At 51.1% G+C, this 69,130-nt stretch overlaps 6 protein-coding genes and 1 long non-coding RNA gene across 12 annotated transcripts; 4 read left to right on the forward strand and 3 right to left on the reverse strand.

Annotated features, from left to right (window-relative positions):
* Positions 1 to 5,264: 5,264 nt before the first annotated feature.
* Positions 5,265 to 17,424, forward strand: LOC119101851 (uncharacterized). The gene is made up of 7 exons (XM_037225273.1): positions 5,265 to 5,450; positions 6,202 to 6,238; positions 6,866 to 7,576; positions 8,019 to 8,092; positions 8,293 to 8,511; positions 8,720 to 9,860; positions 17,384 to 17,424. Exons 2-7 carry the CDS (start codon positions 6,208 to 6,210, stop codon positions 17,422 to 17,424), a joined length of 2,217 nt encoding a protein of 738 aa, XP_037081168.1. The 5' UTR covers positions 5,265 to 5,450; positions 6,202 to 6,207.
* Positions 17,425 to 18,430: 1,006 nt separating this feature from the next.
* Positions 18,431 to 19,562, reverse strand: LOC119101780 (uncharacterized). The gene has a single exon (XM_037225206.1). It carries the CDS (start codon positions 19,478 to 19,480, stop codon positions 18,599 to 18,601), a length of 882 nt encoding a protein of 293 aa, XP_037081101.1. The 5' UTR covers positions 19,481 to 19,562; the 3' UTR covers positions 18,431 to 18,598.
* A 1,950-nt stretch (positions 19,563 to 21,512) lies between these two features.
* LOC119101060 (peptidyl-prolyl cis-trans isomerase-like 3) lies at positions 21,513 to 29,333 on the forward strand. Of its 2 annotated transcripts, XM_037224309.1 has the most exons (6): positions 21,513 to 21,565; positions 22,992 to 23,066; positions 24,079 to 24,185; positions 27,480 to 27,641; positions 28,697 to 28,815; positions 29,132 to 29,333. In XM_037224309.1, exons 3-6 carry the CDS (start codon positions 24,096 to 24,098, stop codon positions 29,256 to 29,258), a joined length of 498 nt encoding a protein of 165 aa, XP_037080204.1. In that variant the 5' UTR covers positions 21,513 to 21,565; positions 22,992 to 23,066; positions 24,079 to 24,095; the 3' UTR covers positions 29,259 to 29,333. The 2 variants fall into 2 exon arrangements, with proteins under 2 accessions (XP_037080204.1, XP_037080203.1); XM_037224308.1 differs by lacking the exon at positions 24,079 to 24,185 and having other exon boundaries at positions 21,519 to 21,565.
* A 179-nt stretch (positions 29,334 to 29,512) lies between these two features.
* On the reverse strand, positions 29,513 to 32,796 carry Syx18 (syntaxin 18). 3 transcript variants are annotated; one of them, XM_037224514.1, is made up of 2 exons: positions 32,641 to 32,796; positions 29,513 to 30,677 (listed from the first exon to the last, which is right to left on the reverse strand). In XM_037224514.1, the coding sequence occupies exon 2, from the start codon at positions 30,668 to 30,670 to the stop codon at positions 29,738 to 29,740; it is 933 nt and encodes a 310-aa protein (XP_037080409.1). In that variant the 5' UTR covers positions 30,671 to 30,677; positions 32,641 to 32,796; the 3' UTR covers positions 29,513 to 29,737. The 3 variants fall into 3 exon arrangements, with proteins under 3 accessions (XP_037080409.1, XP_037080408.1, XP_037080407.1); XM_037224513.1 differs by having other exon boundaries at positions 32,637 to 32,796; XM_037224512.1 differs by lacking the exon at positions 32,641 to 32,796 and adding an exon at positions 31,155 to 31,235.
* Positions 32,797 to 33,090: 294 nt separating this feature from the next.
* Positions 33,091 to 40,513, forward strand: LOC119101166 (U3 small nucleolar ribonucleoprotein MPP10). The gene is made up of 9 exons (XM_037224443.1): positions 33,091 to 33,377; positions 34,469 to 34,610; positions 35,021 to 35,700; positions 36,697 to 36,810; positions 37,601 to 37,919; positions 38,284 to 38,454; positions 38,659 to 38,767; positions 39,246 to 39,457; positions 40,274 to 40,513. The coding sequence occupies exons 1-9, from the start codon at positions 33,319 to 33,321 to the stop codon at positions 40,427 to 40,429; spliced, it is 1,962 nt and encodes a 653-aa protein (XP_037080338.1). The 5' UTR covers positions 33,091 to 33,318; the 3' UTR covers positions 40,430 to 40,513.
* Positions 40,514 to 40,765: 252 nt separating this feature from the next.
* On the reverse strand, positions 40,766 to 52,814 carry LOC119101167 (39S ribosomal protein L9, mitochondrial). Of its 3 annotated transcripts, none has more exons than XM_037224446.1 (6): positions 52,790 to 52,814; positions 45,257 to 45,395; positions 43,996 to 44,170; positions 43,365 to 43,540; positions 42,781 to 42,984; positions 40,766 to 41,390 (listed from the first exon to the last, which is right to left on the reverse strand). In XM_037224446.1, exons 2-6 carry the CDS (start codon positions 45,338 to 45,340, stop codon positions 41,205 to 41,207), a joined length of 825 nt encoding a protein of 274 aa, XP_037080341.1. In that variant the 5' UTR covers positions 45,341 to 45,395; positions 52,790 to 52,814; the 3' UTR covers positions 40,766 to 41,204. The 3 variants fall into 3 exon arrangements, with proteins under 3 accessions (XP_037080341.1, XP_037080339.1, XP_037080340.1); XM_037224444.1 differs by lacking the exon at positions 52,790 to 52,814 and adding an exon at positions 46,541 to 46,560; XM_037224445.1 differs by lacking the exon at positions 52,790 to 52,814 and adding an exon at positions 46,299 to 46,501.
* On the forward strand, positions 46,907 to 56,218 carry LOC119101168 (uncharacterized). Its single transcript, XR_005094511.1, has 4 exons — positions 46,907 to 46,989; positions 54,696 to 54,834; positions 55,034 to 55,149; positions 56,174 to 56,218. It is a non-coding gene; the product is annotated as an uncharacterized LOC119101168 (long non-coding RNA).
* The last annotated feature ends 12,912 nt before the right edge of the window (positions 56,219 to 69,130 follow it).

Consider the following 69,130-nt stretch of genomic DNA (forward strand, 5'->3'; position numbering starts at 1 on the left):
AAAATCACCAGCCGAGTTCAAACTTGCATTTTACAGGGCATTCATCATAGAAAGAATTAGCATCCAATTAAAGTCGTAACCTCTTGAAGATACACTTTAAGGTCAAACTCAGGCGCAAAGAGCGGGAAATTCCATTACGCCAAAAATTACCAGTCATTCTCAACTATTGAAGCGTCAAAATATTAACAAGTTCAAGAATTACAGTTGGCCCAAAAGCCCTGACCTGCCAAGGCCACCCTCGAAGGAAGAAAGGCCCCATGATAGTGCAAAATAAACATTATTTTTGGTGTTCTCGTGCGATGATTGATCACATGCCGTCCTTTAGAAAAATCAGAGCTCACAGCGCTGAATAAATCGTTATATAAGCCGCCAACACTTCATGTGCTTGTGAGAATTGTGATGCTTAAAAAGTAGAAATCGGTTGGCAATTTTTTGGTGATATGAAGCTCTTCGTCAACTGAGACTACGTTTAGCCTTGAAGGGTGACTTTGAACGGTCAGGACTTTTCGACGGACGGTAATTTATGCGCTGATGGATATTCTGATACCTGAAAACTTGAAATCTGCCGTTTTTGTTTTGTTTTTGGGTGCTGTAGAGTGCCTTGTCCCTTAAGCCTGACTTTGACACTGAAAGGTGACCTCAGGAGTTAAGAAATTCATTGCCCACGCTAGGTTGTGCACTGACGAATATTCTGATGCTTGGAAAGCTGACAATTGCCGGTAATTTTTTGGTGATATAGAGTCACCCGTCTTTGAGAGTGAGTTTGACCTTGAAGGGTGACCTTGAGAGGTCAGAACTTATTGTCAGACGTTAGTTCATGCGCTGGTAAATATACCGGTGCATGTAAGTCTGAAATCAGCCGGTAATGTTTTTGGTGATATGGAGCTCACCGTCCTTAGCCTTAGTTAGGCCTTGAAGGGTGTCATTGATAGGTCAGGACCGCTCTACGGACAATAGTTCTTGCACTTTTGAATATTCTGATGCTTGCAAGTTTAAAATCGGTCAGTAGTTTTATTGGTGTTATGGAGTTCCCCGTCTTTTGACGTTGCTTTTGACCTTGAAGGTCAAATACTTTTTCAATGTAAATATGATTTGTGATGTTCAGGTGGCATCATTGACCGCCAAAAACGTTTTCAGAGAAATCGGAACTCGTATAGCTGAATAAATTCTTGAATAAATCGCCAACTTTACGGATAGTGTCAGGTGGCTCTCACACAATGTTGTGCAAGGTACAATGACGTAACCATACAATGACGTATTGATGAGCATATTTGCTGAACAAAAGCGTGTTGTCTAAAACAGTTATTTCCACTTCAAAGTATACCAATAGTTACAAGTGCGCTTATTTCAGCACATCTGATGCTTGCTTTAATATCTGCCAATGTGAAACATTTAGTTTGTCAAACGTCATGAACAGGCACAACAGCAGAGGTCCACCCGAGCGTCATGAACAGGTACAACTGCAGAGGTCCACCCGAACGTCATAACAGCTATTATATATTCTCGCCATGGCGAGCACCAGCCAGAACACCGGTATAGTTCCTGATGCTTGGAAAATGTATTTAGTTAAACTTGTTTACAAGTCGATGGAATCTCTATCTAAGCATTGCAACACATGTCCGACCTCGATTGCTCGTAGCAGTGGTAAAACAGTTGAACGAGTTGCCACGAGCAACTGCACAGCTTTTTTCGACACCAGTCACCTCTTTTCCCAGTTACGAAACGAATTTCGTACACACCACTCAACCGAAACAGCATGGACGACCGTAAGTGATATTATACTACGGGTTGTCGATAGGGGCGAAAACGCACTGCTCGTGCTGTTTCATTTGTCTAAATATTTTGATGTGGTGAATCGCGATAGGCTTCTTGAAAAGCTATTTCTTCATGACGTTCACCCTCACTGGTTCAAATACTGTGTTCGTAACCACAGACAGAAAGTAACGTTTACCTGTAAACACCTCGGACCTTTAAAATCACGGCAAAATTGAAAATCAGATACGGTTGCACAAGGGCAGCTCCCTCGGCACGTTGTTACACAATATTCTGTTTCAAAGGGCATCAGGCTCCATGTGGAAGGCAGCGTCTATGGTGTCCGATACGCGGATGATAGGACAACAATCGTAACTGGCACAAAGCTAGAATTCACTGAGATTACAGCGAAACGGAGCGAGCAGTCCCCCACATTGCACCAATGACTTGCGCAACATGCCATGAAATTCAATGCTAGCAAAACCCAACTTATCGTCATGGGCAGTCAGCAAATGGTACGGCACGTGTCGCCCGGCTCAATCCACGTCGGGGACAAGCATGATTGAGGAGAGCGGCACGGCACTTAACCTTGGGTTGACCCTTCGGCCGATCACCCACCTTCTCGACCCACATTGGCAGTATGAAAATGCTGCTGTAATGAGCTGCTTGTGGTCCCATATCATATCAGACGTAGTCTTCCCAGTGAACGTATGGGCGCAACAGTGCAGAATTTTGGTCATCTCCGTGATATGCTACTGCATATCTGTGCACGGCAGCGCAGAACAGTCAACCTTGAAGAATCTCCGGTCAATGCTCAATTTTTACGTGAGAGTGACATCAGGCCGCCAGAAGTCCGACCACAGTTCTGATCTGATAAATCAAATTCCAGCCCTGAATGTGAGGCAGCTGGCATCCCACCACAACGAAACCTTTCTTCATAAGATCATCACAACGGGGCAACCATCGGCATTGGCAAATATGCTACGCACAAACATTGACATGAGAGGCAAACGCACTCACCAGTCACACGACATCAGGCTGCCTACGGCGCGTCGGAACAGTGGCAAACAGCAGTTTATTTGCCGGGCTCCGGTTGACTACACCCTCCTGCCAAACTACATGAAGACCCTTAACCACTCATGCTTTGCTGCCGCAGGTAGCGAGAGTTCCCGCATGGCATCGGGACGTAAGCACGTGTTTTAGTGGAAGTAAGATGCGTGTGCTTTTTGTTGAATGAATGAGCATTCCGGTAGTCTGGAATGTTTTAAGGCATTACATAGCACAGTAACAGTTAAGGGTGGATTTTATCTGTTTATAGAATGCGTGATACATTGGAATCTGCTACGACGTGAATACATACATGCATGCATTTCCTCAGTTTATTGACTTCGAAATGCAAGCAGCGTTGATCTCCCGGTAGTTTCTGGCTTCTGTTCCAGTTAAACACAAAGCGGTTGGCTTTTAGGTGTAAGGATTTTATCGGGTTGTACAATTGCTTACCATGAACGTCACACGTCAAGAACACCGCACGAACATCGCGATTATTCCAGTCATTCAGGGACTCACGTCTTGTCACCAGGGGTGACACTTTTCCAGTCGATTGGGGGGAGGCTCAGCCGGCAAGGCTGACCTACCTAACCTCAAAAACTGATTTCTCACCGGATTTCGGCCGCTCATATTTGTGTTTCGATGCCAGTGTTAAACAAGATGAAAAATCGGCCTACGACATATTTCATTTGGTTTTCATTTGTGCGTTTTATTATACCTCATCTCCCGATTATAAAATCCTGCGTACAGCCCTATTCAACAGTCAGGTTTGCGAGGATGTGGGAGAAGGGTGACACATACAAATCGTCTATGAGTGAAACTCGCGTTTATCATATCCCCGTATGCGCGGCAAACCGTCCAAACGGGAGGATGGGATCAGCTACCTGTTACTTAAAGCTGCCACGTTTGTGAAGTTAGTCAGGGCTAGCACAACAAGCACTGCTTGGCTTGAGCGCTGATCCCAGAAATCCATCCATTCAAGGGGTTCGGATCAAATAAAAACAACAACAAAACAAATGAAGCTAGAACTGCGTGAAAAATATATAGGAGTTTTTGCCTTGGCACTAACGCCGTGACACCTGGATCAGGTAGTTCGGCAAGCAAGGCGCTATCATAAATGACCTGAACTGAACCTGACCTGATTTTATCCCGACCTATTTTGGGCCATGACTTTTGTTAGCATTTTGGTAGGATTTCAGCATGAGAGAAAAGGTTCTTTGGTGTCTGCTCATTGACATGGTTCCTAGTGCCAGCGAGCCCCGTGGTCGTCCCTATATTTGTGAGATTTTACCGGGATTTCACGCTGTAGCGCCCTTAATCCCGTAACCGAGATCGAGTGGGTTTTGTTTGATAGAATTCACCACACCATCGATTTCCCATTTTCGCTCGTTCAGTATATGAGGCATCTTGTCAAATAGAATCAGCGTCTATTGAAACGTTGAGACGTTGGGAACTGCCCAATACAGTTTAGGACGAAACAGAACGGACTGTAGCATGAAATTGCGTGGTGCGTTAACACTATCCGGCAAAAACTACCGGTTGAACGGAATTGGTTTCGTCTCCATTGATAAGCTATGATTGGAATACTCATAACAAGCTGTGCTCGCGACTCAGCACAGCGGAGTCGTCTGTCATTCTCGACGGTTATTCTACAACTCCTATACACGGCGGACATCCACGACGCCAACGCTTTGCTTTGACTGCGGAGGAAACAGTCATAAAGCTTAGTGCTTGATTATGAGCTCTAGCCATGAAAAACTGACATGCTTGGCAAGGGCTCAGTAAATGAAGCCGCTTAAAATTCACATCGGTTGCACCAAAATGACTGCAATGACTGGAGAGTAAGTAATCGCATTATGAAAGGATAGCCAGAATTCCACCAGTGTGCCCCTCAAACAGACGAGGGTTTCAGATAAGAAGTAATGTGCATTTGTACACTACTTCTGGCATTTGTGTTTCAAAAGGAGTAACAGCTCTTTCGGAAATCGATTTCTGGTAACAAGTATGGGCAAAAAACAAAGCAGAATGCTTCTAAGACTACGCCTGCATTGGAAAAGAAATGGTCATGCGTTGCCCATGGTCTTGTTCGAAAAAATAGGATGGTTATCCAGACAGCTATTTAGGCGACACCATGCAGTGAAAGCGCCCAAAGAAGTGTGCACGTGTGATCATCATAAAAGAGAAGCTAGTCCTTTAAAACTTCAGCAGACATGTGAATCCGATCGGGTCGTCCACTTCCGTAAACTCTGAACAGATAAACATCAATCGTGTTTAGTTCAATAGAAGATTTCATCCACTTTTCCAACGTTAAAGTACACGATCCAGCAAGCAACAGTGTATATTATCCTTCTGAGCCAGCCCATTTGTCGTTTTAACAATTTCTATCACGGTAGCAAGCGTGATAATTTCAAATGAGTGTCTATCGAACATTAACGAATGAACTTAACGAAACCCTCCATTTTTTCATCAAGAAGCATCATACGCATAGTGTGCTACAAACTACACGCCAACAAATAACTACCACGATTTCCCCAAATCATTTACTCCAGTTGCCACAAATCATTGATATTTATTCGAGTTCCGGTGTGAATGTCATTGTTAGTGTCCAAGGCTGACTCGTCCCAAGATGTGGATTACTAGAAGACATCACGGTACGTTAACTAACGCCCTATGTCCATCCTCCGGCACACGAGTACCGTGGTTAAATGCAGTGTCAATGGGAAAGTTAACTGTGTATGCAAGAATGCATATAGGGATATTTATGTACATTGCAAAGTTTTTTTCTTCATTTGTTCATATGTCCACGCCTAACATGTTTGCCCTATTTGAAGGCTTGTTACATCATGCCTATATCACACCAATTGATGAATATATATATATATATATATATATATATATACAATATATATATATGTGTATATGACACACACATTTATATATATATATATATATATATATATATATACATATCTATATATATACATATACCTATGATTGTATATGTATACATATGCATATATATACATATACATATGTATGTTTATGTATACATATGCATATATATACTATAGTATGTATATTATACATATGCATATATATATATATATATACACAAATATCCGTATTTCGGAAGGAGATCGTTCACTTAACATTGGCCGTTGAAAATAATAGCCGCTTCGCGGTTTGATACAAACATATATCCACTGTCTTCCATTACAAGCCAATTTTTCCTCAGCTTTTTGGCACGAATGTTTTGCTAAAAGCTGTGACGGTCTGACTGCTCCACCAGAAGGCTGATTACTTATTCCTAGAGTTTGCCTCACAATATCTCTATTTTGGAACATCAAATGTGTTCAACGATTTTCTAACGCTTCGACGCTTTCTTACGTTCTTCCTTTCCAGATCGGCATGTCAGAGTGTCTTCTTATTTTGATAACAGGTAAGTGAACTTGGCAGACGCTCGGTTAAGCTATTACAGTGCAGAAAAGCATCCCGGTTATGGGAACACTTTGGCATCCTTGCCTCCTTAGCTGCATGCAATCCGGCAGTGACACTGTAAGCTGACATTTTTTAAGATCCTTTTTCAGATTCTCGAGACACAGCAACAATGATATACCTTGCACTTGAAACAATAATGGTCACGGACATATGAGCTACAGAAGCTGAGAATAACATGTGACGCAGTTTTTGTTACACTTATTATTCCCACCATTGTGAGACATGGATAAAACTAATTATAATGTGCATTAGACCCATTCACATTTGTTCCACATTTCATCGTCCATGGTGTTGCTTTCTATTCTTCTTGTGGGCGTACAGGATGGTGCATTTTTTCAAATCAGTTCTGATATAGATTACCTTTACGCAGTGCGTTTACCTTGAAGTTTGGGAAACAGGGCCAACTAAGGCTGTAGAGCGTCTGCTTGACATCTTTTCAAAATGCGTGGTGTAAAAAGTGTTAGCTGAAGCTCCATTCACCATTTCCCATAATGCATATACACGGAGCGAAGACATCATGGGCCCCAAATATCAAAAACAGCCTAACTCATTTCGTGTTTCGTCGCAGGCTTGTTCCTGTTTCGCGGGACCTACGGGACCGGTGATCACCAGGGGTGGCAGCGTGACATTGCGCGCGGCTCGAACGCCTATGGTGTCGAAGGGCGGCTCAGCGGCGACCGGCCTCTGCGGGGGGACGGGCGACAGAGGCTACTGCCGCTAGGCTTCGTGCCCGTGGGCCCCGAACGTCGGCTAGAGACCGGACCTCACGGAGGAGGCAGTGCCGGGGGCGTGGCCCCAGGCGGGGGCGGCCAGCCGCTGGGCCCCGTAGCTCCTGTCGTGGGGCGCTCTCCCAAGCCGCACGCGGCTCGCGGCCTGGCTCCTGACTCTGCCACGGAAGAGATCAGCCTAAGGCTGACCGTCGTCACACCCAGAAGCGGCAGCCCCGCGTCCGGAGACCGCCAGGATGGAAGAGGCTCCGTCTCGTCGGACGGCCTCACCCAAGGACTGCGAGGGGGCGACATTCTGGGAGCCCAGCAGTCCGGCGAAAAACCCGCTGCCGCCGTTGGCGGACAGGAGATCGTCTTGGGCTTTCAGAGGAACAGTGCCCAAGCAGGCGGCGAGGAGGGTGAAACAGACATCGCACCGAAGCAGTCCAAGACTTCGTCGGCCATGCCTCAGCTCGGACCCCCGCTGGGAAGTGACCAGGCCTCGGAGGCTTCCCGTAAAGGTAGCGCCGTCAGCGGGCCGGGCCACCCTGCCGGCGTGACTAGCGAGCAAAGCGAGGGGCTGGAAGCTCCCCGCGTCGCCGGCCGAGCTGCGGTGCCGGAACAGCGCGGCCCGCCGGCGACAGACGGGGCCAGCCAGCCGGGGCCGCCCCGACTCTCCATCGCCGAGGTTCTGGACTTTCGGCCGGCGCCGCCGCAGAGCTTGGCCGGTCAGCCGCCGCAGCCGGACCCGCCGGAGCGGGACTCCCAGCCGGCAGTGGCGGCGGCCGGTCACGGGTCTCGGCCGTCCGTCGGGCAGGGTCAGCCCATCGAGGCGCTCCGAGGGCCCGCTGGCGTCAACGATGGCCCAGGCGCGCCCAGCGGACCGGGGGATCCAGGGGTGACGCAGCAGCAGCGAGAGGGCGAGAGTCGCCATATGGGCGGCACTGAGTGGCTGTCGGAGTCGATTCCGGGCCAGCCACACGTCGACTATCCGGTTGCTGATCTATCTGCCAGACTCTGGGTTCGACTGCAGAAGGCAGCAGATGGACGGATTCTACGCTGACATCTCAGACGAGGCCAGGTGTCAGGTAAAATTTGCAAATCTGGTTTCCATTTTTCTGAGATCGTGCAAGGACCTTTCAAGGTGCATTTTTTACTCCACTTTTGCATATCTTTGAACCCTCAGTTACCCAACGGCTTGTTAGTATTGGCAGTATGTGATGTTTTTAGCTGACATAGTTTTCCGGCCAGATGTGTGAAAGGCCCAACCAGAGATTTAACCTTTCAGGCATTTTGGGTATGCCACAACAAACAGCAAGATGGCTTCCTTTGCCCAAATGGCACGGTCTTCAACCAGCGCTACCTCACCTGTGACTGGTGGTTCAACGTGCAGTGTGACGAATCGCCACAGCACTTCGACCTGAACCGGAACATCAGCGTGGTGGGCACCCACATCAGCGCCCAGCCGGCCGGGATGCCGGCCGGAGCCGCACCCAGGGTTCACCCAGTGAGTGCTCTGGTCGAGGGACTCGCCAGTACTGGTGTGACCTGAGCCCTCTACCGGGAGTAACTGGAGTTAAAGATGTTCAGCTACCAATGACTGTTACGTTTCTGTGTAGGGATGGGGCTTCTGTGAGCGCTGTATGCTTTATGCTGTTTTTAAGCTAAAACTGTCATTGAGCTATTAGTTTAACCTGTTTATTTTTTCGTGACAGGTGCTGACGATGCTGGGTGACATACTAAAATATCCAGGAGTTCCTCCCGTCCCTCCTTCTAATTCGACTGCACCTTCAAACAAGTCCGCACCTACAGCCCCTGCCTCTCAAGCAGCGACGCCCAGCTCCAGTCAGCAACCCTACGATTTTGAGCTAGATGTGGCCAACGTGTTCGTTGTGGGTGGGATTCCGGGAATCCCGCCATTGGATACGCAATGCGGCGACCACCTGCAGTCAAAAGCCACTGACCATACAGCCTGCAGCTTGAACAGACAACCAACCAAGGGTCCAAAGCTTACAAACAAAAGGCACGCAAAAAGGTCATCTGCTTACATCCACAAGAGACCTTACAAGCGTGATTTAGGCAATACGAAAACTACGAAGCACTTGCATAGACGCAAAGCCCGCGACAGCTTTATGGTGCAGGCGGCAAAGGGGCTAGAAAGCGCTACCTCTATGCTGTCTTCGAGAATACCTCAGGTGGAGCGGTCGGCCATCTCTCAGCTGCACAAGCGTGCCACTTCGCCGTCACCGGCGCCGGCTGCGCTGCCGTCCGCACTGGCCGAGCCGCCTGATCAGGGAGCCGCGGCTAACCAGGCCGGCCCGCAGCCTATTGTTCAAACCGTCGATAAGATCGCATTTCCTCTAGCCCCCAACGGTGGAAACTTACCAAAGGTGGAAGAAGACTTCAAAATTCAGGGCATGGGTGGCGATGGAAGGGCGACATCGATCAAGGACGTTATGCCGTCACATTTTCCGGTTCCAGGCGCTCTCAAAGTCATGGCTGCAAGCGGAAAGGAAGTTCCATATGGCTCCATGGCGTCTGCTCCACCAAGCCAGACAGGCAGTCAGCAGTCGCCAACTGGTCCAGCCCAGGAAAACGGGAGTGGCCGTGATTACGCCAGTATTTCGTTGGCGCAGGACGTAGACTTCGGGCAAGGCAGCAAAGGCGGCTCCGGAGAAGGTGCGGCCGAGGACGGAGCCCGCAGCGGACGCAGCGGGTCTCCCAATGGACAGACGGCTGTCTCAGGTTTTCTGGCGAGTCCAGTTGCTACCGCTGCTCAACCCCCTGCGCCCGGAAATGCTGCGGGCTTGAATGACGGGTCAAACGCACAAGACGCCAGTGCGCCGTCCCCTCCAAGTCAGCTCCAGGCAGGGAGCTTGGAGCAGTCGAAACAAGGGGGACCAGGTGAATCAGCTTCAGCCCCTGCAGCAGAACAGTCCGCCAATGTGCCAACGAACCAAAACACCGCCCCAGATCCACCCCCGCCACTGCCTCCTCAAGGACCGCCGGGTGAGACTCATCCACCAGGCCCGTCTGGTGGACAGCTTCCCAGTAGACCTAGCCAGGATTTGAAAGGTTCTGAAGCTAAACCCAGCCGTACTTCTGGCAATTCGGATATGCCCGCGGGCGAGGATGACAAAAGCAGTATGAAGTCTGGACCCATGTCTGAGGAAGTCATTGAGGAGACGTCCAATGTAAAAATTTTGCTCCCATATTCCAGTAAAACTGGAAATAGTGACGGCAGCAATGGAAACCTAGCTGGGCGCTTAGGAATGCCAAGCGATGCGTCATATATGCATGGACAACCTTTGGCAGAGGTGCAACCCACTTCTGGCCAGATGCTTTCTGGCCATGAACACGAAGCAGTTTCTGCTTCTATAAATCAGCCCACTAAAAACACAGTTACAAATCCGACGCAGTTTCCTAGCAGCGAAACACAAACCAGCATCAATAAAACAGGAAGCGCACCTGGGAATCCATATGCCTCTTCCGCTCCCGCTGATGACAGTTCCACGGGAGACATCAGCAAGCTGCCAGATTCCGACCCTACGAGCCAGCAGACTGGTTCCGTGCCTGCTGGAGGGGGCCAATTCGACTCCGCTACTGGCGTGGTTACCCATGAGGGCTCTTCAGAAATCACGAAGGAATTGGACAGCTCATCGCAGTTTGTTCAAGGTGAAGGCCAAGACACTGGATCGCTCGCGTCCAACATAAAGGTGCAAGAAAAAAAGCTGGGTAATAAACCAGCATTTTCTTCGCTTTTAGATGATCCTTCAGCACTGAAGAAGGAAATGCCGTCTGAAAACTTCAAGGTTCTTCAGCAGCCACGACGGAAGCCGGAGCAGGACGGTGCGCTCATTCCAGGCCACAAAAGTGTTCAAATAAAATCAGAATCAGTGAGCAGAATCATAAAAAATCCATCGCGTCACAGAAGTGCGATCAGCGATCCAGCTGGGATGGATCTGCCGGAGCTTTTGAGACCCCCGAGCTTTGCGTCATATTTGAGTAGGGGAGGCTTTTCTCTCGACGATTCGATGCTGTCCTACAGCCCGACCCCGCCGCCGCATCCCGCCATATCTAGAATCAAGGGATCTATCGACATGAAGTCGGGATCCAACATGGCTCGCGCCGCTGGCCCCCCGCCGCCTGGTGCCGTGGCTGACCTGCCTCCCTCCCTCGACAGTCGTGCATCGGGCGCAGCTGGCTCACGGGTCGGGTCAGCGGCACCTCAGGACGGAGACTTGTCGGCCAGGGTCTCAGAGACGCTCAGCATGGTCGACACCATCCTGGGGCCTCCGCCTTTTAAGTCGAGACGAAGTTACAAACCCGGGAAACCGCGTCAGCCGTACCGCAACGCCGAGGACATGTCTTTGAAATCCAATTCCTTCGGAAGTCAAAGCCGGAAGAGGTCTTCGGAGTCGGAGCCATTGTACAGCGACCTGGGGATAAATCTTTCGGTACTGATCAGTGGATCGCCAAACAGCACACCGCCGAGCAGCGCCGGAGCGTCAGCCAACGCCATGACCAGCCTTGGACAGCCGCCCCCACGCCAGCACGTTAGCGAAAATAAGGAGCATATTTATGTTGTAAAGCCATCCGCGGCCCGGGCTCCTAATGAAGACGAAAAAAGCACGTTTCGGGTTAACTTGAAACCAAAGGAGAAACCATCCTCCCAGGAACCTAAGGTCGAAGAGCGCATTGATATCAAAATGTCAGAGGAGAACGATACCTCAGATGCGAGTTACGATTATGATGTTTCAAAGCTACCAGGATGGATGCGAAAGACTTCCAAACACCACCCGAGCAACAATTACTCTCAGTCTCGCGGAGAAGGGGAACGCTTGGAAACGACAGTGGATATATATGAAAGTCCGTCTCGACCCGCTCGTGGAACAAATCTTGTCGCCCGAACTACCCTTCGAAAAACGAAGTCAGCCGTGTCATCACAAAATTTTCCGAGAAAGCATCGATCTTCCAAAACACGATTGCTGGACGCACCTAAAGAACTTGAAGAAGTGCCCGGCAGGGATCTGGATCGAATAGCTGCTAGATCTTCTTCGCCCCGTGAAAGAAAGCAAGCCACCTTAAACAGGCGATTACGTTTTCGCAATGTGGCCTCAAACTCCGAGTCTCAGCCAGGCAAGTTATGACGAAGCAATCCTGATTTGCACACACTGTTTCCAACACACGCATCATTCTGGACGCGCCTACGTTGGGAACAGTGCGCACGTGATGCTCACCTACCGCCTCCCTCATTCAGCGGCGTATACCACAACAGCTTATGAGATACTTCGCACGTTTGCACCTCTTCTTGCTTCGCTTTCATGGCTGACTGTGCTGAAGCATGTGCTAACTCGTATTTTTGCTAAATTTGTGTTGACGGAGGCTATAAGTAGATGTCGAGAGTATTATGAACGTGTTCAACTTATGCTTGGAGAATGTGTACCATGTCGTGCATGTAATAAACAGTGTTCACGAGCCGATTATCCGTCATTATCAATGTACGTGTTCAGCATCACTGACACAGATGCAGGGATCACCCAGCTGGAAAGCAGGAGTAAAGCTTATCTCCCGCAATTAGAAGTCGTCTTTAATCTGGATGCGGATAAATTGTGTACCTGTTGATTGCTTCTCGACACATGTGGACATATGGTAGCGTTTTTAGTTTTGACATCTGACAGCCTAGGTCATAGCAAAGCGACAGTGGTTTAATAAGATATCGTCAATTTGAACAATCTGGGCAGGAAATCTTTCAAGAAACTTTCACTACGAAGGTATTCCGGCGACCGGGTTTGCGGGAGTCTGCAGGACCACCTCCGTCTTGGAGAGAAGTCCGAACCTTTTGGAGAAGAAGTAAATAGCTGGGTCTCGATGTGTTCCCGCGATTTTTCCCCAGGTACACAACTTTATACCCTGATTCGTACCATTTGGCAAACCGCTTACCCAATATCCTAAGCAATTCATGCGGCTCGGCATCATTTCTACTTGGGAGAGAAATTCCACGAATGAGAAAGGCACTTTTGACGACTGGGAAGCATTCGTCTTCCTAATTGCATGTCCAAAGATATAACCTGACTTTGAGCGATTCTACAGCACTTATGTAGCAACACACAGCGTTTGATAGTGATACCCTTAAAGCAACAGTTGTTTGACATTTATAAGGAGAAAGCAGTGCCGAAACGGCAGCCATTGACCCTCGTGACGCTCCAGGGCAGCGCGGGTCCATGATACCAGCCACGTGCTTTGTGCTCTTGGAGCATTCTGGTCACCCGGCCATGAACTGAACAGGCGATGGCTTGTGTGACCCGTTCTGCGTTAGTAGAACGCTTACCTGCGATACCTACCTGTGAGATGTGACGGGCGAGTAGGGTAAGGTGGGGCAAGACGCTCCTGAAAATGCATTTTGGTGAATATCCTTTGTTCTATCTTATTACCATTGCAAGTGCATTTATTGAAGCACACTTTGAACATTTTTACTAATTTATGCAAAACTCACTTCCTCATTCCTCATTTCATGCACTTCTGGGAAGCGATTTTAGAGAAGCCTGCAAGTGGGGCGTCCTGCCCCATCCCCAGGGCAAGACGCCCCGAGCCATGAGGCAAGAAGCCCTGGGCCACGGGGCAAGAAGCCCCGGGTATAAGGGCAGAGGACTTCACCAGGAATAGTGCCCCATCTGACACCAAAAATTCAAGTCGGGGTTTAAACAATTTTCGTATCTGCCTGCAGTTATTTAACTAAGCATTTCCACCGTGTAGATATCACCTCCCTCAACATCGAAACAGATGAGTAGCAAAGCAATCAACGTTTATTCAGGCATACCTGCGCTGAACGGTAGGCGAACGGTAACGGTAGCTGGTGCGGTAGCGTGTCTGGATAACTACCACGTAAGAACTACTCACGGCAGTGGTCGCAGACGTACACCGTCTGAGTGTCATTTGCATCAGTGCAGGGAACACAAGCCCATCCCTTGCAGCTCCCACACTGAATCCACTCCTCACAGAAGGAGAAACGCATTGAGCATATCATGCATGCCACGTCTTTCTCGGAGTCAGGCACTGACTTCTTTTTCGACGGCTTTGTTTCAGTGCCTTTTGTTTTCTTGAGGTAGCTTACAGGGAGCTTTTCTTTGGACGGAGATGAAATTCAGGCCGCAGACTTCTCCACTTCACGGCCGCGTTTTCTTTTGTCTACCTTGGGTAAGGGTGACAACTCTCCTAGCAGCGTCCTTGCAGACAGAATCCTTCCACTCGCTCGAACTCCCCCGCTGGGATCAGCGCCGTTTATCTTGCCAGCTCTCCCGCTGCGACCTGCGTCACCCTCCGCTCCAGCTCTCCCGCTGCGACCTGCGTCACCCTCCGCGCCAGCTCCTCCGTTGGGGCCAGCGCCGTCCATCTCACCAGCCCTTCCGCTGTGACCAGCATCACCCTCCGCGCCAGCTCCTCCGCTGGGGCCACCGTCAGCCTCCGCACCAACTCTCCCGCTGAGGCCTGCGTTACCCTCCGCGCCAGCTCTCCCGCTGCGACCTGCGTCACCCTCCGCGTCAGCTCCCCCGCTGGGACCTGCGTCACCCTCCGCGCCAGATCTCCCACTGCGACTTGCGTTACCCTCCGCGCCAGCCCTCCCACTGTGACCTGCGTCACCCTTCGCGCCAGCTCCCCCGCTGGGACCATCGCTGCCAGCCGCGCCAGCTCCTCCGCAGGAGCCAACGCCGTCAGTTACACATCCACTGGGCTCTGCTTCATCCGTCAGCAGCGATGGCACGTAGCTCTCCTCTGTGAGGGCGTTTTGGTCGAATGGCCTAAGACCGGTCACTTCGAAGCCCTTAATGGCTCTTTCGGGTGTTGCCATCCGGTTGAACGCTTTGCCGATCAGCTGCCCAATCCCGTAGATAGTGGCGCCTCTGCTGCGACTCGTCCGCAGGTAGTTCTCTGCCGCGACGTTGGTGCCGGCTATGAGTAAGTTGAAGACGGTTCGGTTGAGAGGTTGCATCTTGTGCGAAGAATGTGGTTTCAGGGTCAGCATATGTATGTAATGCTCCCTGGCGTAGAGGATGGCAGGAAGATACTTGTTGGACTGGTGACCATCCAGTATGACCAGCTGTGGGTTGTTGATGCTGCTTTGCGTCCACTGCTGAAAGTGCACCAGCCACTTCACGAGCAGTTCGCCGTCCGTCTATCCTGAATCGCTGGTGCCATCGATGGACCCTGGAGGTGTCCCATTCATGAGCTTGTCCAGCAGACGTTTTCTCGGCCAGGCAATGATCAGAGGTATAAAACGTCCCGCGGCGCTGCAAGCAGCAACAACTGTCACAAGTTCGCCTCTTTCCGCGCTAGCCAGCGCCCCGACGCAACGTTTCCCGCACTTGGCCAAAACCTTTGAAGGTGTCTGGACAGTGGAAACACCAGTTTCGTCCAAATTTCAAACCTGCAAGCTCTCGAACCTGAACTTTTCAAGACGATCTTTATGGACTTTGAAAAACTGACCCACCATGTCTTTGTTGAAGCCAGTCGCCCGATGGATGCCGGTCCCTTGCGGCTTTCTGAGGCTGATGTCTGGGTTGCGGTTCAGAAAGCTGCATAGCCATTCTTTTCCGGCGGATCCATCTCGAAACGGATGCGGGAATTTCGCACGTTCAGCCAACTTAAATGCCAGCTTCCGTACGTCCGCGGTAGCCAAGCCAAAAAGGCGACTTTCCATCTTAAAAATGTGTTCTTTGAGAGACATTTCCACATCGGAAGGGAACACTGTGCCGTACCTTCCAAGATGCTGCTCTCACGGACGTTTCACGTTACCGTCGCAATGACGTCAGAGTGTTCTAAGCGGCACACCATAATTGCGTGACACCTCCCGCACACCCAGTCCTTTTTTGAGATCGTCCAGAGATTTTCTAATGGCCATTTCGCCATTTTTCATGCGCTATAATTTTGGCCTGTATGTCCGCACCATACCTGAAACAAAAAGTCATTTTAATTGCACGCTGCCAAATTACAACATGAAAAACAATATGACTGTTAACTTTAACCAAATTTCTACGTTTAGAATGTGAATCAACTGCCGATATCATTATCTTCCTGCCATTGCTTATCCTCAAAATTCTGTCCCTTAAAAGTGTTAAAGTAGTTAACCAGATTAAACTACGGTCAACTAGTCATTTAAAGCCGATATAACAGGAAACTGGCAATTAAAGGCTCACATGGGTCAAGACGCCCCATGGGGCTTTTTACCTCACGACCTATTGTGGGTACTGCTCCGACCAGTCATTCGGACAGACATCGGCGCCTAGAACGGAGAACCAACACGAATTCAGCACCAAACAGTAACGCAATTTTGGGTCCAAATTATGATTTCTCCATATGCATTAACGATTCTGAACTGCAGTGTGGTATAAACGATTGCCTTCACTTAGCACTGGAACCCAAAAATAGAAAGAAGACACTTACAAGCACATTTTTACCTATATCTGTCCAACGCGATCAACCAGCCCCGTCACTATCTGCCAGCATACTGACCACGTTGTTTGTTTAACAGGGCAGAAAGTGTTTCCCCGGAAATTTTAAAATTCTAAGATATCTTGATGGGGCGTTTCACCCTGGCGGGGCGTCTTGCCCCACCTTACCCTACGTTACTCAACATTAGCGCATGTGTCAGTCAGGCTGGCTGTGACGCAAGGCTGCCAAACGCAGCTGCACACCTGTCGCAAACATCGTGGGGTGCGCTCTTTGCATTTGCACTCCACTGCCAGCTGCCGTTTGGAATGCTGAAGCGTGGTCGGGGAAAGAAATAATTATATGTGTTATGTACGATAGCATCGAACGCGTGCTCATGTTGGGTCCTCTTGATCGTGGCCAGCTTTATTCCAATCGGCATATGCTCTTGTAGCCTGCTACAACGGACAGTCATCCCCACACCTATACCCTCTGAAGGCTTTTAGAAATGTACGCTAGAAAGGCTAGCAGGTGAGCTATGCTGCAACACGGGTCCCCACCCGTGTCATAACTCCAAACACGGCTGTCAGTACGGGAAGTCAAGTCGAGCACTAGAGGTTTTAACAGGCAGCGTTTCTTCTGAGCCCAATCCGCTCGGTAGTCGTGGTTCCATGTGACACCTGAGCATGGAGCCATGACCACCACCTAAGAAATATGCTATTCTCCTGCCCACTCTTTACTCACTCCTGGTCGAGACGCTCAAATGTTTTAGTTTTTGATTGCTGCATTGGGCGTCAGCAGCACACCCGTTGCGTCCGCGCGCTCGGCGGCCAGGCAAAACGCTCAGCTGGCCCGGCCGACCGCCTGGGGCAAGGTCGCCAGCGTAAGGTCAAGGACAAGGTCAACGGAACAGCGCCGTTCGGCCGCGCTCGTGAGTGTGCCCGTGATCACAGGGGCCTCACTGTACTGCCGCGAACTGAAGTCGCACGGATAAGGCAGTATTAATAGCCTTACTCCCCGGAGAAAAACCAGGAGAATGCAGATATAGATGGGTTGATATTTCGGCAGCATGCCTGTTATCGAAACAATAACAGAAGTCCATAAAGGCGTGTTGCCGAATTCCCAACCCATCTATATCTCCATTCTTCTGGTTTTTCTCTAAGGCCATTACTTCTGTCTTTTCTATGTGAATAGCATCCCTCGCGAATTCGCTGAACATCTGAAGTAACACAGAGTAAATGTCAAACATTACAATCGTGACGAGTACAAAATTGCATTGAAGAACATTTGCGCCTGGGTTGTCGATTGACTGTGCTTGCTGTGACGATTCATGTGATTCATCTATCCGGTTCACAGGAGCTAGATATTTAATATACCGAGGTAAGTTCCTAAGACATTGCAGATCAAACTGTGTGCAGGCACCTAATATTGAATTCATCGAAATTGTGTGCGGGCTCCCGGTCCTAGCTGGCGCACGTATCACTGCTTCAGCTGCCCCTTTGGGTTTTCCCCGGCGGTGCCAGGTCATTGCCCGCGGCCCTGACCGTGGCTGCTCTGCAAGATTCGAAAGGTCACGCTAGCAGCCGGTGGCTTTCGGCGCTGGGAGTGTCTGGGGGTTGGGAGCCACTGCCCGCTGACCTCCCGCTCTAATAGACATTTCTTATGAGATTACTAGGTCCCTCCGGAGAAGCGAGTGACATCTGAACGCTGATTGACGGCGATGCAAACACAAAATGAAGTAATTTTTTTCGGCTCGAATGCACTACGTAGTGAAAAACCAGCGAGTGCATAAGCGCTGGCAGGTATGTTCGAAAGCCTGTAGGCAGTACCAAGCGTGATATCATTACAAAGGTCACTTGTGAGCTTAGACCAGTGACATATGACATAGCAAAACGACGCTTCTCTCGGGTCACCATTTTCTGCACCCTGTTCCGCAGCCAGTCAGCCTTCCATCGCTTCATCGCCGTCCTCTGTCCCCAACAGCCCCGTTAAAAAACATGTCTGAAGCAAAATCATGTATTTGCGAGCATCATTTAAAGACATAACAATATCGTGGCAAATAAACGCGTATCCGCTCTAAATGCCGATCCACGCCAACGCTGCTTGGCTGAACAGCAAAAGCAACTGCTGAAAGATAAGACGAAGGCCGCGGCCCGCCGACGGCTGCCTTACTGGAGTGCGGCCGGCTGCGCCCCCTCCGTCTCTACGGCACCCTCCTTAGGCGGCTGGAGCGCGGCCGTCACCGGCGCCTCCACCATCAGCTGACCGGCCTGAGTCAGCCGCGAGGTCACATGGTCTGGGTTCACGTGCCGCGGCAGCGCGAACTTCCTCAGCAGACGGGAACTGGAGCAGCCCTCATCCGATGTCTCCTCGTGCACGGCGTCCACGATCACCACGCCGCCGTCCACCTTAACGGTCACCTCCTCCGGCTTGAAGTCGCTGACGTTCACAGAGACCTGGTACTTGGCTGTCTTCGCGGCGTCGGCCTTCGCCTCGCCGACTTCAGCGGCCTCCGGCTGCTTCTCCTCGGTGCTGCCCTCCCCTGATGCGGCGGCGGCTGTCACTGAAGGCTTCTTGTCACCTTCGGAGAGCTCCAGAGCCGGCGCGCCGGCCGGCGGCGCCTCCAGGACCAACTGACCGGACCGGGTCAGACGCGAGGTCAGCGCGCTGGCGTCCACGTGCTCCGGCAAGCGCACCCTCCTCACAAGGCTGCTGCTGATTAGGCCGCCGCCGGTCTTCTCGCGGTGGTGGGCGCGCACGGTGACAACGTTGTCAGACAGCTTAACGCTTACCTCCTCCGGCCGGTAGCCGGCGGCGTCCAGTGTCAGGTGAAAGCCTTCCGGCTTCTTGGACTCCTCCTTCTGCGGCTGTGCTCTGAGGCACTGCTGCGGCCGCACGCCCTGCCCGTGTGCACAGGGACGCCACACGGGTCCATCAATCTCACCGAACGCCGACCACGGGTCCCAGACCTGCACAGGCCCGAACGTGCCGATCTCACGGCGCGGCGTCCACCGACGACCCTGCGGCTCGAAGAACAAAAATGTATCCATGTCGACAGAGACGCTCTGGATGTGTCCTCCACAGCACACCCAGCCCGCCAGGCGTCTGAAACCGTTCTGAGTTCAGCACAAGAAAGTCGCCGAATTTAAAGGACGTGGCAGCACCTCCATGACCGTCACGAATTTTCTGCAGCCTTCTCGACCTATTCCGCGTTCTCTTGGGCGATCCGTGCAAACAGCCAATCAGCGTTAAGTATTTCCTGACGTCATACAAATGAACCAATGGTAGTTAGCGCTGGGATGCTGTTGGGATCAACGGAGTCAGCGTATGAAATAGATCAACCGGGAACGTTCCGGTGAACTCCGAAGCAAACTCACCTTGGGCGTAGTTTGGCCTGTCAGGGTCATTCCGGCGAGCTCTGGTCGATACTGGATTCGAATGGCGGAGTGATGTGCCGTCAGTGTGGTAACCAAGAGATGCTCGAGCTGACATGCAATAAAATACCACTTTAAATGCGTTGCATGAAAGATCTTCGCAACGGCGAGCGTGCAAGATTGCAGGCTCATTTGTCCTCGTCTATATATAGCACTTGTATATATCTCGTATCTATCTGTTAATGAGCAGTGGACAAGTTTTCAGCTTTAGTGCCACTCGTAAGACTATTCTGAAAACCTTTGCAAATGCACGATTGGATCAGCTATTGCTTGAACTACCATCCAGATACGCATGGACAGTTCAATGCAATATCATCACAAATATTTTCGACTCAAGTTGAATAAGCGCTGCAGTCACCATTAATGCCAGCAAGTGATATAGGTGTTTCTAAACAATTGGAATGAATTCCCACAAGTCGCCATTGCTAGTGACATGATCTTTCAAACAGCTCAAATGTGTTTGCCACGTGCTTGTCTCCTCTGCCAAGCTCCGCTCACAGCGGAGCAATAGAGCACTGCACAAGTGTGGGCGCCGCAGAGACTGCCGCTCCAAAAACTCCCGAATTCGCCGCTGACTTTTGCCATCGTGACTTCTTAAAAGCGTTACTTTGAAGCACATATTCATCAGCACGTTCTTCCATCGCATGCGTCATCAGTGATCGTAAACACTGAGTTTTGTCTTCCTTGTGTTACTACCTTGTTACCTTATTATATTACATTATATTGGCCGGCCACCACGGTTGCGGCTGTGCAATCACAACTCTGAACCGCGTACAATTTATATACGAGACGGAGGAGGCTGCATTGTCGTCCGATGACTGCACGCTCTCTCTCTCTCTCTCTCTCTCTCTCCTCTCCTCTCTCTCTCTCTCTCTCTCTCTCTCTCTCTCTCTCTCTCTCTCTCTCTCTCTCTCTCTCTCTCTCCTCCCTTACACACACACACACCACACACACACACACACACACACACACACACACACACACATATATATATATATATATATATATATATATATATATAATATATATATATATATATATATATATACATTATATATATATATATGTATGTATATATATATATATGTGTATATATATATATATATATATATATATATATATATATATATATATATATATACCGCCGCACATTAAATCATATACACAAAATGGGATGGTAAGAGTTTTAAAAGAATCAGTGGCCCATCTTCGCGGGACGGCGCTACGTTCAAGACGGCTGCCGACCGCCGCATGATGAAATGTGCTGACAATGCATTGTGAAGAGAATTTTGTTGCGTTATACCGCAACAGTAAGACTGCGTAGCGCGCTTTTTATCACGATAGACCTTATTGAGAACTCATAGTCTGTTGGAAACCGGAACATGTGAGGAGAGGGGAACAGCCTAATTCTTACATCGCTTCTTTTCGTGCGTCAACAGGTATAGAGTTAGTGTTTTGCCCAGATTTGGGGAAGCAGCTCCCCCCGAAATCCGCCGCCACTGACCGGCACGCGGAAAAACCACGTAAAGCAATGCATAGCATGTGCAACGGAGAAAGCGTTGTACGGTAGCAAATCAGTGAGACGTTTCCTGCGCGAGAAGGGCATTTTTTCACAGACTATTTCCAGAACGCTTTAACGCACTGCGCGTACCGAACCGTATGCGCCCGCAGGGACGGCGCGGGCGGCCCCTCGGCGATATGGTAAATATGATACCTACAGGGGATTTTTTTTAGTCGATTGTCTGCCACTTGCCTTGGTTGATGCTTGGTTTTCTATGCTGTTCTACTTTTAATCGTCGCATGTGTTGTGGGTCAGTAATTGAACGGGACATGCTGAATGATAGCAGCGAAACAGACAATTCTAGGTCATATAACATCCCGCTGTGCAGTTTCATATCTGGGCTATCAGTGACTGGGCACTGTTGATGTGCAAGCAGGCTGTTATAAGTTAGTGTTGCAGTTTGTGGTGGCATGGTATGCATATTGTTATCTGTTTTAACTTCAAATCATCTAGTGCAGCTTTGCCTCCATGATTAGGGGCTGGAGCATTTCAAGTCATGGAATTATTTTAGTTCTTCAGTACTTTCTGTGCACTATGATCAGGAAATATTTTGTCTGCCCTCCCTCCCCCACAAATTTGGAACATTTCTTTCAGGATTTTAAAGCTTATCAAGTGTGTATTTTTCACTGTTATGCAGCTGATAACTCCCAATCAGTTTACAGCAATGAACACTGGTTGGATGTTTGTCAAAATTATCAAAAAATCATGACCAAGTTAGACCCATTCATTTTCTGTGAGTAGCAATTTAAGCCATTTACCTTTCCAGTCTGAATAGTTCCTTCAAATGTTTTAGACTATACTTAAAGTATTTCAAAAACCTTATTGCTAAGGCATTTAATTTCTATTAGTTTTTGCCACCATGCAATTATTGACAATTCACACATCATGTCTTTGTGGTCCTGGGAAATGAGTGATATGTTGCAATGATTCCTAATTCCTAGGTTATGCTTTTGTCATGCTGTATGTTTTATGAACAATAATATTCTGTTGAACCTTTGTTATGGAAGAAAACTGACATTGTCTGCTCAAACAGATTTAAGCCACTTTGATTATAATCACCATCATTTGTTGAGCCCTGGTTATTCAATGATTTCAAGTTCTCATATTGTGCTATCATCCTATGTCTTGTTTCATGATTTGGGTTGTAGTTTCCTAATTGGGGGCTTGAAGCCTGCCCCCACCAATGTTGGCTCCATCCTGCATCCAACTCTGAGAAAGTGCACCAAATCCAAGGAGAAACATGCTGCTTGGCATATTTTGGGGCTGGTTAAGCCATTTTCCACGCCTCAGCCCTTTAACTCATTTTGTGAACCTATACCCCTGTTTAATGATATGTTGTAGTCCTTTGGTTACTTTCTGTTTTGCAATCAGTTTTAATTCTACTTTTTGATATTCTCAGATCATGATATCTGGTGTCTCATGTGCTCGGATAGATATAATGATGAGCATTACACACTTTATTTTAACATGATTTGATTTTATCTTTGATGAGTTGTACATAAATGCAGTTATGCAAGTTAGAAATGAATGGTTTTCTTTTTATAAAAGCTATGTGAATTTCTGCAGGCTGTCACACTTCATACAGACTTGGGAGATATCAAGATGGAGCTCTTCTGTGAACAGTGTCCAAAGACATGTGAGGTAAGTTTCTAAAATGTTAATGCCCAGGGAATTGTTCAACTTGGAAAAACATAAGGAAGATAGCAACCATTGCTCAATCAGATGCACAATTGTTTTTTGAGTTGCAGGTTATAGCAGGTTAGTTTTACACATCTTAAGTGAACAACAATATTTGTTCAGTGTGTGTACTGTGGGACCTGCCAGAACGGCAGCCCAGAGTGAGGGGTAAAAGCCAGCAAACAAGCAAAAGGAACAAGGGGATTGCTCTTGCCAGTTTTACTCCCAAAACAGAATGTTTACAGAAAATGCCTGGAAGACAGTGCCCCGAATGTTGGTTTGCCATAGCCATTGCCAAGTAGTTTTAGGTTGAACTGAGCCAGTAGTAGGAAATTCATGTCAATCTTAAACATGAAATAACCACATCAAGACTATTCAATGCAGTTCACAACCCTGCCCTTCTGAAGACCTAAACTTATCTAGTGTCTTAGGTACACATTCGCAAAAATGGGAAACTTTTCGGGCGGTGTTTCAAAGTCACCTTGGCATTCATGATGTCATAAAAGGGCCATTCAAATAAACTGTAGTGTATCTCGAATCCACACGGAGTCGGACAGACGTCGGTTCAGATGTCGTCTGCAGCCGCATTTTCTTCAAACAACATCTCGGCCAGGCCTGGTGCGATTCTTACATGCCGGAGCAGTGCGTATATTTGTTCTGCCACGTCGAGTGTGCTTCGTTTGCATGAGTGTTTGAATGCCTGTTTTTCCTGCGAAGCTCTTTATGATGTCGACTCGAAGTCGAGTCTAGCAATGAACTTGGATGGGCCAATACATTACATCAGTATGGGTAAACGGTCGACATTCGTCTGGACAACCCATGAAACATATATAATGTGTTGTGTGTGAATAATCTGGGCCAGACGCGGTTAAACTGAATCCTGCCCTGTTCGGCAGCAAACTTAACGGAAGGTGAATTGGGGGAAATTAGTGGCACTGATCTTCTTACACAGCTCATTCCGGTAATAAATGTTAAGTTTCCAGATGCCCGTTCATGCGCCGGAAGTCACTGACATGGAATGTTCCGGATGCTGGCCTGGTTTCCGTCTCCTCATGTTTCCACGAACGGCAGCGCCAGCGTCGGGTGCGTGAATGGCAGTGTCTGCCATTCGATCCACCTTCTCATTCACGGCGTAATCGTGCAATGAAGCTAAGTGGATCCTGCTGAAATATCTCGCGAACTCAGGGGCGGATCCAGAGAGGGGCAGAGGTCATGCCCCTTCGGGCCCCGAAGGGGCCCTTAGGCTCCGAGGGGGCCCATATCTGGGCGAACAGACGAAGTCTTTTATTTAAATGTTTTTTATTGTTTGTATTTAAATGTAGGGCCCTATGCTTCTGTCGGGGCCATCTGATAGCTCGCTTGGGTTCACTCAGTCTTTCGGGGGTCCTCCACACTGGGCTTTAGGTACTTCATATTTGAATGAAGGGCCTCGCGCTCTTGTTGGGACTCCCATCCGATAACTTGCTCGGGCACACCGGATCATTCGGGGCCCTCTTCATTTGGTCTTGGGTGCTTCCTATTTGAACAGAGGGCCCTGCACTCTTGTCGGGGGCCCTATCTGTGAATCTTCTCTGGCTCACTCGATCGTTCGAGAGCCCTCTACATTGTGCCGCGGATATTTCTGATTTGAATGGAGGGCCCTTGCTGTTTTCGGAGGCCCATCTGTTAGGCACACTCAATCGTTCTGGGGCCTTCCACATTGCGTCTTGGGTACTACCTGGTTGAATGGAGAGCCCTACGGACTCTTCGGGGTTCCCATCTGTGCACCTCCTCGGGCACACTGGATTGTTCGGGGGCCGTACACATTTGATATTGGAAATTGAATATCGAGCTCTACGCCATCTGATAGCCTGCATAAGTACACTGGATCATTCGGCGGCCCTCCACACTGGGTCCTGGGTACTCCTTATTCGAATGGAGGGCCCCACGCTCTTGTTTGGGCCTCGTCTGATAACCTGGTGTGGCACGCTTAATCGTGCGGGTTTCATCTATCTTTGGTCTTGGGTACTTCCTATTTGAATGGAGGGTCCCATCTGATGAAAGAGGGGGAGGAGGGCTCCGATGGAGAGCTTTTGGCGGGAGTCCCATCTGTTGACCTGCTGGAGTGCACTCGATCGTTTGGGGCCCTCCGCATTGTGTCGTGAGTGTGTCTATTATTTGAATGGAATTTCCTACGCTCTTGTTGGCCCCGCCCCCATCTGTTAACCTGCTTGGGCGCACCCGGTCATTCCTGGGCCCTCCATATTGTATCTCGGGTACTTTGTATTTAAATAGGTGGTCGTATGTTTTTGTCATCTATCCGTTCCCATCTATCAAACTGTTCGGGCTAATGGCGGATCCGGGGGAGGGGGGGGGGGACACGGAACCGCGCTCCCCCCTTGTGCCCCGAGCGGACCCATAGGCTCTGAAGGGGCCCATGACCAGGCGAACGGACTCAGTTTTCAAACACAAAACAACGAAATTGGACGTCTTTGGGTCTCCAGGCGACCAAAAAACAGTCACACGCGAAAGCGAGGCCCGTGAGCAGAGTCGTTACGCTGTCCAGCGGCCTTCGCTGTAGCGGGGCCCTATGTGTCTCTTCACCGGGTCACTCCGATCGCTAAGAAGCCTCCCACGTTGCCCTTGATCTGTGTGCGGTGAGCTGTGCGACGCTGCTGTTGGGGCACTATCTGCCAGCATGCCTGGGCTCTCTTGGTCGATCAGGGGTCCTCCATGTATTCGTCCCACTTGCCTGAAAAGGTCAATACGCTTTTGTTGGGGCGCTCTATTCCGGGTACACTCAGTTACTCAGGGGCCTTTCATATTGGTGCCGGGCTCCTTCCACTTTCTCAACGAAGGGCCTTCTGCTGTTGCTGAGGTCAATATAAAGTAAGACACTGAGCCACTGGATGCTCAGGAGCCCTGCACCTTGACCCAGGGCTCTTCCCCTTTCATCTCTTTTGCGGAGGACCCCTCACTCTCATTACGGCCCTTTCCGTTAAACTGCCCGGGCACTTTTGATCGCAAGGGGGTATTCATTCACACACACTGGTCACACACAAGGGTGCACACACGCACACTGGACCCACTGCTCAAAGAGTTCCATGCTTTGGCCAGGATCCTATACGTCAGCCTGCCGGGCCACTTCCGATCGTTCAGGAGCCTATCACGTTGGTCTTGCGTTCTTCTCGCTTGCTTTGCGGACCCCATACTTGTCGGCGGAAGACTCTTTGTGGGTCCACTGTGGCACCGATGATCATTCAGGTTTCGTCTGTTGGCGTATATATATATATATATATATATATATATATATATATATATATATATATGTCGTAGCTATAGAGCAGCAGGCGGATGTGCGCCGGTGCATTTTTACGCTCATTTGTCGAACATTTTACGTCCCGTCGAAGTCTTATGGGACGTTTAGATGCATTTAAGCACATTTAAATGAGTTGCGTTATAAAAAAGCATACTAAGAATGACTGCTGGACTTCGAACATCTTTTTCGGGGGGGGGGGGCTTCTATGGGGCCCACAATGTTGCGTGCCCTCCCCCCCCCCCTGACGAGGTCCTAGATCTGCCCCCGCGCGAGCTCCTCCAGAATCTTTCCGAAAGCATCGCAATCTATTACATTCGGCCGCTGGCATGAACGGAGTGGAACTTGCAGTCAAATATTCAAAACAGCACCGAGCAAAGCAGCAAGCGAGCAAGTACCAATACCGCCCAGCTGCAGGCGCTGCCGCCGAGGGTCAAGCGCCAACACAGAACGTGTCCCGTCGTGAAGGGGTCGATGCTACGACGGTTTGGAATACATGCTACATGATACAGCCGTAGGGTGAAATAAAAATACTTTATTCCACTGATTCCACCGACCGAACGGCAAACGTTCGTCATCTTCGCGCAGTCCATCTCTAAACATCATTGCTTTACTGCGTGCTGAAGACGAAAAACTACTTGGAAACGGCAGAATCTGTAGCCACGGCCCTCACATAGGTCGTGTAGTCGTGTCAGCAAGTTAATCCTCGTAGCATAACTGAATAACTCGGAAGTGTGGACGTGTGTGCCGTACATCAGCAGCGCATAGTGGTTTGTCGAGGTTTTAACGTTTCAAGCTTGAAGTGGCTTGAGCAGCATGCGTTTTAACATCGCCTCTCTGACACATTTGCGACGCACCGTAAAATTCGTGAACCGTGGTACATTGATTTTGTCTTGAATGTCCAGAAAATGTTTGACCATTTCAGTGAGCATGCCGCACACATTCAGTAGTTGCAGTGTTCAGCGGCCGCTCTGATTGCAAGGTGGCCAAGTCGAAGAAATACACACTGTATCAAATTGATGCGGGGAGCTGTAAAACGCGGCTCGGCAAACAATGTAATTACTCTTCTCGTGCTGTTGCAGAATTTTCTGGCTCTATGCGGAAGTGATTACTACAACGACAGCCTGTTTCACCGCAATATCAAGGGGTTCATGGTACAGACTGGTGATCCTCTTGGCACGGGAAAAGGCGGCACTTCAATATGGAATAGGAAATTTGAAGATGAGATAACCGACAACATTAAGGTGAGTTCAGTCTGAAACTACAGGACTAATTCAGATCAGACATGGAGAACACTGGTTCCTAAATATCCATACTTGTTTCGATATCCAAATGATACAGTGGTAATAGCCCCGTTCCTCGTAGAATAACCAGGAGAATGGAGAGCTAGGTGTATATATATATATATATATATATATATATATATATATATATATATATATATATATATCGGTTACATGCCTTCATCGAAATAAGCTGCTGATGTTCATTTCGATGAAGGCATGTTCCGAGATATCACTCTTCTGGTTTTTCTACGAGGGCTGGGCCATTACTACCGTCTTATTCATATGCGTAAGGCTCCTCACAAACGCACTTGAGAACATGCATACTTGTTCTGCCTCAGCTGTTTGATTCTGTACAGAGGACCTTGGTCGGGCGGTACGTGTTTCAACTGGTGTTTATTTTACGGAACTAGTGCCTATTTGAAGGAGCAAGCAGGCGCGGGTAACACGATGTGCGAATATTCAAGTCGACATGAGCGGCATTGGGGTACACATGAGTCGTGGCTGTCAAAATATGTGCATACCAAGAAAGATCTGTGCGCCCTTGGTCATAATAGTTGCTTGTATATTAGAACACGGAGGCAGAATGAAAGTGTTGTGCGGCAGTACGTCCGGCACTGTCGCATATACTAGGTCTAATTGGCACTGCATGTGAAGCATTGCGTTGTCTTTGTATGTATGGTATGAACTGAAGTTGTCAAAGGGACACAAGTACTAAAACCACTAATTTTTTTTGCGCGGCAAATAGCTGATTGAAAGTATAAATAAACTTCAACAAATACAATCTAAGGATAGCGGACGACAGATTCGTTTCCAACAGAGCTTCTAAGATCAGTCAGAGAAGTTATCAGATCACAGGAGCCATGTAAAATTGATACCTTAAAACAAAATTTGGCCATGTTCAGATTGGATAGGCACTTAGTTTGATGGATAGTGCACTGCCTCCGCGGCTTTCCATGTCGTTCGTGCCGAGCATTGCTGTTGACTGTATGCGCATGGTGGTCGTTTGCTTACAGCACAAAGTTCGCGGCATGGTTTCCATGGCAAATAATGGGCCAAACACGAATGGCAGCCAGTTCTTCATCACATACGCCCCTCAGCCTCACCTGGACCTCAAATACACGGTATTTGCGAAGTAAGTGGCACGGAACGTGTGAATTTTGGATTACGTTTCACCCTGCTACGTAAGCTACGGAAAACTCCCAGAGATTTATGCATTGTGGAGGTGTCCCTCTGATGGGCATAATCCATTGACATGATGATTTGGGTCCATCTTCACATGATCCCTTGCGCCTCCGTATTGATCGTGAAGAAGGTCAAAGAGGCCCGTATAAGCAAGCATAGGTTTAAGCGGGTCGGTATACCCCTGGGAAAGCGTGTGATGACATCCATGTAACACATAGGCCACTGCCTTCGCTGATCGAATGTGGCCACCTGTTGCTGCACCGCAGAGTGATAGACGGCCTGGACACGCTGGACCAGCTGGAGAAACTGACGGTCAACCCGAAGAACTACCGTCCCACCACGGACACGCGCATCCGACGGGTCACCATCCACGCCAACCCGCTGGCGGGGTGACGCCCCGCCCACCGCTCTGCCGTCATCCAATCGTCATCCGCACCGCGCGCGCACAATACATAATCGCTCGTCATCGTGTGTGGTTTAAGGAGCTGGAGGGTTGAGGCTGGATGCACGGTACGCCATGGTGGCATACTGGCATGGCAGATGGGCGCTGTGAATGGAAGCCTTGAAAATTGCAGCGCCCTTCCGCTGTCAATGGCCGCAGCCTGGTGGTTATAGCTTGCACTGATTTGCTTGACCACTCTCCGGCACAGTGCCTCGGCATATATTTAAGGCATGTGCTCAAATCCCAACATTGTTCATCTAGACACTTGAATGCATCAAGCTTACATTAAATAGCATAAAAATATACCCACCGAAATCATCCGCCCGGCCGCGATAGCCGACTATCACAGCACACAGCTTGGGTCCGAACGTCACGGAACAACGCCTACTTCACGACCCACGTGAAGCGTCCAGCTAAGCGTACTCACGCATTAATCGTTGTACCAGTCTAGGAAAAGCAACGAGAACGATATCACCAAGAGGAAGAACATGACCCACACGCGGGTGCCGGCGTTTTTCTTGATGGCGCTGCGCAGCTGCTCGTTGGCATCCTTGATGTTCTCGGTCGTGCCGATCACAGTGTCACCGATGCGGTCAACGTCCTTGTCCTGCTCCAGCACCTTCTCGGTGAAGATCTCCTGCAGCTGGGCGATCTTGACCACCTTGCTCTCGACCAGCCGCACCTCTTCCGTCATGCTGTTGAGTTCGTTGAGCATCTGGTCGTTCTCGGCCTGCAGCATCTGGAGGTCCTCTGGCGTGAGCTCGTCTCCGGGCAGCAGGGGCGAGCTGGGCCGGTCCTGTTCCCAGCTCGGCGCTCCGCCGCCGCCGCCGTCCTCCGGCGGCACTGCCGGGGGCGTTGGGCGGTCGGCGGCGGGCGCCGGCCGTGGCGTTGCCGTCATGATCTGGCTCATGTTGCGCCGGTCGACGGACCGCTTCACGCGCACCGCCTTCATCTCGGCGTAGATGCCGCACACGGTCTTGAGGTAGGCCTCCATGCTGTCAGCCACGGCCTGCCGGTGCTGCGCCGCCTGGTCGCCGCCGGCCGCCGGCACCAGCTCGCGCCGGAACTCGCGCACCAGCTGACTGCAGGTGCGCGTGATAGCCTGGGCGCCGGCGTCCACCTGGTCACGTTCGGCTTCGGAGAGCGCGGGTCCGTCGGCGTGGCCTGTGCTCAGGTAGCCGGCCCGATGCTCCTGCAGGAAGGCGGCCAGCCGCGCCACGCTCGCCACGATGTCCGCGGCGCGCCGCTGGAACGGGCCGGCCGCGCGCCGCGGCAGCACACGGCTTTCAGCCGCCGCCGACAGCTCCTTGTTGCGCGTGCGCACGGCGCGCAGACAGGCTATAAACAGCGGTGTCTGGTCCATAGTGGCCCTGGGGCACAACAGAGTGGAAGCATTAGTGAGCATCATCAGCCCTCATGGTGGGATAAATATATAAATGGACATATGCATGGACCTCTCCAGCTTGCTGACGTGGCATAGAGAAGGTGACCATGCAAGTCACCATATGTAGGTATGTACTCCCAAAGGTATGTCACACATTCTGAAAATTGCAGGGGACATGTCCCCACAGTGTCGCCACCCTTGTGCAGGGTCCACATACCCCTGGCCATACACTGAAGACAGATTAGATCATGTGACAAGGTTTTAGCCAAGGGTGGGAACAATGGGGCCAGGGCCCACCTTGAGCAAGGATGTTAAACTAAATGCTGACAGATCTCACAGATAGTTGATCCAAATTGCAGGAGTTTGGAAAAAACTTGACATTTGCCCATGAGTTGAGATTAAACATTGGCTATGTGCTTGTGGATAAGTGGGCATGGCATGAATATCCTGCATACAAACTTACATCATCCAGTGTAATTTCTTATTTGGCTGAGTGGATCCAATCCCTCCCAAATTTGACAGAAAATACCTAACTTTGGACTGATGCCCATTTGTCAGCTAATTTTGGGTGCCATCATCACATGTCAGCAGCCTAGCCTGTTTTCCACAACTATGCCCCTGATATTACTTCATAAGGAAGAGTGACAGATAATGCATGCTGCCAGCACTGCAGTGACAACATAACTGGGAACAGCAAGATATTGGCATATGAGTTACACAGAAACAAATCTTGCCATCATACCAGTTCAGCTGGTTTCAGATCAACCCAAGTATGAGCTTTGATTCATCGCAGTGGTAGGCATGAAACGTGCACTGGTGTAACAAGACGAACTCAGGCAAGACACATTTACTTATTCACTGTAGATCTTTTCTGAAGTGAAATTATATTGATAACCATTAAGCTCATCCCCCAGCTCTGCAAATATCCCTTTATAACACAGGCTTATGAACTGCATGCCAAGGCTAGTTCAGCATTGGTTCTGGTAGCCAACCACAGCAACAAGCAAGCACCAGGCCAACATGAAAAAGAGGGCATGTATTTGCTAGATGGGCCTAGGCCACCTGGTGGTCCCCATGTTCTGACTCATGATCTGTCCAAATTTCCTTTCTATCACATAGGAATCCTAATTTTTACATGGTCAGTAAAATCAAAGTCACCAATGCAAAGGCCTCTTAGCCCACCCAGGGCACAATGATTCAGACCATTTTAAAAGTGGCTCCTCAGTCATAACCAAGCCCTTTTCATGTACTAGTGGGAAGTAACAGGAATATATGCAGTAAACAAATGCAAAGCTTTGTTTGAACTCCATCACACTACAACTGATCAATTTAACAATTTAGATGAAAAGCACCACATTGATTCCATCATTTTTAACCTAATGCGGTGCAGAAAAATCACAGATGGTTAAACAAGCATGAGTTTTACAAATCTTGGGCTTCCAAGAGCTCAACAAACCTCATATGTATCTTGAGGTAGCTTGATAAAAGGTCATCACTACCTCTTCTTCTACCTATCACCCCACCATTGCCAGCAGGTAGCAGGGGCATAGTTTGCCTGTCTATATATCTGTAAAATTGGTAGTCTATAACATGACACATCTATCTTTTGCATGAAGCCAAGAGGCTGTAATAGCTGCAAACCAATTAAACATCCACACAAATTTCTAAATCTGAAAATGAAGAACATCATCACTCATTTTCAACCTTACTTTTATGTCTTTTTATTGCAGTTTTTAAAGTTTTTTCATAGCTAACATTTCTTAAATGTACAGAAAAGCACAACAAAACTGATGAGGACACACACCCTGGTGTTCATGATCCTCAGGCTCTGTGGGGTGGGGGTTTAGGACGTGAGTTAAGGGGCACAGTAGACTCAAACTGAACTCAAACTTGTATTCGAGTACATCCCTAATAGCCTTCTATCGCCAGGACCCCTTATCATTACATACTCCTTGGCCTTTATTGGTCGTTGCCAGCCTTGATGCACGCCCAGCCAATTGCCCACAGGTATTTAGGAATCTCCTTGATTACAGAGAGCGGCGGCTCGTGCCATCAAGGAGAACAATGTCTGAAAACATTCGCTCACAGCTGTCCAGGGCCGCACGCACACCCCAATCCCCCTCGCTCAGGCCAGTCAAATTCTTCAGATTAGTTGTCCAGGTTGATGCACTTACTAAAAGTGTTCACACTGCGCTGAACGCAACTTGCGCGTATTCAGTCACCACACGATGACGCTCAGGCGCTCGGGGAGGTGAAGGATGGGTAAATTTTGTTCAGACCTTGAGCCAGATCTGCTTTAAGCTGTTGTCGAACAGCTTCGAAGTGTTTGCTCGTATTCGATGCGCCATAAATCGTATCGCACGTGAGTACTGTGAACAAGTGTAAAAGCCGCGGTTTGTCGCGGTTGGGGTGGTTGTGTAGTAACTGGACATTATATATTATAAATATCTTGTGATTGGCTGCCCACGAGACATTGTGTGAAGGCCTGTGGATCGTTACGCCAGGAGCAGGATCCTATTTGATGGGCGAAACCCTGAAGAAAAAGTGAAGGTGCGGTTTGAGATATGCATTGGGTGTCCAGATGCGGATATTTCAACTGAACGGGTGATCAATCACGCATAGGTACCATGGAAAAGCTGATAACCAGCTTTGTGACATTGACTAAGAAAGCGGAAAACTTTCTGAGGTAAGACCATTAAAATGTTTGACAAGATGTTTGTATGGAAAGGATAATTACTCTTCACTGTTTTGTCCCAGTTCTTGCACCCTCAAGTTCCACTCGTCATGCTCATCCTGTGATGTGGTTTAGACATTTCTGGTGTCTGGTAGCACACTCAAATTTCAATTATTTTGTCTCCAGTATTTGCTTGAATAGTTTGTTCCCTCAGTTCCCACAGCCATAATGAGCTGATCAGTGCTGACTGTGGAGTTTGTTCATAGGGATTGAAACTACTATCACAAGGTGTGCCACTTTCTTGATCATTTCTTCTTTTCAACCTTGCATGGTTATGAGTTATTTCTGTCCCAGTAAGTGGTCCCCTTACCATATATGCTGTTCTTTGCAGGACTTTCATGGTTTGCCAGGGTTGGCCTTGATTTTATTTATCACAATATTCCATAGCAAAGATCAGACCACAAATTCATATAATGGGCATTCATATTCTGGCTGTGGCAAGGAATGCCCCTGCTTGAATACTTCGGGATGTGGTACATAACTGGGTACATGGCTAAAATCCTCTGGTTCTTGCATGTGCAAACTTGCCACGTAAATGGCTATATGCTTACCATTGTCAGACTCTTACCAGGGCTAACACCAAGTGATAGCCAGATATGTCATTGGCTGAAAAGTAGTCATTGACTGGAGCCTAGTCCAAATAATTATGCATTCCATAAGAGTTTTTCATGTTCTGTATGCCACTGCTTAGACATGTCCCATTCTTGGTTCCATGTTAATACCAATTAATAAAGTGCTGTGCTTACTGCATGCTATCAAAAGTAAAAAAGTCACCAGCACATACCATGGTTTTGTGCACAAATGCAGTAAAACTACCAGATGGCCCTACCAGAAGTATTGCTGTATTACAGTCACAAATCAGAGTGTCCCATATTTTGCACTGTGCTTTGCCAAGACATAGCCCATGTCATACCTGCTACTGTAGGACCCAGGGATATCCAGGTGATCACTTTTGTTGTAGAGCACAAGTATGTCTACATGTGTTCTCAGAAACACTTGCTCACCAGTATGATTGTTTTGACCAATTTTCTTATTTGTTTCAGGTCTGATCAAACTTCTGCAGAGGGGTTTAAGGGTGTAACCAAGGAAATCTTTGATATTGGTGTAAGCTGCCTGAGTGAAAAAAGCTCGCTACCCATCCAGGAACTCTTCATAGAAGGGTTTGATCAGGAACAAATATGGCAGGTAAGAAAATATTAAGATGGTAGTTGAGGTGACTAACTTCCAGCTGTTTCTCTAATTGGGCTTGCCAGCTCTGGTTTAAGGATGCTTTCTATGAATTTTTTTATTTTCCAAATAAGCAAAGCTTGCTTCCACTTTTCAAAATTGAATTAGTATTGTGATCAAATGCAACTTACATTACATGTGATATATAGCCAGGAGTAGTTCAGAAGCAATAAATTGTTATAGAGCAAAACATTAGAATACCAAAAAGCATTTTATTTATCAACAAAGAATCATCTGAAGAATCAAAATAAGCAGCAGGTTAAGTGCCAACTGCTTTTGATGTGTACATGCTGTGCATAACAGATACAGTGTCATTGGTACTGCTCCTCTCAGCGTCGTCGTGACGCGTTGGACCATGTGATATGCAGGAAGTGGAGCTGCTGAACGGACTGGAGTGGCCGGCGCTGTCGCGCGAGGTGAGCCGGGTCACGGCGCGCAGCGGCCAGCTGGCGCTGACGACGCGGGCTGCTGGACACGAGGTCACGCCCCCGACCGCGGTCGGTCGCCGGCCGCTGGCTGGGGAGGCCGTCAGTGACAGCGACGACTCGGCCGGACACGGCGACGCACCGAACATCAACGGGCCGGACGGCGAGGTGGACGAGGATGACCTTGAGGACGGGTTTGACGGCCCGGCAGGCGAGGACGACAGCGAGGATGAGGGTGCCGAGAGCGACGAAGACGGGCCCGGCAGCGGGGAAGAGGAGGAGCCGCTGCCAGAACGACCGCACGCCGCCCGCTCCACGGTGGACGACCGGTTCTTCAAGCTGGGCGAGCTGGAGCAGTTCCTGGAGCTGCAGGATCGCCAGTTTGAGCGGGAGCGGGCCCGCCGCCCGGCCGACGCCGACGAGCCAGCCGGACCGGACCTGTTCACAGCAGACGCCGGGGAGGAGCGCCGCGCCGCAGCTCCAGGCCGGCGGCGGGCCGACGCCAGGGAGCGCGCAGTGGAGGGTGAGGAGGAGGAGGAAGATGCGATGCCCATGTTCTCGGACTTTTTTGATCCGCCGGACGACGGGAAGGCGGGCCCACCACAGCCAGCCAAAGGCAAGAGGTGAGATTTGATCATCAGTTGACTGGTGACGGTTGGAAGCTTAGTTATGTGGCACGGCTGTCAACTTGAGTGGCCCTGCCCGGCTCGGCCGTCCCGCTTTCTAGGGGTTGCTATATTACAACCACTATACAGGCTCATGCGGTTTTCAACACCAGGAAGCACAGTTGCTTTACTGTTGTGCTGTATAAATTTTCAGGCATTTGCACCAAGAGCCTCGATCTGGCATGCTTTCCCTTTCAACGCGTCAAGACTGTCAGCAGCATTGCTGCCATTTCACCCCCTTTTTCTTTAGTGTGGAAGAGGTATAGTTTTACCTATCGCGATTTAGTTAAAGAGCGCGGTCAAAACCGGGCTCTCGACCACTTTGCGTCGCAGCTTCACGCGGCTGACAAACCTGATGGAGCGGGAAGTGGAGGATGGTATGGGCAAGGGTGTGGGTAGATGCACACATTTTGTGATGTTTTTTAAGCAATTCTAGGTGTGAAGTAGCGCGTAAAGGCTTCCTCAGTGGAGCCTTCTAATACCCGGCCTGTTTTAGTTTTCATGAACCTAACTCTTCAGTGAGTCGACAAAGTCCATTTAGTTTGCTCGCTGAAGATGTGCGCTACATTGATATAGTTCTGCTTTTAGTTCTACGTCACAAACCGGTAACTCACATCCGTTACATCCGTCTTCACATCCACCACGTCACATCACCTCGCTCGCCCGGGCTGCGAGACGTGTTGCTGGTGTGTTAGACTATGCTGTTTTTATAAGCCATTGAAGTGGTGGTGCTCTGGACGGTGTAATTGCTGCCGTCATAATCAGTAAGCACAGTGAAACGACTTTCTAAGGTGTGTGTGGCTGTGTTTATTGGGTCTTTTGGGTCTATTGGGTGTATTGGGTCATCACATGGGTCTGTTTGGTCTGTTTTGTCATGACATTAAAGTGCATGCTTATGGAGATTGATTAATTGATGATGATTGACGTATTGATTTGATAAATGCACATTTCCAGACTGGACCTGCTAGCATCAGACAGTGAGGGAGAGGATGTTGCGGACATCTTGGGAATCGCGAAGAAATCTCAGGAGCCGAAGTCAACGCTGGAGATCCGGCAGGAAAGGCTCAAGTAAGCATGCACGAGTGCTGTGCGATATAGTCAGTCTCTGGAGATCATTATGAATAGAAGCAGGGCAATGATGCTTAGACAAACATGTTGCATTGGGTACCCAGCCTGGTGTGGTGCGAAGTAACCAGCCTGATCTGACTGAAACCGAAGAGTGCAGTTCAAACAAACGCGAACATTTCGCTTCACAAGCAGGTATCGAAGCAAGTACCAGTGCACAGACCAATCTCTTCAGCAAAGTGAAATATATCGGGCTGACAAAATACAGCTGGTACAGCTGGTACAGGTACAGCTGAAGTGACCGCGAACTTCACTGTTAAATAGCGTGTAAAGGCTGGAGATGCGGGAGGTAACCGTCCGTGTGTTTCTATACCGGAGACCTTCATGATTTCATTAAATAGCAGATGTTTGGTACCTCCCATGGTCATTTAATTGGTTTATTGATTTCGGTTTGCAGTGTGTTGCTTCTTGTCACATGCTAGTTAAGCCATCCTCGCCCTGAACTTGTCCGGCGTTTACCGCTACTGTGCGTGACATTAATGTCTCCTTCAGGCCTGTCTTGTGCGTCTGCTCTGCTGACCTGACCGGGACATTTGGCCTTTCCCTGACCTGTCAGGACCACTTGACCTGCTGATCTTGATAGACGTCTTACCTTGTGCTGACCGTTGGGGTCGTCCGACCTCCCATTGGCCTCCGGGGGAACCTCCAGCTGACCTGCAGGGGAAGTGTGACCTCCCACCGACCTACGAGTCGTCTGACCTGCCGCTGACCCGTCGTGGCCGCGTCGACGCAGGTCGCGCATCTCGCAGCTGGAGGAGCAGAACCTGGCGGAGAAGCCGTGGCAGCAGCGCGGCGAGACGTCGGCGGCGCAGCGGCACGAGAACGCGCTGCTCGAGGAGTACGTGGACTTCGAGCAGACGCGGCGCGCGCCCGAGACGACGGCCGAGGTGACGGCCGAGGTGGAGCGGCTCATCCTGCGCCGCGTGCGCGACCGCGCCTGGGACGACGTCGAGCGCAAGGTCAAGCCCGTCACCGACCCGTACGAGTACAAGAAGCGGCTGCTGCTCGACCAGGAGAAATCGAAGCTGAGCCTGGCCCAGATCTACGAGCAGGTGCGCGCTGCGGCCGGCCGCTGGCGCTGGCGGCGCGCGCACGCGCGGGAAGGGGGCCGGCGGTGATGGTTGATGTGCGTGTGCGTGTGCGTGCGCGTGTCCGTTTGTGTGTGTGCTGGAGGCTGTGCTAGCCAAACAACCGAGGGCAAAGCTCCAGGATTGGGATTCTTTTCCAGGCTGGCTATGTTGGGTTTGCTGGCGTCGATCCTGACATATGCGCGGTCCAGATAAGCGTTTGCTATGATTCATGTCATCAAGTCTCAATGCCAAGGGTCGTATTAACTGCAGCCCAATTTGCCCCTCGCGCTCGTGAGCCATGGGTGCTGTCGGGGCCTACCCTGACATCGATGTGCCGCGCCCACAGGAGTACCTCAAGCAGAAGGCCGATGCGGAGCAGAAGCCCGAGGTGGACCTCAGCCTAGCGCACGACGAGGTCGAGGACATCCCCAAGGAGCACGAGGAGATCCGGCGCATGATGGCGGAGCTTTCGGCCAAGCTGGACACGCTCACCAACTTCCACTACATGCCGAAGCAGGTGCGGCCTGGCTACTAGAGGTTGCGGGATGCGGCGGGCTTGGGGGCTCGCCCGGCAGGTGCTGCACGCCCGTCGCTAGGCCTACTTGCTTGGAACGTAACTTGTACGGTCGCCTCGTCAATGGTCGCAGTTGCTTCCCTTCCGTTGATGGCGTTCTTTCCTCTGTCGAAGAGCAATTCGTCAATAACGAGCCGTCGTTTTCAGTCGTCGGCCGAGGTGCGCATTGTCAGTAAGCTGCCGGCGATCTCCATGGAGGAGGTGACGCCGCTGGGCTCGTCCAACGCCACGCTCCTGGCGCCGGAGGAGATCAAGGGTGAGGGCGGGGCAGACGCCGTCTGTGACGTCACGGTCGTGGTGTGCCTGTGACCGGGTCTGCAAGTCAGCCACTCCGCTCGGCTCCAATACTCGCCGTAGCAGTGAGGAGTACTGATTGGTTTAGGGAGAAGCAAAATTCAGTGTGGCAGTGCGTGTCTTATGTTAAAACAGACTGGGCATGGTTGTGGTATTAGTTACGCTTCCGCTGTGTTTAGTCCGCTGAATGTCAGTGCCCGCCGGCGTAAGTCGTCTGATCTGGCATCTTGCCAGCAGTGACTCAAATGGTAAATTATAAAATTAAAGGTATCACTGACTCATCTGACATACTAAGTTGTGCTTTTCCCCAACACAGTCTGTGTTATGCGTGCCCCCTGCCCGGCCTGCTGCATTAGCCCCCCCCCCCCCCCACCCGCCCCCTGACCCTGGGCCCGTCCGGCTCACTTCGCGCCCCTGACGCCGAGCTACGCTACCGGCAGACAAGCGGCGCTCCCAGCTGCTGGCCAAGGAGGAGCGCTCCGACACGGACAAGAAGCGCGAGCGGCGCAAGAAGAAGCGCCGCCAGTCTGTCAAGGCGCGCGACCAGGAGCGGCGCGAGCGGCAGCCGGCCGGGGCGCGCGCCGGCGCCGCTGGCCGCCGGCTGGCAGAGGCGCAGGTGGCGCGCGCGGAGAAGCGAGGCCTCGTCACCCGGGTAAGTGGCGGGGGAGCGGGGCGGCGCGAGGCGCATCAGCGAGCAGGGCAGGCGGGAGACGGACGAGGCCGGTGGGCCCTGCCATGGGAGCATGGGTCGTGCTGGATGACTCGAGTACGGCTGTCGCAAGACTGAGCGCTCCCAATGCGCAGGGGCTCGGTAAATACGTCTTAATGGACTATTTAAGGGAAGGCTGTGTTGTCAACTTCTCTTCATACACGGCATGAGGCTTCCTTGTCAGTTGGGTCGCTTTGCCCATGGCCTGAGAAGAATGGTGATGAAGCAAAAAAGACCGTGCAGAGGCATGATAAGTCTTGTTACGGGAAACAGCATTACGATCCGAGGCTGCTTTTCAGCAGTTAGAACTCGCGTGCTACAACATGTGAGCACTGTATGCTTAAGCATTTGTTGCGTACCATGTCATTGTAAGGTATACGTAACAATGGGTATGACGCATACGCACCACACAAATAGAAGGAACCGATGTAATGACATGCGATTGACTTCATATGGTAGAGGTAGCGCGTTGGCAACGTGTGCCATCGGCATCATGATTTATTCTCAGTTTCGATGCGCTCGTATGCATTATGATGTAATTGTCTTCCTTAAAAAGATCGAGCTTGAGTGGTATGTACTCGAAAGGAATATGCTGGTGCTCGAGTGCAAAGCTCAGGGATGCCGTCATTACGCGACTATCGTCCTAAAGCCTGTATGAAAGACGAGCCATCGGGCTGCGTGCGGTCCAGCAGCCCGTCGCTGGGTGGTCCGGGCCGTGTCTGTGTGACGTGTGGAGTGACGCGCTGCCTCTCCTCGCAGGCGGACGACAAGGGCGGCAAGAAGGCGCTCAAGTCGTCCACGGCCTTCTTCAGCCAACTGCAGGACCAGGTGACAGCCCAGGTGGCCGGCGTCAAGCCGCCCAAGAAGAAGAGGAAGGTGACGACGTCGGCGGAGGTGGCCAGGATGCGACTGTAGTGGACATTGAGCGCTGGGTGGGAGGGCAACCGTACAGTCATGCGAATTGTCTGATGTGTACCGCAAATACATGTGCAAACTGTGCGACTCTGACTGTTATAGGTGGGAGCACGACTGAAGACGGCATTGCTGTTGGGCAATGTCAGGTGAAGAGCGTTCAAATCCTGCCAGATCCTATCTAAGGTTCCGTGCGTCCACTGTCCCGGACAGGACAACTCATGACCCGAACTGACCATCCCCGGAGATCAGACCGCAACATTGCGTAGCATCGCAGATGGCAGCTCGCACCCCCATGCCGATGTTCCGAAACAGGCACCAACGGCCTGTCCTTTCACACGCATTCTGGTTTGTATTTAGTGCAAGGCGCTTAACGCAGCTTACACGACAGACAATGCGTCCTCTTACCCGCTGACTCAACCCAGATACGCAAACTGACAGCACGAACAGGCTCGCATTCACTCTGTTCTCGGCACCAACTCATCCGTCTCACCGGCAGTGCCGTACCACCCGCGGGCATTTTGTCACAAGCGTCGATGGAGAGGCACATTGCGACCAGCCTGGCCGCGTTCGGCTGCTGCACAGACCACCGTCCTCACGCCTCACTGTCCTCACACCAGCGCCGGGGGATATCTGCTCCTCGTCAACGGCTTCGGTGGTGAGCGTCCCGCCAGCGGAGCCGCCCGAGGCCGCCACCCCTCCCCTCACGGCCGCCGCCACCGCCCGGTTCCTGACCGCCGCCGCCGCGGCCCGGTCCCTGACCGCCTCCGACGCCCGCTCACTGGCCGTCGTCCCGGAGCTGGCTCAGCGGCCGCGGCATGGCGGCCAGTCGCTCGGCCTCCTCCGGGAAGAGTGGCTCGGCCGGCCGCAGCCACCACTGCCAGACGTAGGGCAGGCGGTCGCGCGGGTCGGCCGCGTAGTGGTGCAGCCGGCAGCGGACCGGCACCCGCTCGCAGCCGTTCACCTGGCGACGGCCCGGACCGGTCACGCCGGGCCGAAGTGACTGGCCGGGTCACACGCTGACGCACGAACTGGACCCTGACGTCCCTCGGCACACAGCGACACGCCTGATCAGGGAACGACTCGACTCATCGGGCGCTCGTGCGCTCCATCCCTGACGATACGCCCGGTGGGGTGATCAGGCGACGCACGCCATCGGGCGCCGACTGGCCTGACCTGATATTGACTCGTCTCAATACACATGGGGGTGCATCATCAAACACCCACCCGCCTAATGAGACACGAACTCGCCCCCTCCATCCAATATAGAGTCGCCCAATTACGTGGCCAAAATGGGCTGTCACTTTTAAAAGCAAACTCACTGAAAATACGCGCACTGTCATAAGCCAACGGGAGCCACAGTTCCAAAAGGTTCCCATCATAACACAGGCAGCGTAAGGCCCATCCTCCGGAACATTGACTGCCTGCGGAAAACGAAGCGGCTGTAAGCGCAACGAACGTCCCTAATCAATCGCTCCGCGAAAATGCAAAATGCGGGCGAGGTCTGCCTGAAAGGGACTTACTTCCATAAATTCCTTGGCAAAACACTAATCAGGCGGGAATGAAGAATCAAGCACGGAGCCCAATTCAAACATATATACTGACATTTTGGATCACTGCGTGTATTACAAAGAGAACAAGGCAGCATTTAGTCGGCAATTTAGCCAAAAAGCAGCAAGTTCAGTCAGATTTATCACATGTCACAACTATTGAAGATAAATTGTAAGCTTCAACCAACGAGTAAATCTTTTAGATAGCACGAAATAGTACCGCCGAATTTCCACCAGTATAAAATCCACCATCCAGCCGGACAATGCAGCCGGATGGTGCCTGCAGTGAAATGTGCTTATGATACGCCCCGATGCAACCGTCAACGCCGTAGGGCCGCGACTCAGCGCCGGCGCCATCCGAGCCTGCCTTCAGCGCCGGCACCATCCAAGCCTGTCGTCAGCGCCGGCACCATCCGAGCCTGCCGTCAGCGCCGGCGCCATCCGAGCCTGCCGTCAGCCCCGGCACCATCCGAGCCTGCCGTCAACCCCGGCGCTATCCGAGCCTGCCGTCAGCGCCGGCGCCATCCGAGCCTGCCGTCAGCACCGGCACCATCCGAGTCTGCCGTCAGCGCCGGCACTATCCGAGCCTGCCGTCAGCACCGGCACTATCCGAGCCTGCCGTCAGCCCGCGTGCCATCCGAGCCTGCCGCCAGCTCCGGCACCACCAGAGCCTGCCGTCAGCGCCGGCACTATCCGAGCCTGCCGCCAGCTCCGGCACCACCAGAGCCTGCCGTCAGCGCCGGCGCCATCCGAGCCTGCCGCCAGCTCCGGCAGCACCAGAGCCTGCCGTCAGCGCCGCCTTACCGTCACCGTGACGATAAACTCCTTGCCCTCCAGGCCGTCCACGTCCGGGCCCTGGATGGGCTGCGCCGGGAGCTCAAGGCAGCTCTCCGGCACCACGTAGCCAGCCTTGCGGAACGCCACGCGTAAGTGCCACGGCTGCAGGGTCCACGGCTCCTCCAGGTTCATGGTGACGCCTAGCACTTTACTCGAGAGCGTCTTGACGGTCTGCGGAGCCCAGGCGACAGCGTTACCGACGGCACGTCAAAATGAGCCAGCTTGTGACGGTCTTTTTTTCCGACTCACGCCCACAACTAACCTTCTAAGCTAGACGTTGAAAAAATTGCCGACAGTATTCGCCGAGAATCCAGCTACGACCCCAGAATTGCTGCCACGGATATCTTGGGACGATCCACCCACGAAACCGGATTCATGATATCAGGCGCATGACAACATCCGCTCCCGTTTTCCATGTGCACCCACTGCTCTGCCCAGGGGTACAGTTCAGCCCTGCCGTCGGGCACGGAAGCGCCCCCCCCCCCCCCCCCCCCCCCCGCCTCCGGTGAGCACACGCGCGCGCGGCGTGGCCACCGCCAGCCGCAGATCACCTGCGCCGAGTAGATGGACGAGTGCTGCTGCTCCTGCTCGGAAGCCGACTCGGTCGCCACGTTGCGGTACTTCTCCAGGTTCTCGGGCGAGGCGTAGACGGCGCGGCCGAGCGCCAGCAGCTCGTTGTGTGCGCGCGTGACCTTCACCGCCACGACGTCGCCCGGCTTGCCCAGACCTGGCGGCGCCGGCGGGGCGCCATTTACGCCTGGCACTCTCCAGGCAGCCCCGTCAGCGCAGTCGCGCAGCATCGCGCGTACAAAACAGGCGCAAAGGGTACAAAATGAGCTGAATGACGCAGACCAGCGGCAGGGTACTTAAAAGGCACTTGAGCGTGTGCTGCGAGGTGGCACAGAGCCGACAGCCACCCTGCAAACGATTTCACCGTGACGTGCGCTGAAAACAAGCTGCACGGAGCACTTCCAACTGAGCAACTCTGCATGGTACTGATCGTGCACAACATAAAACAGCCAGAGTGACGCGCTGGCAGCGTGATGTCAGCCGAAGTATAAATGCCAGCCGGAGTGCCATGTCAGCTTGAGTGCCGATGTCAAACGGAGTGCCGATGTCAGTCGGAGTGCCGATGTCGAACGGAGTGCCGATGCTGACCGGAGTGTCGCCACACGAGCTCACCTTCCACGTGGCGGGTGAGGATCACATCGATGTCGGGCAGCGGCTGGGTGGCGGGCCGCTCGATCGTGTCGTAGATCTTATGACGGCGCCGCAGCGGTCTGTGCGAGTCATCCGGGAACGAGCGCTTGCCCAGCAGCGGGGCGTGGCGCCGCTTCAGCACGAAGGTGCCCGTGTACTGTCGACGGACAAATGGGGGAGGGGCCGGTGAGCTGGCTGGTGGACGCACCAGTCTGCACAATGCAGTGCCTCTCACCAGCACATGGTCAAAAACCTAGTGTAGAAAGGCCAATGTGGCAACTGTATTGGGAAGCCATTCATAACTGACTAAAATGGCAGCTTGAAACTGTGTGCTCCAGCCAGACTTGACATTAAGAACAGATGCGCTTCATGGCAATGCTGTGCCTTTTCATATATAGAAAATAACACTATATATAGAAACTAGTTTCAAATATTGATGTATAGAAACATATACATATTATATATATACATATATATGGATATATATATATATATATATATATATATATACAATATATATATATATATATATATATATATATATATATATATATATATATATCCTCATAATGAAAATGTGGCACCTCAGTTATAACCATACCATACCAATCTGATTGGGGATGGTTCTAAAAGTAAAAATGCATATTTGTGAGCCCACTGAGCTGCATCTAATACCATCATGGATAATTGACTAGGATTTTCATAAAAGTACCATTTCTTTCACTCATGCACAATTTCATGCTCAAAACAAATTTTTACTTTGCTACAAGTGAATCACAAGAGTGAATTCCACACTCTGTGGCTGAAGCAAAGAACATGATGTTGAATAAAAAACATAGTGTACATGAAATACTGAGCATGGAAAGAGAAAGCCAAAAGAAAGAAAAAAATCTGATGAATTGTTATTGAGCATAGACAGAGGTAGCTGAAGGTTTGAAATATGATGATTTGTTAATTGGGATATCATTTATTTGTTTTGATCATTTGCTGACTGAATAACAGTGTAAATATGAGACACATTCAGGTACCATGTGCATATAGCATATATTCAGCATATTCCATTAGATGTGAACAGATTTTCAAAGGGGCTTTCTCACACAAACATTTTCTTCCATCTCGGATCATTATTTCAGCATTTAGGCAACCCAATCCTAAGTAAGGAGGTCATGGATGTCAAAGCTTACTATCTGACCCCACCCCAGTCCACACATGCAGTGAAACCATCCAAAAATGATGTGCTCACCTTGCTAGCATTGCGGAGGCAGGAGGAAGTGGTGAAACTCAAAGCTGCAGCCACAAGCTGCCTGCTGCTACCACCCAGCAACATTGGAGCTGAAATGGTCTTGCTGTGGCTGCTCAGTGCCAAAGATCAGAGGAATATGCTGGAAGAAGACACAAGCTTAACACAATTTTTCACTCCTACCTTAACTGAAGCTTTGCTTGGAAATGGATTGTGGCTTGGACATAGGAGTTTTGGTAGCATTATATGATAACTAACTACAGCTGGGAGTAGCCTGTTAAAGGAGTTTTGCCAGCCAGTTTTAAATGGCTAAAGCTGGCTTCTAGCAAACATGTAAAGCAACATGACAAATATCTGAGTGTTGCTGCCTGCAATATTCATATATTTGCAGGCATCCTTGCTGATATTAGTGGTCATGAAGTTGGTAGGTACTGTTTTGAATACTGCATGCTGTTATCAATGCAACAGTATCCTACTTCAACAACAGCATGTTAATGCAAGGAACTGTCATGCAAGCAGCCTGTGATGTCACAGGAACATTACAAGTTACTTCCTGAACTGGTGGAGTGTCATACAATTAATACATTGGTGCAGGCATCTTATTTATAAGAATTTCAAAAACAAGTGACAGTTCACACATGGTTTGCAGTCAAATGGTTATACACTTCTTGTATTTCTTAATATTCCAGAAAATATTCATGTTGTGCTGTGGTCAAGTTTTTAGGAACTTTCTCTTCTGACTTATGCAGTCTGCACCACCACACTAGGCTGGTATGAAAACTGAGATGATCCATAATTATGATCCTGACACTTACACTGTTTTTTCATTTTAATGCAACAGCCCTGAAATTGCATGACTGTTTCTGCATGGTGGTGCATCAGTGACTTATCGTCTTCACATGTGGATAGTGGTTTTAGAAATATGGCAATTTAGGCACAATGTACTACTGATTATTCCTAAGCTAATGCTCACTATAGCAAAATACAAATAATAATTCTTTCCAATTAACACTAGACCGACACCACACGCGACACCCACACCTACCACGTCCACATCACTAAAAGATATTATTGCGTTAACTGGACCGGAGCTCGGAATCCGGAATCACAAATCAAAATGAGCTGAATGAATGAAATGAATGGGAATGAAAATCGGAAATGAGGCCGGAATCGACACGCGATGTGGTCCTTTCATTCCCAGTCACCATACGGTAATGAAATGCACGAAAGGTACGGTAATTTGCACACCGACATTCATTACCAATCCCCGAGCCCGCCCAACCCCACCGTGCTAAAATCAGTTGCGGTCCATACTTTTTTGGGCCAATTACTTTTGCATGCTACAAATGAATCAAAAGTGCAAGAACTGTACTCAACACCTGCTGGCATATTCAGAAACTTTTCTCTATATCCGGGCGCCGTCGAAGTAAAATGTCCGCCGGTAAAGATGCAAGAATGGTTTTGGGCTTGATGTAACGAATTTAATAGGCTTAAATATGTCTTTATGGAGAAAATTCCATTTAATTTTACTGATCAATTTAAGTGACAACTACAGCATGAAGTATACTAAGAAGTTAGCTGTGGTTCAACATTTAATAGTTGGCTGCCCGAAAAGGTAGGAAAACATGCGCATCAGTTCTGAAAATGAGTTACGCGGAGCATTGGAGTACGGTCAGAAAACTGGAACTCGACAGGGGTATCTCCTGGGAGAAAAGGTGGAAAGGGAAAAACGACAGGTCAGGAAAGCAAACCGGCTTTTTTTTACTTGGGTACCTGTATTGCCGACGGTGGGGAGAGCTACGCTGGCTGCAGGGTTCCTGTACTGCCGTGATGGAGAAATGCTGTCAGGTATCAGCCGACGTAGTGACGTCACTGAAAATGGGTTTCCATCGATCGGGGTTCTTTTGGGCCAACTGAAGGCTACAAGGCATTTGCTAGCGATATGATGTCACTGGTATTCGGCCGGATGTGTGACGTCACTGGTTGTGAGGCTTTAGGGATCTTTTGGGTGTAATGAATGCCGTAAAGCATCACCTGACGATATGTCGTCGCTGGCATTCAATGAAACATCAGGCGCAACAGGCCTTATTCCATCTTTACCTTTCGTACCTGTCTGCTGCAAGCATTTGCGTGTCGAATAAAAGCTTGACCGAATCACCTGAATGCGTGACGTCACTAATCATCACTTGATACGAGTGCACTTAGGCCCCACGGCCGCGGTGTATCATGTTCCGTGAAATATCACCAGGTATCGTGACGTCACTGATATTCGACTAAATGTTGGTCGCAACAGGTCATACTTCATTTTTACCTTCGTACCTGTCTACCGCAAGCACTGGCGTGATGAATAAAAGCTACCAAATCACGTGAGTGTGTGACGTCACTGGTCATGCATTTTTATGGATCTTTGGGGGCCAACTGAGAGCCGTAAAGCATGACCTAATGATGTGACGTCACTGGCATTCGACTGTGTGTGATGTCACTTGTGATCAGATTTTACGGCCTCTTTTGGGCCGACGAAAGGTCATACGACATTAACTGAAGATGTGACGTCACTGGTATCCGAATAAAATTCAGGCGGGACAGGCCATGCTTCATCTTTACCTTTGGTACCTGTCCATTGCAAGCATTTGAATGCTGAAGGAAGGCTCTGCCGAACTACCTGAGTGTGTAACGTCACTAACCATTAATTTATATAGACTGCTTTGAACCTACCGTAAGCCACACCACATCAGCTGACCATATGACGTCACCGGTTTTCGTCTAGATGTCATGCGCAACAGGCCATGCTCTATCTTTGCCTTTCGTACCTGTTCACTGCAAGCATTCGCGCGCTATATCGAGGTGGTGCCGAACCATCTGAGTGCGTGACGTCGCTGGTCATGAGTTCATACAGGCTCACTTGGGCACCCCAATGCAACAAAGCATCATATCCTGTGAAGCATCGCGGGATGATATGACGTCACTGGTATTCGACTCAACATCAAGCGCAACAGGCCATGTTCCATCTTTACCTTTCGTACCTGCCTACTGCAAGCATTCGCGTGTTATATGACGTCAATGGTCAAGAGCTCTTACGGGCTCTTTTCAACCCCCTATATGGTATAATGCTTCAGCTGACGATATGATGTCACTGGTGTTCGACTTAACATCAGGCACAACATGTCATGTTCCATCTTTGCCTTTCGCACCTGTTAAAGTATCGGCGAGCCTAATGATGGCTCTGTCGAATCACCTGAGTGCGTCGTCATGAGTTTTTACAGGCTATTGTTGGCCGAGTGAAAGCCATAAGGCATCATCTAATGATGTGTCGTCACTGGTAATCCACTAAGTGTGTGACGCCATTGGTCATGAGTTTTCCCGGGCCTTTTTCGGCCGACTTAAGGCCATTAGGCATCAGGCAACGATATGGCGTCATTGGTATTCAATTAAGCATCAGGTACAATATGTCAAGTTTCATCTTTACCTTCAGCACCTATCTACTGCAAGTATTCGCGCGCCACATAAAGGCTCTGCCCAATCACCTGAGCGTGTGGCGTGACTGGTTATGAGTTTACGCGGGTTTACTCGGGCTGACTGAAGGACATCAAGCATCATCTGGCGATGTGACGTCACTGGTATTCAACTTAACACCAGGCGCGACAGACCATGTTCGTCTTTATCTTTCGTACCTGTCTATTGTAAGCATTGACATGCGTAAGGAAAGCTCTGTGAAATCTCCTGAGTGTGTAATGTCACTGGTCATGAGTCCTTTATGGGCCGCTTTTTTGTACCTATAGGGTACAAGACATCAGTTGACGATATGACGTCACTGGTGTTTGACTTAATCTCAGGCGCAACAGGCCATGTTCCATCTTTGCCTTTCGCACCTCTATACTGCAAGTATTCGCGCGCTACATAAAGGCTCTGCCGAATCACCTGAGCATGTGGTGTAACTGGTCATGAGTTTACGCGGGCTTACTCGGACTGACGGAAGGACATCAAGCATCATCTGACCATATGACGTCACTGATATTCGGTCTGTGGCCCAGACTTATGACCGCTAGGCGGCGCCCTTTATTATTTAGCCATCAGGGCATTCCGGACCGTAGCTGCTCAGGGGCGCATCCTGTGATGTCGGGCGGAATAGCTTTGCACATACGCCGGTTTGTGGGCTGGGATCACCTTTGTTTTGTGTTTACGTTTGTTCAAAATTTTAGTCGTTGAAACAGCCCGTTGCGTTTGAAGCTGCTACTTAATGGTGCGCACAATAAAATTAGTGTGCTTAACTATGGTGCATCTCCCGCCTCTGCTGCGGAATTTCGTAGCCATAGGTGGCCAAGTGACCTCCTACCAACTGATGATCAGTGACGTCACGTACTCAGGTGATTCGGCGGAGCCTTCATATAGCACGCGAATATTTGCAGCAGCCAGGTACGAAAGGCAAATATGGAACATGACCTGTTGCGCCTGATGTTTAGTCGAGCACCAGTAACGTCATGCCGTCAGCCGATGCATTACAACCTATAATGGGTTCAAAAGAGCCCATAAAAACTCGTGACCAGTGACGTCACAAACTCAGGAGATTCGACGGAGCCTTTATTCAGCACGTCAATACCTTTAATAGACAGGTACGAAAGGTAAAGAAAGTACGTGGCATGTTGGACCTGATGTTAAGTCGAATAACAGTGACGACATATCATCCTGTGATGCTTCACGGGAGGTGTTGCTTTGTGGCCTTGGGCGGCCCAAGTGAATCCGTATAAACTCATGACCAGCGACGTCACCCACTCAGATGATTCGTCTGGAGTTTAGTCGATTACCAGTGACGTCATATCGTCAGCTGATGCTTGATGTCCTTCAGTCAGCCCGAGTAAACCTGCACAAACTCATGACCAGTTACACCACACGCTCAGGCGAATCGACAGAGCCTTTTTGTAGCGCACGAATACCTGCAGTAGGCAGATGCGAAAGGTAAAGATGAAACATGGCTTATTGCAATTGATGTTAATTCGAATACAAGTGACGCCATAACGTTATCTGATGCCTAATGGCCTGAACTCGGCCAAAAAAGGCCCGTAAAAGCTCATGACCAGTGACGTCACACACTCAGTGGACTACCAGTGAAGTCATTTCGTTAGCTGATGCCTTATGGCTTTCGCTCAGCCAAAAATAGTCGTAAAAATTCATGACCAGTGACGTCGCACACTCAGGTGACTCGGCAGAGCCATCATTTAACGCACCAATACTTTACAGGTACGAAAGGCAAAGATGGAACATGACCTGTTACGCCTCATGTTAAGTCAAACACCATTGGCATCACGTCGTCAACTGATGCATTTTTCCCTATAGAGGGTTCCAAGGAGCCAGAAAAAAACTCGTGACCGGTAACGTTACACACCCAGGAGACTCGACAGAGCCTTCATTCAGCACGTCAGTATTTGTAATAGACGGGTACGAAAGGTAAAGATAGAACATGGCCTGTCGCGCCTGATGTTAAGTCGGACATCAGTGACGTCATATCGTCAGCTGATACATTATACCGTTTGGGGGTACAAAAGGTCCCGTAAAAAGCTCTTGACCAGTGACGTTACTTACTCAGGAGACTCGACAGAGCCTTCATTCAGCACGCCAATACTTCCAAGAGACAGGTACGAAAGGTAGAGATGGAACATGGCCTGTCGCGCCTGGAGTATAGTCGAATACCAGTGACGTCATATCGTCAGCTGATGCTTGATGTCCTTCGGTCAGCCAGAGTAAACCCGCGTAAACTCATGACTAGTTTACACCACACGCTCAGGTAATTCGGCAGAGCCCCTATGTGTCGCGCGAATACTTGCAGTAGATAGGTGCGAAAGGTACAGACGAAACATGGCTTAGATAGAGCATGGCCTGTTGCGCATGATGTCTAGTCGAGACCTAGTGTCATCATATCGTCAGCTGATGCTTTGTGGCCTATAGTAGGTTCAGAAGAGTATACAAATTAATGGTCAGTGACGTACACACTCAGGTAATTTGGCAGAGCCTTCCACGGCAATGCTTGCAATGGACAGGTACCAAAGATAAAGGTGGAACATGGCCTGTCGCGCCCGAAGTTCATTCGAATACCAGTGACGTCACATCGTCAGTCAGTGCCGTATGACCTTTCGGTCGGCCCAAAAGAGGCCGTAAAATCTCATGACCAGCGACACGCACGGTCGAATGCCAGTGACGTCACATCGCTAGCTGATGCTTTATGGCCTTCAGTTGGCCGCAAAAAATCCGCCAATACTTGCAGCAGACATGTACGAAAGGTATAAATGGAGCATGACCTGTTGGCTGATGTTCAGCCAAATACCAGTGACGTCATATCGCCAGCTGATGCCTTACGGCATTTCGTCGGTCCTAGAGGACACGTGGAAACCCACGACCATTGACGTCTTACAATCGGTCGTATAGCAGTGACGTCGTTAGCTGACACCTTGTGGTCTTCAGTTGGCCGAAAGGCACCGGTGAAACTCGTGACCAGTGACGTCACACACTCAGGTGGTTCGGCAGCTTTCATCCAGCACGCCAATGCTTGCAGTAGTCAGATACAAAGGTAAAAATAAAGCACGGCCTGTTGCGCTCAGTATTTATTCGAATACCAGTGGCGTCACGCTATCCGGTGATACTTCGTAGACCATGACACACCGTGGTCGTGGGGCCTAAGTGCACCCGTATGAAGTGATGATTAGGGACGTCACACATTGAGGTGATTCGGTCAAACCTTTATGCGGCACGCAAATGCTTGCAGCAGTCAGGTACGAAAAGTAAAGATGGAACGAGGCCGGTCGCGCCTGATGTTTAATCGAATAACAGTGACGACACATGGCCAGCTGATGCATTACGGCATTCGGTGGACCCAAAAGAGCCTTGCAAACTCACGACCCGTGACGTCACATACCCAGCCGAATACCAGTGACATGTCACATTCAAAAGCCTTATGGCCTTCAGTCGGCCCGAAAGGACCCCATCCCGATCGATGCAAAACCATTTTCAGTGACGTCACAATGTCAGCCGATGCCTCACAGCTTTTCCCCCGGACGACAATACTCGAAACCCTGCAGCTAGCGTAGCTCTTCCCTCCGTCGGCCATACAGGTACCAAAGTAAAAAATTACCAGCAAACCTATCGTCAGCAAAGCTGTCTGATAGACGGCGTTGTTGTGAAAGTTGTCTCTAAGGCAGCATCGCCGCGGAAGCTCAATCGTTTGGCAGGGACAGGAGCGACGGGAATACTTACTGCTACTTTGGTTTAGCAACAGGTCAAGCTCATCAGATAGGTCCATGTTCACACAGAGCACAACATTAGGTCCATGTTCACACAGAGCACAACGTTAGCATCACACACTGTGACCTGTACATTCACCAGAGCAAAACATGCTACCACATGCAAGTAACCAGTTACCTGTGATTATGAAAGAGACAGTTCAGAAGCTTGATCATTGGTAACTGTCTTGAGCGGAGATGTAGGTACACCAATTAAGCACACAGAATAAAGCCTGCAACCATCATCAGGGCAAGACAATTTGCTCACTACTCTGGTGTGTTTTGACATCTCACTCCTGCTTTGTTTGTTTTCATTGTGATCTGTCAAAATTGGTGATTTTTATGATGCATGTGTAACCTGTGGCATATTCCTGTCTGTCTTCGCTAGCTTTTTAGGCACTGTAATAAACAATTCTTCAAAAACATTTTTCAGAATTGGTAGAGTTATGTGGTAGATATTGTGGAAAAATTGGTTCTTAGATTTTCACTGGTGATTGAAAGTGATAATTGAGCATGCATTTTGTCAGTTTGTCAATTGTAAATTTCAGCATTTATAGACCCATGTACAACTTCACCATTTCTGGTATTTGCTTGGTGTGTTCCACTTGCAGTTCAGTTCAGTTCAGTACAGTTCCACTTGCTTGCAGCATGCACATGCACAAACCCCTATGATGTATGCCTTACAGAGAAATGTTGATGCCTCATTTAAAAGCCCTAGTGGCAAACTACATGTAAAGAATGATGGGGTGGTGATTGGCTTCCCTGTCTGCCATTTGTTTGCCAATTTTTGCATAACTCATGTTGAAAATGTACTGCTTAGTGGCTCTTTGATCGCTTCCACTGCATACTGCAGGCCCATCAAAAACATCATGGTTGGTGTAAAGAGGTTAGATGATTGCTCCATCTCATGGCAACATTTGAGGGTTACTCACTTCACATGTGAGAAAAGCCAGGACAATATATTTCCTTTCTTCCATGTGCTGGTAGAGCCTAGGAAGTGCCTCGTAACTGCCATGCATGGGAAGCTCTCTACTGTTGGAATCACAATGCACACTTACATTGAACATCCCAAACGATTCGAGAAGGGCGCTTTTAGAGCATGTATTCGCAGAACATCGCATATATTCTCAAACCAAGAATTTGTGCATGCCAAACTCAATCGCGTCAAACAGTTCCTAGTAAACAAGAGCACGGGAATGCTAGTGCTGACAAAGAAATAAATGAGATGTTTGATAATCATTTTAACCACTAACAAAACAAAAATCAGGCTGTTCAGAACATCCACCACATTAAGCATATGAATTTCGCCAACAAAATCGTCGGGAAAATATTGTAAACTGTTGTTTCCAAAGATGTCACAAGGGTGGACTGCAATAGGCTTAGACTGCAGACATATTTTTAAAAAATCGCTGCACTAGAGATCTTTATGAAGTGCAAGCAAATCGAGACGCATATGGTGAAGGACGTTAATGTAGCATACAGATGTAGCCGAGGCAATAACATTGGGCCGGACCCCTCCATAGGCCCGGACTTTTCCTTTTTCACCATAGAGGACTCCCTACAGAAAGTTGAGAAATTAGCGTAATTCGTCCTTAGCAAGCTGTGTCCTTAAGAAAGCCTGGCTGAGTTCCTGATGCAGCGCAAACAGTTTCTTGCCCTAACCAAAACTGTGGGCTTCGTTCCATATGCTACATTGGCGTGACTACATCATCGCGACTGTCCCGACGTCTCACAATGCACTTTAAGGGAAGGACACCGGGAGATCACGTGCAACGCGACTACAGTACTCGTCTCATGAGCCGAATACTTGGTGCCAAGCCAGAGCGATGGTGAATGACATCTCCCGAGAAGTTTATTGTTATTTGTAGGTTCATGTTTTATGTTCTGACTATGTGTGTCAGCTGCTGCCAAGAACCGATAGGCCAGATTTTGTTTTTAAGAATGAATATGCAGTGTGTTGAAAACATCAAGCAATGAATTTAGATAAAGATAGTACATGTCCCTTGATGAGCTGCTATATATATATATATATATATATATATATATATATATATATATATATATATATATATATGTGTGTGTGTGTGTGTGTGTGTGTGTGTGTGTGCATGTGTGTGTGTTTGCATACACATGACACGCAAAACATCTAACATGTCAATGTTATTTGGTTATAGAGCCATGGATTCCGGGAATAATGAGCTAGAGGACCTGCCAGCTGAGCCCAACACGCTCAGCCTGGCTTACGGCGGACATAACGAAGATATTCTGAAACGAGCCAAGGCCCTGCTTAGTTCTGCTACTGCCCATGCCATCGTAAGATACTGGATATTGCCCAAAGCCCAAGCAGGCTGGAACTTGTATGGTATTTTCTTAGATCACTGAAGCATGTGTTCACACTGCCGTGACCTAGATTCTTGCCGCCAGCAGCATTACGAGAACATCACAACGTCATCTGTGGACGATCCTTATATCTGAGGATTCTGTATGCCATCACCATTGTGTTTATTTCTAGGATGTGGAGCCACCCAACTGCCCGAATCTGAACTATGGACCCCAGCTGGGCAGTGACCGCTTCCGCACAACGCTCGCGGAATTTCTCTCAAAGCGCTACAACCAAACAGTCAGCAGGTACGTCCCAACAATCATTGGCAATTTCTCTCCCAGCGCTACGACCGAGCAGTCAGCAGGTACGGCTCAACAATCATTGGTAGTTGCTATCTGCGTATTCTTGCATGCCTGACTGATGGTCAGTGCAGTTAAGTACCCCCAGCTGTATGCAGTGAAGCCAGAGCGCCGCGGCAGCAGGGAGCTCAGGCCGTCCAGGAAGGCGTCGGTGCCTGTGGCGCGTCCGCGTCAAAGGGGCGCACCAGACCCGGCCCGGCTGGGGATTGAGCGCTGCCCCGGCTCAGGCTGCACCCTCTGCGACCCCCCCCCCCCTTCCACCTCCCAGTGGCAGCTTGGTGAGATAGTGTGGACGATAATGTCTGGTGGCGTCGCCAGCGCCAGTCTGGCGTTGACCTCCAGTGCCCCCCACGGTGACTGGCGTTGACCACTGTGATCACCCCCATACAGCAGTCCGCTGCTGACCTCTGGTGCCCCCCCACAGTGACTGGCGTTGACCACCGTGATCACCCCCATACAGCAGTCCGCTGCTGATCTCTGGTGCCCGCTCCCCTCTGTCAGTCTGATGCTGACCGATGGTTCCTGCCCCCAGCGCCAGTCTGGTGCTGACCTGCGGTACCCGCCCCCAGCGCCATTCTGGTGCTGACCTGAGGTACCCGACCCCAGCGCCAGTCTGGTGCTGACCTGCGGTACCCGCCCCCAGCGCCAGTCTGTGCTGACCTGTGGTACCCGCCCCCAGCGCCAGTCTGTGCTGACCTGTGGTACCCGCCCCCCAGCGCCAGTCTGTGCTGACCTGTGGTACCCGCCCCCCAGCGCCAGTCTGTGCTGACCTGCGGTACCCGCCCCCAGCGCCAGTCTGTGCTGACCTGTGGTACCCGCCCCCAGCGCCAGGCTGTGCTGACCTGTGGTACCCGCCCCCCAGCGCCAGTCTGTGCTGACCTGTGGTACCCGCCCTCAGCGCCAGTCTGTGCTGACCTGTGGTACGCACCCCAAGCGCCAGTCTGTGCTGACCTGTGATACCCGCTCCCAGCGCCAGTCTGGTGCTGACGTGCGGCGCCACGCACGCACTCCACCTGGTAGTGTCGCAGTTTTTCGACACGGGCAGCCTGGTGTTCGTGGAAGAGCCATCCTACTACCTGGCGCTAGATATGCTGCGAGACGACCTGCGCATGCGCCTCGTGCCTGGTGAGCGCCGCGTGACCACTAGCCTGGTCAGGGCGTGCGCGGAAACGGATCGGCCAGCTTAAGATTAGCACTGTGTGAACAGGTAGGACAATATGAATTCACGCATTGTGTGACATCAGATATGTGCATGTCAGCGCATATGTATTTGAAATTCTCACAAACGTGGTTTGTCGTGTACATGTGCATGGCAGATCGGATAGAAGACGGGCTGTGCGGTCATGGAAGGTGTGCCACGTCGGCCGGTGTTCCGAATCAGAGATCTCACGTGGCTGGCCTCCGCTCCCAGTGCCGCTGGAGGAGGACGGCCTGGCGCTGGACGCGCTGGAGCAGCAGCTGACCGCCCTGCGGGCCGGCCGCCAGTTCACCGCCAGCCGACGCCGGCCGTTCTGGAGCCTGCTGTACGTCATCCCTGACCATCAGAACCCGACCGGCGCCTCCATGTCGCCCGGTAAGCGGCGGCGGCCCCGTGGTCGCCGGCGCCCGGCCGGAGCGCGGCGGCGGCGCGGCCGGTGCCGGCCTTCTGGGCCGGCGGTGGACTGAGTCGCTGTGAGTCGCCGGGACCCGCCGGCGGCGACGTCGCTCCTCGCTGACCGGCCGCCGTCCCGCTGCAGGGAAGCGGCGCCGCCTGGTGGCGCTGGCGCGGCGCTTCGACCTGCTGGTGTTCTGCGACGACGTGTACAGTCTTCTGACGTACGCCGCGGGCCCGCCGGCGCCGCTGCTGCTGACCTACGACCTGCCGTCGGAGCCGGGCTGGGCCGGACACGTGGTGTCGGCCGGCACCTTCTCCAAGATCTGCGCGCCGGGCGTGCGCGTCGGCTGGCTGCAGGCGCCACCCCGCGTTATCGACATCCTGCACGGCTCGTGAGTCCGTCAGCGGCGCCGGCGCGTGTCTGCACGTGTTTCGGGGAGATGAACGGGTGTGGCGTGTGGGAGAGGTACCGCCGTGCGCTGTACCACGGAGCTCACGCCCACTGCACTCACCAAGGGCCACGGTTTGTTCGGCTGAGTGACGCGCGCTGATGTCAGCTCTGTTTTCAATGCATGTGGCCTGTTGTCGCCTGCTCTAAAACGGTGGGCTCCGAATTGCTTTTCACCGTGATCATGATCGATACTTCCCCGTGCCTGTGTGAGCGAGCCGGCCGCCGTCCAGCCCAGCGGCGTGCCTGCAACGCGCGCCCGCCGCGGCTGTGGGAAGGCGCCTCCGTATGTCTCGTTGCCGATGACGCTGCCTGCTGTTGGCCGCAGGAAGATCCTGTTCTCGGGCGGCGCCGTGAACGGCTTCATGTCGGCTGTGCTGGCCAGCGCCATACAGCAGGGCGCGCTGGACCGGCACCTGGACCTGATCATGGCCCAGCTGCAGGTCAGAGGCCGGGCCCCGCTCGCCGCTGGCCGGATGTACGGGCTGTTGAGACTTCTTCGGATGCGGCGCGCTGCCGCGCCGCCGTCTGGATGCACTTTCCGATCAGCTCTGATAAGAGAATCACTTAAAGTCTATGACCCCCCTCCCGCGCGAACACACGCACACAACAGCCGTTGGCTGGCATGGGTATAGTCTCTCGACCGACGATGGGTATAGTCTCACGACCGACACTGCGAGTGTCGTTCGTGACCTGGTAGAAGCGGGGTGTTTGACACGCAGCCAAGTGCGCCGGGTCAAGTCGTAGAGTCTGAGCATGTTTTGACATGACCGACCAAAAAGGCCAGGACATAGCTGATCGGTGGGACGCCTTGGCATGGGGCGGGAGGTTGCGGCGCAATGTTCGCTGTGTCGGCCGCGCCACACGCTACGAAATATTACCAGCCGCCGTTGCGGCGGGCACAACGCCTGCTTGGGACAGTGAATCTGTAACTAAACCGCAAGCTGGAGTCGTAGGTTCAAGCTTCACGCCTCAGGCCATCTAGCTAAAACGTCTGTGAGAACAGAGCGCCGCATGCCAACCCCTCTGAGTCCGTTTGAAGCACGTGTTTGGAGAGATTCAGCGTCGGATGGTGGATCTCCTCCTCTGCGTCTGGGCCTGTGATTCTCTGCTCACTTAGCATGCACGTTTAATCTACAGGACATTTCGTCTGAAACTTCAATAAAAAAGCTATTACGTGTATAAAACGTGTACTCATGCATTGGTATGCTTCTTTATGTCATGACTTGTTGAAGAACCCGACGCGACTACCGGTGGTCTTGTCGGAGTCAGATCGTGTGTGGACACCCGTCTGTCCGTGTTCATCAGTACGTGCGTTACCGCCTGACCATAACCAAGACCGTGTCGGGGGATGATGATTTACCACCCGGGGATGTGCTTGACATTGCTTATCAAGTGATCGAAACACCGCTTAACGGCATTCGTCAGTATATCACTTACTGTGTCCCTGTTGGCCAGGAGATCAGAAACTGTGTCTTTGACCGTCAGGAGATCCTTACTACATCCGTGTCCATCAGGAGATCACTGACGGTGTCCGTGCTCCTCAGGAGATCGCTGACGGTGTCCGTGCTCCTCAGGAGATCGCTGACGGTGTCCGTGCTCCTCAGGAAAAGATGCGCCGGACGGTGGAGCTGCTGCACGCCTCGCTACCGGCCGACCGGTACCAGCTACGGCCGCCGGCCGGCGGCTTCTTCCTGTGGCTGCGCGTGCCGTTTGAGGCGGCGCCGTTCGCCGCCTGGTGTCAGCGGCGGCAGGGCGTGGCGGTGCGCGCCGGCCCCGCCTGCTCGGCCGGCGGCGCCGGCTGCGCGCACCACCTGCGGCTCAGCGTCAGCTACCTGAGCGGCGAGCAGCTGGAGCTGGCGCTGGCGCGGCTGTGCCGGGCGCTGCTGGCCTACGAGGCGGGACCGCCGTCCGACTGAGCAGGGATCGCGCGCCGCATCCCCCCTTCCGGCATCCGTGCCCGAGACAATGGCGGCACCCGCACCGGACCGGCAGCGGAAGCGCGGCGGACAAAATACTTGTCCGAGGAGGGCGTGGGGCGCGCACCGGAAGGGGTTTGTAATGTGCGGAATGCAATGTCTTCCAGCTGTTGGATATCTTATGTGCCTTTGAGCTGTTTGAATTCTGCAGTGCACTGCAGCAACTCATTGCAGTGCGTTGAATGTTACGTAAATCATTGTTACGTATGTTACGTAAATGTTAATGTTACGTAAATCATACGTAAATCAAAAATCATTGAGGGGACCAATTCATCACAGACAGCGTACGAAAATACGTTTATGATGACGGGTTTTGTATGATGGGAGCTATAACTAGGGACAGCGTGCAATAAAAAGAATCATCACGCGTTGGGCGGCCTGGGTTGTTATTTGCCATCGAGGAACATGACGCCGAACTCTGCAAGATGGCAGGATTCTTGGAAGTAGCCACTGACACCTACTTATGATACTTGACATAGCTGAATCGACTTTACGGGTAGATCAGAACTGCCTGCTGGTCCGACGACCACATTAAATGCGATCCGTCGGGACGTCCGCTCTGTGCTCGCCCAGCGCTGTCGTTTATGCGGCTAATGCCGCGGGTGCCGGCTTGCGCGGAATGTGCTCGGTCCAGCGCCCTGTGCTCGCCCAGCGCTGTCGTCGCGGGTGCCGGCTTGCGCGGAATGTGCTCGGTCCAGCGCCCTGTGCTCGCCCAGCGCTGTCGTTTATGCGGCTGATGCCGCGGGTGCCGGCTTGCGCGGAACGTGCTCGGTCCAGCGCTCCGTGCTCGCCCAGAACCGTCGTTTGTGCGGCTGATGCCGCGGGTGCCAGCTTACGCGGAATGTGCTCGGTCCAGCGCCCTGTGCTCGCCCAGCGCTGTCGTTTATGCGGCTGATGCCGCGGGTGCCGGCTTGCGCGGAATGTGCTCGGTCCAGCGCCCTGTGCTCGCCCAGCGCTGTCGTTTATGCGGCTGATGCCGCGGGTGCCAGCTTACGCGGAATGTGCTCGGTCCAGCGCTCTGTGCTCGCCCAGAGCTGTCGTTTATGCGGCTGATGCCGCGGGTGCCAGCTTGCGCGGAATGTGCTCGGTCCAGCGCTCTGTGCTCGCCCAGAGCTGTCGTTTGTGCGGCTGATGCCGCGGGTGCCAGCTTACGCGGAATGTGCTCGGTCCAGTCCGCGCAACTCCCTTATAGCTAAAGGAATCAATGTGTTGCAAAATGTCGGCTGCTTCTGCTTGTGGTTGTAAGAGCTCTATGCGGGGGCTAGGTGCGAGGTCTGTTGGGCTCCGTTTCCGTAAACCATATCGCAGCGTGGCAAGCCTCTGATTGCTAAATCCAGGTGAGCTCTGCCTCGGCTTGAGGCTGTTTTGAATCGGCTACATCGCGCCCTGGAAAATGACGAAGTGCCATACGGAGACGAACGTCGATTTTTTTTTTTGGGGGGGGGGGTGACGGGTTCCCAAGCGATCACGTTGCGATGTGGCAAATCGTGTTGTCACATCATGGTTGGGTCATTTACTCACCACGCCCACAAGACGGTGCGCCCAGAGTAAGTTTCCATAGAGGCTTGCACGACTATCTTACGACTCGTTCTGCCAAAAACAGGGATCACGCCGAAAATAAAGCGCTATTTGGTGGTTTGACTTACGTCTTAACAAATATCAATCAAAATCACACAAATATCCGCACTTCCTGGCCCCCGTGCATTGAGTAAGACCCTGTATGGGGATTGGCCGACTAAAATAAAACCAGGATCGCACCGATGTGTTTTGACTGCCAGCTGATAGCCATAGACAAACGCTTCTGAATGCACACAGTCGCGCTCTTTGCGCGCAAAGAAAACTTCGTCTGCGTCGTCGCATTTTGGTCATCACGCCGCAGCTCGTGCGGTGGGAGCTAGCAATGCGTCGTCAAAGGGTGATTGAACATAAAAGGTCATGTCAGGTGATGAACGATTTCTTTGCCAGCTGGTAGTGCTCCAACAACGCCATCGTGTCCACATGTCCGCACCCGTCACATCAAATTATTTGGAGATGAACGTCGTAACATTGCAAACCGCTGTCGCGGCCGTCCTGCAGCATTAGTTGAGACGTTGAGCGGTCGACCACGTAACATATATTTCGAAATCGAACATGCCGGGTGTACTCGCATCTGACGGCCCAATACCATCGCTATATAATACGAACAGTCGCGCTCTTTCCGTGTGGTTGCGGGACTTGCCCCGCGCGGAATTCATGGGAAGAGATGCTAATGTTGCGGATGGTACTCCCACGCTGCTGGTAATAGCTGTACTAGTATAACAGTGTTGTCAGTCTAGAAAGTGCCCTCTCCGAAATACCCCGCATATCAACACATCAATCTTTCGTTCAACACGTGAATGTGCTGAATCTGTATCATCATCTTGACCATCACTCACCTTGACAAATGTTCTCAATGTTGTCCGAGACACGTCCCATCAACACGGCTGGGAGTGAAATCCACCCGCGGAACCAACGATGGAACTGACCAGACACAAATGCTCTCAATGTTTTCCGAGACACGCCCCATCAACACGGCTGGTAGTGAAATCCACCCGCAGAACCAACGACAGAACTGATAAGACGGCGCATTTCTGCCGATCTCCGCGACTCGCTGGTGCTCAGCCTCCCACCCACCGGTCGCGGCGGAGCCCCGTGGCGCCGGTTCTCGGCCGCGCCGCTGGCGCCGTCCGCCGGTGATCCGACACGGCCGGGAGCGGGGGCGGGCCCAATATCCGAACACCGTCGCGGGCAACGAGCCGATCTGTCACGATCGGGCGTCCGGGAAAAACAATGAGCGCTGCGAGGCGGCGCAGCGCGGCGTCGCTGTCAATCGCGGCGTGGTGGCCACCGCTGGTGTGGTGGCTGATCTGTACGTCGGGGAAACCAGGTCTGCGAGATTTGACGCCCAATCACGACTGTTCATTTCTGCTGGCGTTATTGTTTCACAGACGTGTCATCGCACGTACTGTTTGCACACAGTTCAGATGTACTGAGGGCCTGATGGCTGGTGTTCAGAGGCAGCTGTTGGTGGTGTTGGAGGTTTGCAGGAAGCTTAGCCCTTCATCATGCCAATTTTCGTGCCTATTTTCGTGCCTATTTTGAACGAGGTTGACGTGAAATCTCCACGCACAATGATAAAGGAGTAGGCGACAATGAATGGCTGACTTGAACATATTAAATGCGTCAAGACCACCCATTCCAGAAGTGAAATATGGTTCTTCTAAGGAAGAAAAAGTCTAGTGATTTGGAGATTTTAGAATTATGTCACACAGACCGCACCCTCCCTTGAACAGCGTGCCGACTGGCTGTTGGAGATACGTTCACAACAGACAGGAGCATACGTGCATAATTTTCTGGTTTGCTTAGGATGTTTTTGACCGTTCATATTTGGCCACGTTCGGTCGGACATTGATGTTGAAAATTATTCGCGATAGGGCATCTTTTTGTCGTGTTCGGCGCCGCCAAGGTCGAAAATTGCCCCAGATATCTCCGTGCCAGAGGGGAAATCCGAACACTTTCCAGAGTGTTTGGAATGGAGACGGACAGTATTTTCGCGGTATGCAGGGGAGCTCCTACCTTGAACTGCTGTGTAGAGACGCTATCATTCATGGCGCATGTGAGAAAAAGTGGGGAAGTTCCCATCCTAATGAACGGACATTGGAAATATTCTTTAATAGTTATGAAACGAAATTTATTGGTCGGGTCATCTTCCTCCGATTGAAGTTCTCTTCTTTTTACTATACACGGTTATTGTTTTTAGCATACTCTAAGTTAGCGAAATTACATTTAGCGAAAGCTAATTGCCCTGCAAACTGTTTCCAGACTAAGCAGAAACACGAATCACGGACAAAACGTGAGCGTTTCTAATAAGCAGTTAGGTTATCAGCTTAAATGGACCAGCCGCCGCATACATGTAGGTATATTTTTTTAATCGTGGATTCAGATAAAATATCCATGATGGTCTGCGTAATAAGCACTGACCCCAGAGTGCGGCCCTATTCCGCGGATGTGCATGAACACCTTCATTTCCTCCGCACTCAAGCTCATTTTTCATAGTTTTGTGAAAATATAAAAAAGCATCATCACTGGGAACAATTTCATAATTGCTCGGGTCTGACGCACGATCGACATTTTTTCACAGTAATGGTTGACGTAGGTAGTGGATTAGCGTGTATTAGCATTGGCGGTGATCTCTTGATTTTGTTGCGGCCAACTTGTTGAAACGTTTGCCAATAACTAGGAAGTCAGATAAGTTTATACTGTTCTATAATCGTTACAACGAATTGCGTGGACCAGAAGTTGATTGCGCTTGCATCACGGGCAGGACTATGGAAGAAGCTCCGTCCGCATCTCTGCTGGCAATGTTCTGTTGAGTTTTCCAGGATCGACCTCATTGGTTGTTACAGCTATTTTGTGGGAGTAGAGTCTTGGGCGCCATTTGTGTAGCCGCTGGTAAAATGGGGGTGGGGACATACGCTATCTAATTTTCATGATATTTTGTCGTCTCACATTTTGCCTATAGAATGCATGTGTTTCACGTCTTTCCTACCAAAAATTATTCTCAGGTCAGCTTGTCCCTTCCGTATTTCAGTTTCCCACCCATTCTTGATTTGCTCCCCTAATCTCGGAGGCATGGTTACACCTGGGCTTGTTTACGATACGAATTGTCGAAAAAGTATTTGTTGTAAGTTACAATAACTAACACGTTAAAGTGGGACACTTCACTTTAGGTGAAGACCTGTCCAAACGGAAGTCTGGTCTCACCCGCCGCGGTCCGATGGTCCTCGGCCAGGTGGAGATCATCGTTGTGCCTCCCGTACCTATAGTGGTTACGGTCTTGGAGGCCCCCGTCACACGTCCACCGCTCCCGGCCAGGTGGAGATCATCAGCTGTGCCTACCGTATCTATACCGGTTACGGTCTGGGAGGCCCCCGTCACACGTCCACCGCTCTCGACCAGGTGGCCAGTCATCCCACGTGCCGAAGTCGTGCACACCTTGTCCATTCTGGTAATTTTCCACCCCGTCGCTTGTCGGCCGTCCCTCGTGGATCGCCGGCGCTGTGCCGCGGTTGCGCTTGGTCACTCCCTCTGGGAACACGACGCAAGATAGGGGCGGTAACACCCCAGCACTGGGACGCGGCCGGCGCGTGGGCCCAGACTGCGGACGTGCGGCGGTCGGGCCCTCCGCGGCAGCGTGCCTTCGGTACCGTGCCGCCAGTGGAGCGGATGTCGTGCCTCGGCGACTGCGACGGCACGGGCCGGCGACTCCCGGCGCCCGTCGGCCGCCCGCGGTGCTATCCTCTGTGTGAACCTCTGTGACCCCCTGTGACCTGTGATCTGTGAACCTCTGTGACCCCCCTCGCCCCCGTCGCCCGTCCGGCCGGCTAGTGCTGGCTCGCCCGTGCCCCGACCGGTCGCGTATGCCTCCCACGTCTGGCCCTTGCGCTCGCGACAGCTTACTGCCGCGTCTCCGTGCAGACTATTACATCTGTTCATGGCGGCCCGCCTACGCCGACACGCCATCGGTGTTCTTTGCCTTCGCCGCGCGCTGCCATGCCCCGCCGGTGCGCGATGGTGGCGGCCGACCGCAGCGAAGTTGTGGCCCTGTCCCCCGTGACGGCTGTTACGCGTCTCGCCATTGAACCAATGCCACTACCCGACCGTGCACTGTGCGTGGACGGTCACGGGGAGACCGCGGCGGAGCGGCGGCGGCCGGACACCTGCAGCACCTTGCCGTTTGTGACGTCTTCACGACACTTCCGTCAAAGGGAATATTCCGTATTTGTATGAGGTTTTGCAATGAAATAGCCATCTTGAAGACTATTCGGTGCAGTCCACAGCTCTGTCTTTCTTAAAATCTAAACCTCCCTAGTTTTTTTTTTGGGGGGGGGGGGGGCTACACAGCCGCGAGGATGTGCAGACTTTGCCGTGCAGATTACTTTAGGTTTACCCAGGCATTGATGTCCCCATCATGACATCATCCAAATCCCCAAATCCTGCCCTTCCACTGGCCATGCGGCGATCAAGGCCAAAAATATAATTGTCGAGTCGTTCATACCTGGCGTTCGTGAGAACGATTTCCAGATATAACGGCAGTTCACTGGCTCTCAATAAATGTTGTGCAGGATACGACGATGCAATCAAACAAGGAGGTAATGAGGAGAATGCTTACTAAACGGTGAAATTGTGCCGTCTAGAGTAGTACTTTCCACTCAGAAATATACCACTATTATACCAGTAAGTGGGTGTATTTCATTATATCTGATGTCTGCTTCAATATCTTGAAATGAGGAGCTTAAACCAGAAACAGCTTAAACCCTTTAACTCTTGAACAGCTCAGCCCTTTAACCAGAACCTGGTGTTAGATGGATAGATATATACATATAACTTGTGTTTGGGATCCTCCATAATCATACAATTTTTCAGCATCCACAACACGCGCATTGGACACGAAAGTAAAAACAAATGAACATTGCACACGGTGATAAAATCGGCAGTGTTCCTTCGATCACAGGTGGGTGACTAGCCTGTCCTTAAATGCCGAGGCGCTAAAAATAGAAGACAGACGAACTTCTGATAGCAGCGAAATCCTCATGCCAGTCGCTTGGAAAAATGACCGGCAGGCGAACTCGGCGCATACTCACGCGAGGCGCCACATGCCGTCAGCCGCGGCCCGAGAGGCACGCGAGGCCACGGAGGCGAGACCGACCACCCATTAGCGCAACGCCTCGGGTGCTCGGGTGTCCGACAGAATGCTTCGACCGCCATCGGTGGTGGTATCAGGTGCTTTTGGCCAGGTGAACACAGGCAGTGTGGGCGACAGGCGGTTGTGACTGTTAAGGTTGAGGACGGACCGTGCACCCAGGATCAGTTTTTAGCACTGTTTCTGTGCAGCTGAGCAGCGGCCACAGGGAGTCAAGCCGCATCGAATGTGAGGAGACATCATCATCTCTATCATCATCCTCTTAATCTCCGTCGGTGCGCGATGTCTCGTCCGGGCGAGTGCAGTTAGAATGCCGTAGCAATGACGCATGATAATTGAGATGTTATTTCCTCAGCTATACATTCAGACGTACATGATCATCTTTCCGTGAGGAATATGTTGCGTTAAGTCACTTGTGAAGATCAGACCAAGACTGGACACAGTGTGGAGCCTTACCTTACGCCGTGCATTACACCCAGAACGCTGGCTCCAACAGCATTTGACTGGGTACGATCCTTAAGCCATGCATTGAACCACTAGGCGTTGCTACCACACCAATCCAGGCTCTCCAGAATGCAGCCGTGCCCAATACTGTCGAACGCCTTATAAGATAAACGACCGGGTCAATCTCGGCACGTCGAGTCCGCCCTTAAGATAATTCCTTTTGTTTAGGCTCATTGTATACCTGGCAATTGGCGTATTTCACCTAATGCATACCTTTTACACCAACAGATGGCTGATCCCTATACAACACTGACGAACACATTCTACCTTCCTGTTAAGTGGAGTGTTCCACATTTATATGGGATTTTGAACCAAAATAGCCATTTTGAAGACCTTTCGGTGCAGTTCATAATCCTGCCCTTCGTAGACCTAAATCCCTGTAGTTTGTGATCTACACGCCCACGAAAATGAGGAGAGTATTTCGGGGACAGTATTTCGCAACCATCTTGGCATTCATGACGTCACGGCAACGTCATGCGGTGATCAAGGCCGAGAAAAACGTAATGGTCGAGTCGCGCACATTTATGTTCGTGGGCACGATTGCCAAATATAGCAGCCGTCAATTTGTTCTCTATTGATATATGGCAAGGAACGATAACGTAACCAAACAATGACGTGTTCGGGAGCATATTTACGAAACAGAGAAATTGTGTTGTCTAAAGCAGTCTTTTCCACCTAAAAATAGACCAATAGTCGAGAGTAGACCTGCTTCATCATATCTGCTGCTAGATTTAATATATTTAAATGCCAAACATTTGTATTACTATTCCCTTTAATTAAATCCCCTTTAACAGTGACAGTGCTACACCAACGACCCCGGTGGGTCAGGCGTTCGTTCCGTGGGGGAGGGGGGGGGGGAGCGCAGGCGACACTCCGGCGCTGGCGGTGCTCTACCCTGCGGCGGTCGGCGACGCTCGTCTGGTGCCCGCCTACACAGCGTCGGGCGTGCCGGTGTCGCCGGCGGTCGGCCGACCCCGCCCGTCACCGGGGCTCCGCCCTGTGCCGTCCTGAGGTCGCTGATCGCCCCGACGTCACCACCGCCCGATCCTGCGGCCTCACTGCCAGACGTTTACGACACTTTCGTCGGGTTTGGAGGTTTACGAGTTGGGTTCACAGTCAGCTGCAGTCGCGGCACGGTCCAAAACACACCGCCGAACGCAGCCCGCCGGGGCCTCACGTCCGGGGCAACACGGCAGCGCCGCCGTCGGCAACAGAGTCCAGCCGCAGCGGAGCGCCGCGAGCGCGGGCGCCGGTCGCCGGGCACTGTCGCTGCCCGCCGTGCGCCCGGATCGACTCGTCGACTCCGACGGCGACTGGAGCCCGTCGACGCTGGCAGGCGGCCGGCCGACGAGCGACGGGGGGAAATTGGACCGCCGGCCGTGACCGGCGACAGATCATCGCTGGCTTATGACGCGCTCCGGCGGAGCTCGGGCCGTCTGCGGCGGCGTAAATCGCGATCGGGGCGACCGTAAAAGCGAAATGGAAGCATGGTTCCTGCCCTTGGGAAGGGAGGTACGATGCATATTAGTAAATGAAGCACTGCACTTGCTGAATTCCATGAAGGTAAATCTGAACAGTGAGATCTGTGTTGGTTTGATAGTGAAACGAACGCAACGCCTCTTCCACATTTACCGTGAAGGTGTTTCGGTGCAACAACGCCAACCATACGCGCACATGATTATACACTCACATACTCACACTCACATACTCACATTATTAGTCGTACATTGTTGTCCACACAGTCGTACGAATCAAAAGCATCAGCAAGCCGCGACCGTTGCAGGAGGCATTATTCGTTACGTTCCCTCCTTCAGCTTTCGCAATTCATTTTAAACCGCCCTAAGCAGCAAACTCTTCCAACCAAACGAATCGTCGAGTAATCAATTTCACACATAAGCACAGGACCACTAAACTTGGGCCAGATTAGGTCACAGAAATATGACGTCATTACAAAACCTTGCAAAAACGTTTTCCTACGTTCAGTCAATGCTCAGATTTTACCGAGTTTATCGCACATTGAAGGCAAATATTGGGACTTTTATTTCAATCAAATACAAAACAGGTACTAAATGGGTGTAATGTGGTTAAATAGACAGCCAAATCACAGACTATGACATAGTCACCGATCAAGGTCATGCGAGGTTATCTTGACCTTGCATGGTGTCGCAGCTGGCGTAAATCGCGATGCGATCGAAGGGGTGGTAATAGCGAAGAAGAAGTATGATTCCCGCCCTTCAGGCGGGGCGAGAGATGCGGTTTAGCGCATGAAGCACGACACCTGCTGGTCCGTCCCGACAGTCCCCTCGGTTAGCGCGTCTGGGTTCCGATCCACCCAACCGTGGTGAGACGTCGCTTTAGGTGCTGGCTATTTGGCTTTGACAGGTATAGCAGTTCGGTGGCAGCGGCCAGCTAAAGGTTAGGTGACACCAGAGGGCAGGACGGACCGCGCCGAGCATAACGGCACGTTCAACTTTTGCCTCCAAATTCTGCTGTAAACCTGGACTCGCGCGATCAGATGAAGGGGTTAGGGTTCACACAACAAGCACTTCTTAACGTGGACGCTGATCCCAAACTTATATTCCTTTTGTTAACGAGCAAACGGGCCGTCGCTGCCGGCGCGGCGGCGGCGTCTCCGCGATGGTGTGAGCGGCCCCTCTGTCGATTGGTCCCCACCGTCTGGA

The sequence above is a fragment of the Pollicipes pollicipes genome, unplaced genomic scaffold, assembly GCF_011947565.3.
Source record: "Pollicipes pollicipes isolate AB1234 unplaced genomic scaffold, Ppol_2.1 Scaffold_4881;HRSCAF=5763_pilon_pilon_pilon, whole genome shotgun sequence".
NCBI classification, from domain to species: Eukaryota; Metazoa; Arthropoda; class Thecostraca; order Pollicipedomorpha; family Pollicipedidae; genus Pollicipes; species Pollicipes pollicipes.

What these genes read in the sequence shown, in the direction of transcription:
- LOC119101851 (XM_037225273.1), top strand. Translation starts at nt 6,208, where the DNA reads ATGTCAGAGTGTCTTCTTATTTTGATAACAG. An exon ending in CAGACGAGGCCAGGTGTCAG is followed by an intron (nt 8,093 to 8,292) that starts GTAAAATTTGCA and finishes TTAACCTTTCAG; the next exon opens with GCATTTTGGGTATGCCACAA. An exon ending in CCGCACCCAGGGTTCACCCA is followed by an intron (nt 8,512 to 8,719) that starts GTGAGTGCTCTG and finishes TTTTCGTGACAG; the next exon opens with GTGCTGACGATGCTGGGTGA.
- LOC119101780 (XM_037225206.1), bottom strand. Translation starts at nt 19,480, where the DNA reads ATGGATACATTTTTGTTCTTCGAGCCGCAGGGTCGTCGGTGGACGCCG.
- LOC119101060 (XM_037224308.1), top strand. Translation starts at nt 21,524, where the DNA reads ATGCGCCCGCAGGGACGGCGCGGGCGGCCCCTCGGCGATATG. An exon ending in AGTGTCCAAAGACATGTGAG is followed by an intron (nt 23,067 to 27,479) that starts GTAAGTTTCTAA and finishes GTGCTGTTGCAG; the next exon opens with AATTTTCTGGCTCTATGCGG. An exon ending in AAATACACGGTATTTGCGAA is followed by an intron (nt 28,816 to 29,131) that starts GTAAGTGGCACG and finishes GCTGCACCGCAG; the next exon opens with AGTGATAGACGGCCTGGACA.
- LOC119101166 (XM_037224443.1), top strand. Translation starts at nt 33,319, where the DNA reads ATGGAAAAGCTGATAACCAGCTTTGTGACATTGACTAAGAAAGCGGAA. An exon ending in AAAGCGGAAAACTTTCTGAG is followed by an intron (nt 33,378 to 34,468) that starts GTAAGACCATTA and finishes TATTTGTTTCAG; the next exon opens with GTCTGATCAAACTTCTGCAG. An exon ending in TGGCCCAGATCTACGAGCAG is followed by an intron (nt 37,920 to 38,283) that starts GTGCGCGCTGCG and finishes CCGCGCCCACAG; the next exon opens with GAGTACCTCAAGCAGAAGGC.
- LOC119101167 (XM_037224446.1), bottom strand. Translation starts at nt 45,340, where the DNA reads ATGTTGCTGGGTGGTAGCAGCAGGCAGCTTGTGGCTGCAGCTTTGAGT. An exon ending in CGTCCATCTACTCGGCGCAG is followed by an intron (nt 42,985 to 43,364) that starts GTGATCTGCGGC and finishes TGGGCTCCGCAG; the next exon opens with ACCGTCAAGACGCTCTCGAG. An exon ending in AGTTTATCGTCACGGTGACG is followed by an intron (nt 41,391 to 42,780) that starts GTAAGGCGGCGC and finishes GGCCGTCGCCAG; the next exon opens with GTGAACGGCTGCGAGCGGGT.